The 72089-nt window shown below is 43.4% G+C and overlaps 3 protein-coding genes across 3 annotated transcripts; 1 reads left to right on the top strand and 2 right to left on the bottom strand.

The window, feature by feature from the left end:
• Window positions 1–26034: 26034 nt before the first annotated feature.
• Window positions 26035–50287, bottom strand: LOC138656904 (ecto-ADP-ribosyltransferase 5-like). The gene is made up of 4 exons (XM_069744242.1): window positions 50232–50287; window positions 49097–49178; window positions 30027–30714; window positions 26035–26946 (listed from the first exon to the last, which is right to left on the bottom strand). Exons 2-4 carry the CDS (start codon window positions 49160–49162, stop codon window positions 26930–26932), a joined length of 771 nt encoding a protein of 256 aa, XP_069600343.1. The 5' UTR covers window positions 49163–49178; window positions 50232–50287; the 3' UTR covers window positions 26035–26929.
• A 9542-nt stretch (window positions 50288–59829) lies between these two features.
• LOC138656902 (uncharacterized) lies at window positions 59830–62954 on the top strand. Its single transcript, XM_069744240.1, has 4 exons — window positions 59830–60162; window positions 60242–60790; window positions 60961–61123; window positions 61882–62954. The coding sequence occupies exons 2-4, from the start codon at window positions 60694–60696 to the stop codon at window positions 62891–62893; spliced, it is 1272 nt and encodes a 423-aa protein (XP_069600341.1). The 5' UTR covers window positions 59830–60162; window positions 60242–60693; the 3' UTR covers window positions 62894–62954.
• A 490-nt stretch (window positions 62955–63444) lies between these two features.
• LOC138656903 (uncharacterized) lies at window positions 63445–65361 on the bottom strand. Its single transcript, XM_069744241.1, has 2 exons — window positions 64699–65361; window positions 63445–64562 (listed from the first exon to the last, which is right to left on the bottom strand). The coding sequence occupies exons 1-2, from the start codon at window positions 65046–65048 to the stop codon at window positions 63677–63679; spliced, it is 1236 nt and encodes a 411-aa protein (XP_069600342.1). The 5' UTR covers window positions 65049–65361; the 3' UTR covers window positions 63445–63676.
• Between the last annotated feature and the right edge of the window lie 6728 nt (window positions 65362–72089).

Genomic DNA, 72089 nt, shown 5'->3' with positions numbered 1-72089 from the left:
CATGTAGGGTCTAGGACCTCATCATACTCCACATCATCTTCCACCGACTTTTTAACACTTCCCTTCTTGCCGGTCTACACACTGCAGAAAGACGTTGCAGTTGGCAACTGAGTTTCGTCATCATATGACATGTGCTGTGGCTGTCCACTGACCATGTGCACCAGCCCTCCCACATACTCATCTTCCAACTTAACAAGTGGCTGGGCATCAGTGCACTCAGTCTCTTCCACTTCTGGAGCAGCAGGTGCATGGGCCATGGAACCCCAGCCAGCGGGGTCATCAAAAAGCAAAAGTACTGCTGTATGACTAAGGGCTCAGACTGCTTGGCTGATTTGCAAGTGGGTGAGGTGGAAGCCAGATGACCATGGTCCTCTGGTTTCATCTGTGCAGGTTTTGCACTAGACCAGGAGGAAGATAATGCAAAGGAAGTAGAGCCACTCTCAGCCATCTAATATAACACCTTTTCAATATCTTGTGGCTTCATCATTCATGCAGCGGTATTCAGGCCTACAAAAGGACGCACCAGAAAAAGGTGTTGTATTTGGGCACATAGCAGGTACAGAACGAACATGTACTCACCTTGCATCAGCTACACCACCCCCATAATCAGCAACTACATGAGCACCACCACAGCCACCTCCAATATTTGACGATCTCCTCATTTTTTGAAGCTTATTTTCTAAACGCTACTTGCAAAGAGATGATGGCAGAGTAGATTCATTTATTTGCAACAGCACTAAATACAGCGTTACTAAAAAAAATGTCTTTGACCTAGAAATGGCAATTATTTATTACTCAGAGTACTAGAAAACACACACCAGTCCAGAGAAATTATTTTTTGGGCCTAGAAATGGCAACTAGATGGCTGATGCAATATATTGATTTGCAAAACTACTAGAAAACACACACCGATCCTGAAAAAATATTAATTTGGTCTGCTAATGGCAATGAGATGGCTGATGCCACTTATTTATTTATCAGACTACTAGAAAACACACATTGTTCCTGAAAAAATATTTATTTGACCTACTAATGGCAATGAGATGGCTGATGCAAATTGTTTATTTCTCAGACTACTTAAAAACACACACTGTTCCTGAAAAATTATTTATATGGCCTACTAGTGGCAATGAGAAAGGTAATGCAAATTTTTTATTTTTCAGACTACTATAAAACACACACCATTCACACCGTTCCTGAAAAAAAAATGTTTGGGTCTAGAAATGGTAAAGGGATGCCAATTGTTTATTTCCAAGACCTCTAAAAAACACACACCAGTCCAGAAAAATTAATTTTTATTATAATTTTCAAGGAGACAGCTGAGTGATGACTATTACTCTTTCACCGTACTACTAGAAAACACCCAACTGTAATGAAAAATTATTTCTTTAGCCTGCTAATGACAATGAGACAGCTGATGCCAATTATTTATTTCTCAGAAATCAGTGTGCTAGAAAACACACAGTGGCTTAAAGTAACAGTACTCCCACAGGCAGAGGTTGCTGAGCACACGCAGTGGCTTAATGGACAGTACTCCCATAGGCAACGGGTGCAGAGTACACACAGCTGCTTAAAGGACTGTATTTCCACACACAAGGGGGTGCAGAGTACACACAGCGGCTTAAAAGGACAGTAATCCTACAGGTAGTTGGGGTGCAGAGTACACACAGCAGCTTTTAGCACAGTACTATCAAAGATATGGGTTGAAGAGTACACACAGGAATTTTTTTGTAGATTACAAAGTCACTATCTGTCCCTCACTCCACCTGCATCCTATCCCTACACTAATGAGAGCGTAATGGTGGTGGCACTCGTGATCCGTCCTTTATACAGTAAACACCTGGTATGGCTGTGTTGGCTCCAGAAGTTCCCCCAAATCTAAAAGGTTTCACAAGCTTTATTAGACTGGTGAACCTAAACAGGAATACGAACTTGCAAAAAAAGTTTGTGTTCAGGGTTCGGTACCGGCACCTAGTGACCGGTATGAACCCTGAATGTTTCTTTTCGGGTTCTCTCATCCCTAATCAGGGTCACTGTATGTCTATAGAGTAGTGAGGTAATTGTCCTGAACTGTGGATAAGAACCTGCAGCTTTTAGCACAACCAGAAGATTCTATGTCCCATTGAATGTCTGGATAATTAAAATCCCCCATAATAAGGACAATATTATTATTTGCTGCCTTTTTAGTTTGTTGCAGCATTTCATCATCTACCTGTTTAGCTATATTAGGAGGCTTGTAGCAAACTCCAATTAGCAGCTTTCAATTATTGCTATCCCCATGTACATGCTGACTGCACATTGTCGCAGCTCCCTCCAATGTTGTCACTGAGCACAGGTCTTAAGTTGGATCTAACAAAAATACACACCCCTCCACCTTTTTTGTCTGTTTTGTTCTTTCTGAATGTAGTGTAACCCTCTACATTTGTCACCCAGTCATGGCATTTGTCCAGCCAGGTTTTAGCGATGCCCACCACTCATATTCTGGGCCCGACTTTAGTCTCCAATTCATTTTGTTTGCAAGACTTCTTGCATTTACCAGCAGACATCTAATGTTGTACTTGTTACCACATTTATTACTCCTGCTCATCTCACTATTTTTCTTGCATATCCCAGTACTCACTAAATCCTCATTGACCCATACTGTCTCTCTGTCTACTCTCTATATCCCCTTATTTGCACAACTATCCTTCTTTTACTTTAAAAGTGTATCCATTTGTCTGACCAATTTTCCTACCAGCAGCACTGCACATCCCCATTGAGGTGCAGCCCAATCCGACTGTAGAGCCTGTAGCCGTCAGAAAATTTGACACAGTTCTCCATGAACCCAAACCCTTCCTTCCTGCACAAATTTCTAAGCCACTTATTTATCTCTCTAAGCTTCCGCTGTCTTTCTAGTGATGCTCGTGGCACTGGCAGTATTTCTTAAAACACCACTTTGGAGGTCCTGGCCTTCAGTATCTCTTCTAGTTTCTGTAATAATTTTTATGGACCTTCCACCATTCTCTAACTTTGTCATTGGTACCGATGTGCGCCATGCCCGCTGTGTTTTCCTCAGCCCCACCCAGCAATCTGTCTATCCGATCTGGAATATGCCAAACCTGAGCACCTGGCAGACAACACACTGTTCGGCATTCACGGTCTCGGCTGCAGATGACCCTGTTTGTCCACCTAATTATAGAGTCCCCTACCACCAACATTTCTCTGGCCTTTGCTGCACTTCTATTTCCCTTCTTCCTACAGCAGTCATTTTCCTGGTTGCCAGGAGCAATGACCTGCTGTAGTGATCCCAGGCCTGGGCTCACATTCCTTATATCAGACAAACAGGCATATACAGCTTTGGCAAAAATTAAGAGACCACCACATCAAAATCCTGTCATGGGCAGCCCAATCTCCAGACCTGAACCCCATTGAAAACCTCTGGAATGTAATCAAGAGGATGATGGATAGTCACAAGCCATCAAACAAAGAAGAACTGCTTAAATTAGCGAACTCAGATATATTCACACTCAAACAGCTGCTCAAGGTATGCATACATCTCACAAGGTGCACGCCAGGTAGCATTGTCCATGGAGCACATATTAAATGGGGATAAACAGTACAGGTAAAAGCTGAAAAACAATCAAAAGCTAGTAAGGAAAACACTAAACTATGATAATTGTTAAACTATAATATTGTGTTTAACTATGCGCTTGTCTGCAGCCCCATACTTAAAATGCAGTCCTCGCTCTGCTCAGCAACTGTACCTAGAGTCCTTGGAACTTGTTTGCAGTCCTACAATCAGCAAAGCACAAATGATTGCAGGTCGCAGGAAGAGTACGTGTTATGCCTACACTGATGTGATGGTGAGCAATCTGGCAATAAGATGCTACCAATTGTGTGTGTGAGATGCATGGTCAGAAGAGTAACATTCTGCGTGACTCTGCAGAAGTCTAGGCCTGAACCAGCCAGCAGCATGTCAGTGAGCCGTAAGAGTCTGACAGAGAGAAAGACAACATCAGAGAGCAGTCGAGGTCCAGAGAAACAGCTGTGGTGACACACAGCATACGTACGCAGTCATGGGTTATTGAGGCTCTGGAGAGATCATGAGTGACAGTGAGCTTGTGGAACTTCGGAGAAGTTACTGAAGGAGATCTAAGAGCTTGTAAATCTGAAGGACAGACTGTGGCATATGGGGACCAATGGTTCTGTAGTGTGGGCACATGGGAACATTAGAAAGAAGTACAGTTTATACTGAGGACTGGCTGCCCAATGGATTCATGAAGGGTCATAATATACAGCTCTTGAAGCCTATGTGTGAAGACTGCAGCGCTAAATATAAAAAGATCTATAACTGACTGAACCAAAAATCAGAGTTCATATTGATTATACTCTTATGTCTCATCTAGTGTGGAGGATCCTTGAATCTCCTGGATCCAGATGAGCATTAGTTGCACAACATGAACAGATGTTTGGGCAGTATGGTGACACAGATGGAACAAATAGAGCTTTTGTGGTAGGATGGCAAGAGAAGGAGCAGAACTAGAACCAAGGAACCGATTAAGCAGAGTTGAAGAAATAGCAACCATTGTAGGGAAGGCTCAGCGATGTAGAGGAAAACTCAATTCCTCTACATCACTGAGCCTTCCCTACAGTCCATAGTGTCCATAGTGTAGTTGATATGGTGATATAGCAGAGCTGATATAGTTAAGGGGACCTTGTGCAGAACTGGTTGACCTATAATACTCCCTAGTATTGATGTGGGCACCAACTACCTCAATTCTCAGGCAGCATTAGGCCACCTAAGCCAGCCTTAATAACCCAAGATGATGAAATCACAAAAGCACGTTGGGTTGCCATGATGTGCAGAGTATGGAGAGCATGGCTCTGGATCCAGCAGTAACACCTACTGCAAGCTGTAAAAGGTGTAAATGTTACTAATAGAGGTGAGTGAGCACTAAAAAGCTTGGATGCTCATTACTCGAATCAAGCTATTTCTAATGCTTGGTTGCTTATTTCGAGTAATGAGTATAATGGGAGTCAGTGGGAAATTCGGGCATTTATCCTGCAAGGAAAACGGGAGATGGCAGCTTGTTATGTGGATAAAGCTATTCCAATCCACCTCATTGCGATAATATTTGGTATGCTGTTGGCTTCCTTCCACATAAATATTCAGATCAAGAAAATTGACACTAGTAGTGCTAATGGTAGGAGTGAATTCAAGGCCAAATTTATTTCGGTTAAGGGTCGATAAAAATTGATCAAGGTCATTTTGTGTTCCTTCCCAGATAAACAAGACATCGTCGATGAATCGACGCCAAAATACCAGACCGGTGCATAATTGTCCAGTTTTATACATGTGTGACTCCTCCCATTTGGCTACATATAGGTTGATGTAGCTTGGGGCAAAATGAGTCCCCATGGCTGTGCCCTACGTTTGCAAAAAGAATTGATCCTCATACAGGAAGTAATTATGTTGTAAGATAAATTGGACACATTTCTGACAGTAGCCTGCTCTCTCGGCAGCCTTTTTCCTGGTTAATAACTGTGTATAGTGATTTAATATCCAACGTTCCCAGAATATACAGTACAGACCAAAAGTTTGGACACACCTTCTCATTTAAAGATTTTTCTGTATTTTCATGACTATGAAAATTGTACATTCACACTGAAGGCATCAAAACTATGAATTAACACATGTGGAATTATATACTTAACAAAAAAGTATGAAACAACTGAAAATACATCTTATATTCTAGGTTCTTCAAAGTAGCCACCTTTTGCTTTGATGACTGCTTTGCACACTCTTGGCATTCTCTTGATGAGCTTCAAAAGGTAGTCACCGGGAATGGTCTTCCAACAATCTTGAAAGAGTTCCCAAAGATGCTTAGCACTTTTTGGCCCTTTTGCCTTCACTCTGCGGTCCAGCTCACCCCAAACCATCTCGATTGGGTTCAGGTCTGGTGACTGTGAAGGCCAGGTCATCTGGCGTAGCACCCTATCACTCTCCTTCTTGGCCAAATAGCCCTTACACAGCCTGGAGGTGTGTTTGGAGTCACTGTAGTTGGATTTTTACAATCATCATCACACTGTAGGTCCAATATTACAGTAGTCTGCTTTGGACCATCTAATTTTTATCTCCTTCCCACTTCATTAATGTTTGTCCTTAGGACCCTTACCCTTTCCTTAAGCACGGCATTATTTTTACAGCTTATGAAATTTAAGTAAACCAAAATTTCAGTATAATTTATGAAAGAAGCAAGAAGTGTCAAAATTAGGGACTCAGACACACCCTGGAATAGATATAAATAATATACATTCAAATTGTAATGTAGTGGTACTCCTAGGCTCATAAAAACTATGTACTAAGTGCAAATCCTGCCAAAAATTACAAGCAAGGTCATCCATGCACCCTTTAAGGCACCAACTGTAGGGCCTCATTCAAATATTGTGAACAACATGTGGATGTGTTACTCCTACACTCATAAAAGCTTTGCACACACAGTGCAAAGCCAGCCAATAATTAGAAGCAAGGTCATCCATACACCTTTAAAGGCATCAACTGGAGTGCCTCATAAAAAAATTAAAGTGTGGTTGTGGCACATCTACACTCATAAAGATCATCTAGTCATCCATAAATCATAAAAGGCAACAATTGGCAGCCCTCTTTCAAATATTGAACATTAAAATCACTTTATGTGCTGCTGTCATCTGATGGTGTGGAAAAGTCGAGTCTAATCCGGGCTTTGTTCATTGTTATCAGAGTGCACCTGTCAGCACTTTCTGTTGACAAGTAAAAGTACCTATCTGTTATGACTCTCATGGTGGCACTAAAAGTCCGGTCAGACAAGACACTAGCTGCAGGGCAACACAACACCTCTAAGGCATAATTTATTTTTTTTTTAAGGTTCTGTAGAAGGACGTAGATCTGGGTATTTATTATGATGGAATATAGGCTGAACTGGATGGACAAATGTCTTTTTTCGGCCTTACTAACTATGTTACTATGTTACTATGTTACATAAAGGGACAGCTTATGCACGGTGCCTAGCTTTCATACCCAATAGCTGAAGGTCCCAGAAGAATTAGGGAGTGTACTGGTTTTGTCACCCAGGTATTGCTTAACTATCTTTAAAAACTTTTACCTCCTTGTCAAAAATGCTCAGTCAACAGGACATGGGCACTGGGAAGCTGTCATGAAATTGGCCCAGGCCTTTGACAGTGGACCCCTGTGTCTGCTGTGCATGGTGTGTGTCTCCCTCGCCTCTCCTCCTTGTTTGGGCAAGCAAGAAAGCTTGATCCCTGCTGCTAGCATTGTCTGATGGGAATTTTTTCAGCTTATTTTCCACAATGGACTTCTGGTATAGCACCAGTTTAGAAGATCTCTGGTGCTATAAGTTCTCCTTGTAGTGTGGGTCTAACAGTGTAAACGATGTAAACAACCAGTACTCTAGACGAATGTGACGTCAGGGTCACAGGACAGGCAGTGGTACATACTTCTGCCATATGTGCCAAGGTCCTTGCAGCCAACACTTCCCTGTCTCCACCATGATTGCTTCTCTCCATCTCTTTCTCCTCATTCCCCTCCTCAACCCATCCACGTAGAAGACACAGGATACATCTTGTGTGGGTACTAGTCTCTTTTGCACTCTCAGTGAGCTCCTGTTCCTCCTCCTCAGTCTCCATCTCCTCATTGTTACCAAATCTGTGCTATGCAGTTGCTAGGCTCCCTGTCTCATGTTTTCCTCCATCTCCACCTGGTCCACAAGAAAAGGTTCATGCTTAATTGTCAACAGCAACTGTTTCAGATGTCAGACATAAATGCCCACTTTTTCAGTTATTATGTGTGGAGGCTGACCAGAATACTAATGGGCACTGGCATTCCACATCTGGCCTCTGCTGCTCACAAACCTTGCCAGCATGTGCAATGTGGAGTTCCAGTTCATGGTCATGGAGCGCCCCCAGACACAGGGCCATGCGTTCTCGGTACCGGGCCTCTCTGGTTTGGTTCTGAGGCTGTCACGGTGGCTAGACCCGGTCCGCGACCCTGCTAAGGGGCGTCCAATAAAGGTGGTACAGTTTGTCAGGGATTCGTGACGCCACCTGTGGTGTTCGGTCAGGGTGACCGACGCTGCTGTGGGGTCCGCTGGGGTGATGGAATGGCAGCTAGATGGTATACCTTCCCACAGGTGAAGTATATCCCCAGGGCTTCCCAGTAAGGTGGATGGTGATGGTGTGAGGTGCAGTCAATAGCGAGGACACAAGGTTGCAGTCTCTTTACCTCTTTACTGAAGACTTCAGGGTCCTCAATCTAGAGCACGGTTAACAGGGCTGTCTGAGACCAGCCGGTCCGATGGGCACATCCAGAGTTCTCTTTGCAGGTGGAAATCGTTGCCTACCAATAGCGCCTGTGTGTTGTAGTGCTACCCTGCTGAGCATTCGAAATAGTCCTCACAACTTCTGTTCTCGTTCGTTCGTTCTTTCTAATTCGTTCCAGATCTTTCTAGTTCTACGTCCCCCAGGTATGTTATGGCTAGGACGCACTCGTTTGACGGGAAGGCTCGGAGCTCTTCCGGGACCCTAGAGACACCCCTCTCCACGCGTTGCCCCCTATGTCTGCGTAGGTGATGTAAGGTAGACAGCCAACCTATAATTAACTGTCCGGCGGAGTTTGAAGTAAGGCATAGAGTCAGTTACTTCCTCGGTGTTCCGGCCACCGGCTACGCGCCTCAGTAGGATGTTGCCGTTCTCCAGGCATGACTCTTACTGGCTCTCCTTTGTGTTTGATCTCGTTTCTCACTGGTCCACAATATCCTTTGCTTCGTGTCTCTTTCTTAGGATACCGCCGCGGGGTGTGCAGGTGCGGTTCCGTAACGTTCTATTCTGGTCGCTAGGTACCTGCCAGGTTCCCACGCCTGACAGGGACCCCACTGAATCTTCTCCCTGCAACACCCCCTGCCACAGGATGTTGCCTGAATCCAACCCTGTCAGCGTCTGACTAACTTCCTATCCAACCCCTAGTTTTACGAGTGTGAGGAGTGGCCTAATAAATAAAACTCTTTGCTCCCCCTAGTGGCCGGAGTGTGAAGTGTACTGTGTGCTGGTGATACCTGGTCAGAAGAACTCCTTTAGTGCCATCAGATGTACCATCACTCCCCTTAGCGGCAGAGCGTCATACTGCAATGACCGTGTCTCTGGGGCGCTGCAGTCATGTCACACACAAGTTGGTGAGCTGGCACTTGCATGCTCTGCTGCAGCTCTCTCAGCTGTAGCTGACTTGCAGAAATGGGTGCTGACACAGCATACCTTGTCCAGAAGCTCTATCAAATCTGGCTATATTTTTCAGAAACCACTGAACTTCCAAATTGAGCATGTGGGCCAAGCATGGTACGTTTGAGAGCTTGCCCAGCTTCACAGCCACCACCAGGTTATGCCCATTATCACACATGACTATACCTGGTTGTAGATTCAGTGGCGAGAGCCACAGATCTGTCTGGTCTATTATTCTTTTCAATAACTCTGCCACGGTGTGCGGCTTGTCTCCTAGACAAATTAGCTTAAATTAGCTGCAGCAGAGCCTGTTACCGCTTCGCTGAGGCAGTGCTATATAGCTTACATCTTCCGGCTGATGTGGATGACATGATCTTTGATAGTACATCGTAGATGGACGATGAGGTGAAGCAAGAGGGGGGCAGGAACTGGTATAGGAGGTGGAGGAAACCCTGATGGTTGGGGCAACAAACCTTTGCATTGGTAGCACATGTTTTGTGGCAGAGTGGGCCTCCACCATATTCAACCAGTGTGCAGTCAACGAAATGTAGCATCCCTGGCCACAACCGCTTGTCCAGGCAAATAAAATAATGGGATGCATTAAAGGCGGCATAGATGCTCATGAGGAGAACATAATTTTACCTCTATACAAGTCACTAGTTCGACCACACTTAGAATACTGTGTACAGTTCTGGTCTCCGGTGTATAAGAAAAGCATAGCTGAACTAGAGCGGGTGCAGAGAAGAGCGACCAAGGTTATTAGAGGACTGATGGGTCTGCAATACCAAGATAAGTTATTAAACTTGGGGCTATTTAGTTTGGAAAAACGAAGGCTAAGGGGTGATATTATTGTAATGTATAAATATATGAGGGGGCAGTACAAAGACCTTTCTGATGATCTTTTTAATCATAGACCTAAGAAAAGAAAAAGACACTGCTATAAAAATGCACACCACCCAATATGTAGGCAAATTACAAAAACACTTTATTGGCAAAAACAATAAAAATAGTTAAAAACACTACACCGCCACAGACCACCTGGATACAGAGTACACATATTTGTATATAGGCAACAATTATTACAGCCCATCAGTATGCCCATAGGATACAAAACGTATCTAATAATACTATCCTACCTAACGGCTCATGGGGAATCTAAGGGTAACCATATAAAACGGTAACTCACAACCTTAAAGAAAAAATGATAATAATGAGACTAAATAGTCATAAACCACCCATATACAATGGTGGAAAAGGAAGATCCCATACAAGAGTCGAAAGGATATAATACCTATGGTAGAGTATAAACCGACCTATAAACTAGTAAACCAAGGTGTCCAGGGGGCTGGGCGGACCATAGCCCCACGCATATCGCCTCCCAAATGAGGCTTCCCCTGACGAAGCCTCATTTGGGAGGCGATACGCGTGGGGCTATGGCCCACCCAGCCCCCTGGACACCTTGGTTTACTAGTTTATAGGTCGGTTTATACTCTACCATAGGTATTATATCCTTTTGACTCTTGTATGGGATCTTCCTTTTCCACCATTGTATATGGGTGGTTTATGACTATTTAGTCTCATTATTATCATTTTTTCTTTAAGGTTGTGAGTTACCGTTTTATATGGTTACCCTTAGATTCCCCATGAGCCGTTAGGTAGGATAGTATTATTAGATACGTTTTGTATCCTATGGGCATACTGATGGGCTGTAATAATTATTGCCTATATACAAATATGTGTACTCTGTATCCAGGTGGTCTGTGGCGGTGTAGTGTTTTTAACTGTTTTTATTGTTTTTGCCAATAAAGTGTTTTTGTAATTTGCCTACATATTGGGTGGTGTGCATTTTTATAGCACTGTCTTTTTCTTTTCTTGGTTCATACTATTTTGCTGCTATTTGCACCCCCTGCCTATATATGATTGTTATGGCTGTGCGCCGATGTTTTTGATATTCATTTAATCATAGACCTGAGACAGGGACAAGGGGATATCCTCTACGTCTGGAGGAAAGAAGGTTTAAGCATAATAACAGGCGAGGATTCTTTACTGTAAGAGCAGTGAGACTATGGATCTCTCTGCCGTATGATTTTGTAATGAAATTATTATTAAAATTTAAGAGGGGACGGGATACCTTTCTTGAAAAGTCTAATGTTACAGGTTAAATATACTAGATTCCTTGATAGGGCGTTGATCCAGGGAACTAGTCTGATTGCCGTATGTGGAGTCGGGAGGGAATTTTTTTTCCCCAATGTGGAGCTTACTCTTTGCCACATAGGTTTTTTTTTCCTTCCTCTGGATCAACATGCTAGGGCATGTTAGGTTAGGCTATGGGTTGAACTAGATGGACTTAAAGTCTTCCTTCAACCCTAATAACTATGTTACTATGTTACTATGTGTTGGTCATTAAGTGGACTATCCCAGTAAATGCATTTGTAAGAGCACTGGTGTTGTTCCTGGACTCGCGCTGGTACAAGACGGGGATACCAAAATGGTAGAAATAGTGGAGGCTTGGGACTGAGTACCGAGGGATCAAATTTGTACACCTGTAGCAGGAAATTTTACACAATCCAAGTTCAAATGTGCAGTATATATGACAATAGTCAATTTTCGAATATCAAGATTCCTACAAGTGTAGCAGGCCAGTTTAGTTTTTTATTTCAAACCAATGAAACTTCACACAAACCAAGTTTTAGAGAATATGACAATAGTCCATTTTTGAACAACCAAATTTCTGTAGCGGGACAATTTTTGGTTTTATTTCAAACCAACAAAATTTCACACAAACCAAATTCAACAGTATATATGACAACTGACCCATCTTTTTTCTCCATTACTTAAATTTTTTTTACAGTTTGCAAGACATGAAACATCTTTTACTGAAAAGATTGTTAAGTAAAAGAAAAATGTGTGACAAAATAGCTTTGTTGTAAAAAATAAGCAAAAAAAATCTTGATGTAATAGTCAATTTTTGAATAACCAAATGTCAACACCTGTAGTAGATGTTAGGCACCAGGATTCTCCCACTGAAGGGGGTAGATCCCAAGCCTTATCTGCCTCTGCAGTCTCTCATTCAGCTTCGGCTGCTGCTGCTGAGCATAGACGTCAATCCCAGCGTCTTGCTCAGGCTCGTGCTGCTCATTTAGTTACTGCTGGATCTTCAGCCAAGTCTATGATAACCAGCAATAGACAGCAGGCAGGCAGCTAGCATCAGTGGGGGCAATTAGCCGTTGGCTTAGCATCTGGTTCTTACATGTGTGCGGTTAGCATAGTAGAGTTCTAGAGCAAACGCAACCCTAGTCAGGGTATTAAGCTCAGAGCATCTGTTCCATTTCCGTGTGTGTGACACAGCTCAGGTACAGAGCATCTCTTTCGTTTCTGTGTGTGAGTGACACAGCTCAGTTGCAGAGCATCTCTTTTGTTTCTGTGTGCGAGTGACACAGCTCAGTTGCAGAGCATCTCTTTCATTTCTGTGTGTGAGTGACACAGCTCAGTTGCAGATTGTCTGTTTCATTTCTGTGTGCGAGTTCAATTCACATGCTGTTCACCCTGAGTGGCGTTCAACCCAGTGTGCATGGGTAATCACTCGCCGTGTATTCCGTCATTATTCACTAGCAGCAGTTTTCCATCTATGCATAGTGAACTCGGGTTGCGATTGTGCTTTATTATTTATTTTATATAGCGCAATCTGCCAACCCTAGCAGTATACTAGCGCCAGGGTCTGGCTAGTAATGGCGGACGAGCAGCGGCTCCAGTGCTACATCCAACAGCTGGAGGTCAGGTTGTCCACTTTTGAGTGGGCAACTTCTGCTGCAGACCGCAGTGGCAGCACAAGCAGACAGTCAAGCTGTCACTATGGTGTCGGCTGCGACTTCTATCCCACCATTTTCTCACTACTGTCTACTCGAAAAGTTCGTGGGGAATAGTGAGGCTTGCAGGGGTTTTGTGAACCAGTGCTCTTTCCAGCTGAAGCTATTGTCCTCACAATTCCCATCCGAGAGGTGCCAAGGTTGGATTTTTGGTGTCCCTTTTGTTTGATAGGGCATTAGAGTAGGCTATGCCACTGAGGGAACACAATAATCAGGTGGTCCTTATCGACGAGCAAGTATACTCATTTCTCGGGTTTTCCAGAGCACGCTAGGGTGATATCCGAGTATTTGCGACTGCTCGGAGATTTAGTTTTTGTTGACACAGCTGCATGATTTATGGATGCTAGCCAGCCTGAGTACATATGGGGGTTGCCTAGTTGCTAGGGAATCCCCACATATAATCAAGCTGTCTAAGAGTCGCAAATCTTGCAGCAGCAGCAAGGAAAATTAAATCTCCTAGCAGTCACAAACACTCGGAGATCATCCAAGCGTGCTCGGGAAAACCCGAGCAACAAGTATACTTGCTGAGTGCTCCTCGTTTCTTGGAGGTTCTGATACAGGTCTTTCTGGGACCCCACATCACGCATGATTCTGCTCTCCAACTTTTAGCATTAGCCACGGTGGGCGGCACGGTGGCGCAGTGGTTAGCACTGCAGCCTTGCAGCGCTGGGGTCCTGGGTTCCAATCCCACCCAGGACAACATCTGCAAAGAGTTTGTATGTTCTCTCCGTGTTTGCGTGGGTTTCCTCCGGTTTCCTCCCACATTCCAAAGACATACAGATAGGGATTCTAGATTGTGAGCCCCATCGGGGACAGTGATGATAATGTGTGCAACCTGTAAAGCGCTGCGGAATATGTTAGCGCTATATAAAAATAAAGATTATTATTATTTATTAGCGCAAGGCTCTTCCATGGTCAGTCAGTACGCCATCCAATTTTAAACTCTAGCCTCCGAGATGGAGTGGCCTGATAAGGTCTTAATTCCCATATTCTGGAGGGCTTGGCTGATCATGTAAAAGACGCTTTGATCACTAGGGAGATACCTTCTTCTCTAGAAGATTTAATATCAATTTACACTTGCATCAATCTCCATCATGATGAGCGGAGATTAGAGCGTTAGACAAAGGTTTTGTCTGGCTCTGAACTTTGCTAACGCGTTAAAATGTCCAGCTCAGACGAGTGATCAGGTGGAGCCTATGGAAGTTTCTCTGTTGGAATCTAATTCTTGCTCCTTGCGTCCACCACTGGTTTGCTTCTTTTGTAAGAAAGCTGGTCATTACACCAACAAGTGTCCCTGGCGCCAGGGAAATGACCACTAGACCAATAGAGACGGTAGATTTGTCCTCCAAATTAATTAAAGTTTCCCTGACTTTTGAGTCAACTTCCCTCTCTGCAGTGGCCTGTGTGGATTTCGGGGCTGAGGGCAATTTTGTGTCTTCTTATATGTTCTGTAGCAAGCTATTCCCTTGGTCAGGCTCTATAGCCCAGTCACCATTTGAGTGGTAAATGGGTCCGCACTCCCTAATCAAATTACACATCAGACGATACCCCTAACTCTTAAGAATCCTCTGTGCATCAGGAGAAAATCTCTTTTCTGCTACTCTCTGAGGAAAAAGATGAGGTACTTCTGGGTTTCCCTTGGTTGCGTCATCATTTTCCTCGTATCGATAGGGAAACTGGGAGCATACTGGGTTGGGGTAATTTTTTGTGAGGGACACTGTCATGAGGCCCAAAGGTCATCCGGTCATCTGAGGTCACAGCTGACCTAATCTCTCCACCCAGGCATTACTGGCAGTACACCAATGTTTTCTCCAAGAAGGCCGCAGAGACTCTTCCTCCTCATTGCTCCTATGACAGCCCTATAGACCTCATTCCGGAGCTGAGCCTCCTCGAGGGCATGTTTATCCACTGTTTCTCCTGGAGACGGGGACTATGTCTGAGTACATCAGGAAGAACTTGGCGAGGGGGTTTATCAGGAAGTCGGTGTCTCCTGCTGGGGTGAGTTTTTTCTTCGTCCAGAAGAAGAGTGGAGAATTATGGCCCTGCATTGATTATAGGGGTTTAAGCACAATTACTATTAAAAATAAATACCCTGTGCCTCTAATCTCTGAGCTCTTTGATAGGCTGCGGGGTGCTAGGGTGTTCACAAAGTTGGATTTGCATGGGGCCTATAATCTCATCTGTATACATGAGGGGGACGAATGGATGACCGCCTTCAACACCTGGGACGGTCATTATGAGTATTTGGTCATGCCGTTCGGTCTCTGCAATGCTCCCACAGTCTTTCAAGACTATGTGAACGACATTGTTTGGGAATTATTATCCACTTCAGTGATGGTAAACCTGGATGATATCCTCATTTGCTCCCCAGATGTTGACACTCACCGTAGGGATGTCTGCAGAGTGTTTGAACTTCTACTCGTTAATTCCCTATTTGCCAAGCTAATGAAGTGTATGTTTGAGCAAGAGTCTCTACCTTTTGTGGGTTACATCATCGCAGGGCGTTAGCTATGGACCCTGCCAAGCTGGAGTCGGTGATGAACTGGCAGGAACCGCATTCCCTTAAAGTGGTGCAGCACTTTATGGAGTTTATCAACTATTACCGCCAGTTAATTCCTCACATCTCTAACCTAGCAGCTCCGTTGGTAGCCCTCACAAAGAAGGGGGCTAATCCTAAGCAGTTGTCTGAGGATGTGTCTGAGGTGTTTACGCCCCTGAAGTCTTTCATCGCTAGGGTGCCTTTGCTACATCGGCCCGATGTGGACAAGCCCTTAATCCTGGAAGTGGATGCCTCTTCCATCGGTGCTGGAGCAGTCCTGTACCAGAAGGATGCTCAAGGTCGGAAACATCCTTTCTTTTTTTTTCTAAGACGTCACCAGTTGAGAGGAATTTTTCTATTGGGGAAAGGGAGTTACTGGCCATGAAGTTGGCTTTCTCGGAGTGGAGACACCACTGTTATGAAAGGTAATTCAGTACCACAATGGACATAGAGGTCAGCGCACATACAGTGACCTGGCAATAACCCAAAAAACAAGAACAAGCTCTGAGACGTGGGAACTCTGTTGACCGCAATCCCTAATCCTCTCCAACCACACTAAAGGCAGCCGTGGATTGCGCCTAACGCTCCCTATGCAACTCGGCACGGCCTGATAAACTAGCTAGCCTGAAGATAGAAAATAAGCCTACCTTGCCTCAGAGAAATACCCCAAAGGAAAAGGCAGCCCCCACATATAATGACTGTGAGTTAAGATGAAAAGACAAATGTAGAGATGAAATAGATTTAGCAAAGTGAGGCCCAACTTTCTGAACAGAGCGAGGATAGGAAAGGTAACTTTGCGGTCAACACAAAACCCTACAAAAACCACGCAAAGGGGGCAAAAAGACCCTCCCTACCGAACTAACGGCACGGAGGTACACCCTTTGCGTTCCAGAGCTTCCAGCAAGCAGAAAAAAACAAATTGACAAGCTGGACAGAAAAAAACAGCAAACAAATAGCAAAGAGGAACTTAGCTATGCAGAGCAGCAGGCCACAGGAACGATCCAGGAGGAAACAGGTCCAATACTAGAACATTGACTGGAGGCCAGGATCAAAGCACTAGGTGGAGTTAAATAGAGCAGCACCTAACGACTTCACCACTCACCTGAGGAAGGAAACTCAGAAGCCGCAGTATCACTTTCCTCCACCAACGGAAGCTCACAGAGAGAACCAGCCGAAGTACCACTTGTGACCACAGGAGGGAGCTCTGCCACAGAATTCACAACACATCTCCTAGAGGAAGCACTGCATCCTTTCAAGGTTTTCACGGACCACAAAAATCTGCTCTACTTGTAGACAGCTCAATGGTTGAATTCACGCCAGGCCAGGTGGTCCTTATCATTTTCCTGGTTTAACTTCACCATCCATTTTCTGTCTGGGGAGAAGAATTTATGTGCCGACGCCCTGTCCCGCTCTGTAGTGTCATCTGAAGAGGGAGACAAGCCACGGCTAATAGTCCCTTCGGAGAGTCTTCAAACAGTGGCTCCGGTGTCGCTAGAGCAGGTGCCTTGGGGCAAATCTTACGTATCACTTAACCTGCAGCTGGAAGTCCTCTCTTGGGCACACACTTCCAAGTTGGGAGGGCATTTCAGCATCAAGAGGACCACTGAGCTTCTGGCCCCGGATGGCGCGTGACGTGGGAGACTGTTAGATAACTTTGCATAGGGTCAAAAGATCCATTTCTCCCAAATATTCAACCGATGGAGGGGGAGAGAACAGGGAGAGGGGCCTTAACTAGCCTTATACTAAGGGACCGCCCTTGTTAGGGCGGCAGCCACGGAGGGGCATGACAATGAAGGGTAATGATAGAATATTCCCCCCTGCCTGTATTATTCTGTTCTCTCCCCCTCTATCAATTGACTATTTGGAAGAAATGGATCCTTTGACCCTATGGGAAGTTATCTAACAGGGACAAAGGAAGGACGATTTCGGTGAGATCGCATTAGTTTTCTAATTTGAGCACTGTTCTGTTGATTTTGAGCACTTGCACCTTAATTGTTGGTTTGAATGTCTATGCATTATGGCCCCTGGCCTTTTATTCATGTAACATATTAAAAGGTTAAGTTTTATTCTAATTACCTACCCTGCTATTATTGTGTCTCGTTTGCCAGGAGTCGGCCTTCCAGGCTGAGACCCGTGGGCTTGCTTCATCCCTTGCCAATGGCAAATAGACCCTGGGAGATGTTCGGGATGGACTTTTTTGTGGACTTGCCTAAGTCCCTTAACAACAGGGTTATTTGGGTAGTTACCGACCATTTTTACGAAATTGTGTATCTGGTACTTCTTCCGCACATACCATCTGCACGGGCTTTGGCAATACTGTTCATTAAACATATTTTCCGCCTCCCTGGGATGCCTGACAAGATTGTCATGACCGGGGTCCCCAGTTCATGTCTCGGTTCTGGGGAGAGCTTTGTCGGCTGCTCAGTATAGAGCTCAATCTCTCATCTGCGTACCATCCTGAGACAAATGGGCTGGTGGAGAGGACTAATCAGACTCTAGTCAAGTATTTATGGCATTTCATGTCTGCCTGGCTTGACGACTGGGTGTCCTTGCTGCCTTGGGCGGAGTTTGCTCTGAATAATGCCGTCTCCGACTCCACGGGGCAGATGCCATTTCTCCTAAACTATGGTCAGCATCTGCATGTTCCCGTGCCCATGCCCGTCTCGTCTTCTGACCCCAGGGTGGTGGACTGGGCAATGGAGGCTTGCTACATTTGGGACCGCACACAGGATGCCATCAAGATTTCTAAGGAGAGAATGAAGGTCTCCGCAGATGCTCATCGTCATCCCACCCTGGTCTTCGCTCCTGGCGATTTAGTGTGGCTGTCAGCTCGTAACATCAGGCTGCTTGTATAGTCCACTAAATTTGCTCCCCACTACCTAGGTCCTTTCAAGGTTCTTGAACAGGTGAATCTTGTAGTCTATCGCCTCAGCCTTCCACCACAGTTGAACATCACCGACATCTTCCATGTGTCTCTGTTGAAATCCGTATATATGACCCAGTCTTCTGGGACTCCTGCTGGGAGCTTGGATACGTCCTTGGACGATTTTGAGCTCAATTTTTGGTTCCAAGGTGGTGCATGGCAAAAAATGTTTTTGGATGGATTGGAAGGGGCAAGGGCCTGAGGATAGAACCTGGGAGCCTATAGAGCACATTCATGCCCCTCAGGGCAAACCAAGGAAATTTCACATGAACCAAGTTCAAAAGTACAGTATATATGACAATAGTCAATTTTCCAACATCCAAATTTTTACACCTGTAGCAGGCCAATTTAGCTTTTTATTTTAAACCAATGAAATTTTACACAAAGCAAGTTTTAGAGGATATATGACAATAGTAAATTTTTGAACAACCAAATTTCTGCACCTGTAGTGGGAAAATTCTTGATTTTATTTCAAACCAATTAAATTTCACACAAACTAACAGTATATATCACAATTCACCCTTCTTTTTTTCTCCATTACTTTAATTTTTTTACAGTTTGCAAGACATAAAACCTCTTTTACTGAAAAGATTGTTAAGTAAAAGAAAATTGTGTGATAAAATATCTTTGCTGTAAAAGATAAGCAATAAAAAATCTTGATGGTAATAGTCAATTTTTAAATAACCAAATTTCAACACTTGTAGTAGGTGTTAGGCGCCAGGTTTCTCCCGCTGCACAGAGTAGATTCCAAGCTTTATCTGCCACTGATGCATCTTCCACTGAAAAGATTGTTAAGCAAAAGAAAATTATGTGACAAAATATCTTTGTTGTAAAAAAATAAGCAAAAAAAAAATCTTGATTGTAATAGTCTTCAATTTTTGCATAACAAAATTTCAACACCTGTAGTAGGTGTTAGGCACCAGGATTCTTCCACTGCACAGGGTAGATTCCAAGCCTTATCTGTCTCTGCAGTTTCCCATTCAGCTTTGGCTGCTGCCGGTGCTGCTGAGCATAGACTTCAGTCCCAGCATCTTCCTCAGGCTCATGCTGTTCGTTTGGTTACTGCTGGCTCTCCAGCCAAGTCTATAATAACCAGTGATAGACAGCAGCGACTGGACGCTCTGGAGTCTAAGTCCAGAAAATACCCTACTGAGCATGTCCGTGACGTGGCGTCTTCCTATTGATGGTTGGACATCTCCAGGTGATGTGGCAGCTCCACATTGGCCCGCGTGCAATGGCTAGCCCGACTGGGCGTAAGTGTTTGGGGCAGAGTCTTATGTATAAAAAGCCCTCAGCGGCACATGCGGACATGCTAGTATTATTTTATGTGCGGCTATGTAAGTGGAGTCTCTACCACTCTGTCTGCAAGTGTTGTGTATCTGTCTAATTTGGGACTGTACACGTAAGCAGGCAGCTAGCGTCAGTGGGAGCAATTAGCCATTGGCTTAGCATGTAGTTCCTACATGTGTGTGGTTAGTACAGTAGAGTTCCAGAGCAAGCACAACCCTAGTCAGCTTATTAAGCTCAGAGCATCTGTTCCGTTTCTGTGTGAGAGTGACACAGCTCAGGTGCAGAGCATCTCTTTCATTTTTGTGTGCGAGTGACAAAGCTCAGTTACAGAGCTGATCTTTTGTTTCTGTGTGTGTGGTTGATACAGCTCAGTTGCAGAGCATTTCCTTCGCTTCTGTATGCGAGTTCAGTTCACGTTCTGTTCACACTGAGTAGTGCTCAACCCAGTGTGTACGGGTAATCACTCGCCATGTATTCTGTCATTATTCACTAGTAGCAGTTTTCCATCTCTGCACGGTGGACCCCGGGTTGCAATTGTGTTTTATTATATATTTTATTTAGTGCAATCCGCCAACCGTAAAAGTAGGTCAATGTTGTTTTTTATTTCAAATGAACAAAAATATTGCACAAACCAAGTTCCGAAGTACCGTATATACTCGAGTATAAGCCGAGATTTTCAGCCCAAATTTTTGGGCTGAAAGTGCCCCCCTCGGCTTATACTCGAGTCACGGTAGCGGTGGGGTCGGCGGGTGAGGGGGTGAGGGCGCTGAGGCATACTTACCTAGTCCCAGCGATCCTCGCGCTGTCCCTGCCGTCCCACGGGCTTCGGCGCTGCAGTTTCTTCCTCTCTTCAGCGGTCACGTGGGACCGCTCATTACAGAAATGAATAAGCGGCTCCACCTCCCATAGGGGCGGAGCCGCTTATTCATTTCTCTAATCAGCGGTGCCGGTGACCGCTGATAGAGAAAGAAGCTGCAGCGCCGAAGACAGGAGGGGACAGCGCGAGGATCGCCAGGACTAGGTAAGTATAGCATATTCACCTGTCCTCGTTCCAGCCGCCGGGCGCCGATCCATCTTCCCGGCCGGCGCCTCCATCTTCCCGGCGTCTCTGCTCTCTGACTGTTCAGGCAGAGGGCGCGATGACGCATATAGTGTGCGCGGCGCCCTCTGCCTGATCAGTCAGAGCAGAGACGCCGGGAAGATGGAGGCGCCGGAACGAGACGCCGGGAGCTGCAATCAAGGGAGGTGAGTATGTGTTTTTTTTTCTTTATTGCGGCAGCGGCGGCACAAATTTATGTGGAACATCTATGGGGCACAGTGAACGGTGCAGAGCACCGTATATGGCACAGCACAGCTATGGGGCACAGTGAACGTGGCAGAGCACCGTAGATGGCACAGCACAGCTATGGGGCACAGTGAACGTGGCAGAGCACCGTAGATGGCACAGCACAGCTATGGGGCACAGTGAACGTGGCAGAGCACCGTAGATGGCACAGCACAGCTATGGGGCACAGTGAACGGTGCAGAGCACCGTATATGGCACAGCACAGCTATGGGGCACAGTGAACGGTGCAGAGCACCGTATATGGCACAGCACAGCTATGGGGCACAGTGAACGGTGCAGAGCACCGTATATGGCACAGCACAGCTATGTATGGGGCACAGTGAACGGTGCAGAGCACCGTATATGGCACAGCTATGGGGCACAGTGAACGGTGCAGAGCACCGTAGATGGCACAGCACAGCTATGGGGCACAGTGAACGGTGCAGAGCACCGTATATGGCACAGCACAGCTATGTATGGGGCACAGTGAACGGTGCAGAGCACCGTATATGGCACAGCTATGGGGCACAGTGAACGGTGCAGAGCACCGTATATGGCACAGCACAGCTATGGGGCACAGTGAACGGTGCAGAGCACCGTATATGGCACAGCACAGCTATGTATGGGGCACAGTGAACGGTGCAGAGCACCGTAGATGGCACAGCACAGCTATGGGGCACAGTGAACGGTGCAGAGCACCGTATATGGCACAGCACAGCTATGTATGGGGCACAGTGAACGGTGCAGAGCACCGTATATGGCACAGCTATGGGGCACAGTGAACGGTGCAGAGCACCGTATATGGCACAGCACAGCTATGGGGCACAGTGAACGGTGCAGAGCACCGTATATGGCACAGCTATGGGGCACAGTGAACGGTGCAGAGCACCGTATATGGCACATCTATGGGGCACAATGAACGGTGCAGAGCACCGTATATGGCACAGCTAGGGGGCACAATGAACGGTGCAGAGCACTATATGGTTCACACCTATGGGGAAATATGAACGGTGCAGAGCACTATATGGCACAGCTATGGGGAAATAATGATCTATTTTTATTTTTGAAATTCACCGGTAAATGCTGCATTTCCACCCTAGGCTTATACTCGAGTCAATAAGTTTTCCCAGTTTTTTTGTGGCAAAATTAGGGGGGTCGGCTTATACTCGGGTCGGCTTATACTCGAGTATATACGGTATATATGCCAATAGTAAATTTTTGGACAACCAAATTTGTACACCTGTAGCAGACTGTTTTTGAATTAGATTTCAAACCAGCGAAATTTCACACAAAGCAGATTCTACAGTATAGATCGGGATCGCTGCAGCGTCGCTAAATGTGATGGTACCTTTACCCTATGTCCTGTCCTGAAGAAAACTGGAGCACAGAAGACATAATTTTCTGAAAACTTCATAAGGTGAGTATTCAGTAGCCACTGAGCGCATCCCTTCACATCAGTTATCATATTAATCAGCACCACAGTGCCATTATAGCCATGCCTTTAGTCTATAGGGCTAAATCCTGCTGACTGGTTCTCTTTAATAAAGAGACCTTCTTGTTTTAGGCTATGTGCACACGTTGCGTATAGGCTTAGGAATTTCTGGTGCGGATTCTGCCTCCCCTGGCAGAAAATGCACCTGTGGATTTGTCGCATTTTTTTTGCGGTTCCGCATCGTTTTTTGTGCGTTTTTGCTGCGGTTTTCTTGTGGATTTGCTGCGTTTTTTACCCCTGCGATTTTCTATAATGGAATGGGTACAAAAATGCTGCAGATTCACAAAAAAGAAGTGACATGCTACTTCTTTTAAACCACAGCGTTTCCGCAGCGGATTTTCCGCAAAGTGTGCACAGCATTTTATTTTTCTCATTGATTTACATTGTACTGTAAATCAATTGCGGATCTGCAGCGTTTCTGCACCACAAAAAACGCTGCAGATCCGCAGAGAATCCGCAACGTGTGCACCTACCCTAACACTGAGGTATATGTGTGTTCTACCACTGATTCCTCAATTGCAAATTTACCACAAAGTGTTTGTAGCTACTTGTAGTCACTATCTGGTTGTACCTTTGTATGAGAAAAAAAACTTGTTCTGCAACAAAAAGTGTCTTTGACAGTCTTATTTAATTTAAACTTTGTATGGGTGTTTAAACAGAATTGATGGTATTAGAAGGGCTTCTTATTTCTTGATTATTATGTACACTTAAGACCCGATTCAATGGGCGGAACTGGGGCAGGATATGGGCACAGCAGAGATGTGATGTCACAGCTCATCTAATTCCTGATAAGCTGTGGTGTTACTTATGCCCAAAATATTACTCCAGATTCCTGGTGTGGCACACAAAGGCGCATGTCACTGGTTAGACGCTCCTGATTCATTAAAAGGCATGCATCTGTTAATGAATCAAGAGCATCTGACTCCTACATGCCCAATCATCAAGATTCGAAAGAAAACTGCTGGTCTTGATGAATCTGGGCCTTTTTCGTTAAGACTATGTGCACACGTTGCGGATTAGGCTTAGGAATTTCTGTTGCGGATTCTGCCTCTCCTGGCAGAAAACGTACCTGCGGATTTGTCGAGTTTTTTGTGCGGTTCCGCAGCATTTTTTGTGAGTTTTTGCTGTGGTTTTCTTGTGGATTTGCTGCGTTTTTTACCCCTTTCTATAATGGAATGGGTACAAAAACGCTGCAGATTCACAAAAACGAAGTGACATGCTACTTCTTTTAAAACGCAGCGTTTCCACAGCGGATTTTCCGCAAAGTGTGCACAGCATTTTTTTTTCTCATTGATTTATATTGTACTGTAAATCAATTGTGGATCTGCAGCGTTTCTGCACCTCAAAAAACGCAGAGAATCCGCAACGTGTGCACATACCCTTAATACAGGGAATTTTTCTCCCCAGTGCCTTTTTCAGCTCTCTTACTTCTGGTCCAGAATGAATGATATGAACATATATTAATTGCAGATGTTTTAATAGCATTATAATATAAGATTTAAAAACTAAAGATTTTTCAAAGTGCTAAAAAGCTTGGCAAAGTATTACACTTATTTATAATAGCTTTATAGTTTTATGTAAAAAAAAAAAACTTGGAAAATGTCTAAAGTTACAATCTGCAACTTTCTAAAATACTTTATGATTTAATTCCACACCAATTTAGGATCTCTGTTTCCTGCCTTAGAATTGGAACAGCCTTGTTTCTCCATAGGCTAAAAAACAACATAGACTTAGCGCACCAATCCAGCTTTTTTTGCTTTTTTTTTTTTTTTACTTCAGCGCTTGAGTGGTACTTCTAATGTAAGTTCCTTGTCTCTACACTCATACTTACCAGCCACCATCTTCACCTTTTATATGCATCGCTCCAGTCAGTCTTCAGCAGTTTATGGGTAACTGTGAGGTCCCTTTTCAGAGCTGGAGGTAAGCCTTGTTCTGGTTCTCATAGACTTTCATTAAAGGGAACCTGTCACCCCCCAGGCATTTGTAACTAAAAGAGCCACCTTGTGCAGCACTAATGATGCATTCTGACAAGGTCGCTCTTTTAGTTCTTGGTGCTGTAACTGCAGAAATAATCGATTTTGTAATTTGTCCAAAATACCTTGAAATAGTCCTGGGGCAGGTCTTTCCCCCCTAATGCAGATGCAGCACCACCATCACTCATGCCCTCTTGGCGCCTGGCGCCGCCACCTCAGCGTTGTTTTCAACTGTCCCAGTGCCTGTGCTGTTATCTTATACCTTGGCCATGTGCAGTTAGCGCTGCCCATCTTCTGACATCATTTGATGTCTTGCTGACTGCGCCTGTGCGGCCGCGCTGGCCAAGATCCCACTCCGCAGTGTCTTCTGATTTATTCACACTGCGGGCGGGATCTCTGGCAGCACGGCCGCACAGGTGCAGTCAGCAAGACATCAAATGATGTCAGAAGACGGGCAGCGCTAACTGCAAATGCCCAAGGCATAAGATAACAGCACAGGCTCCGGGACAGTTGAAAACAACGCTGAGGAGGTGGTGCCAGGCGCCAACAGGGCATGAGTGATGGCGGTGCTGCATCTGCATTAGGGGAGGAAAGACCTACCCCCAGGACTATTTCAAGGTATTTTGGACAAATTGCAAAATCGATTTTTTCTGCAGTTACAGCACCAACAATTACAAGAGCCACCTTGTCAGAATGCAGCATTAGTGCTGCACAAGGTGGCTCTTTTAGTTACAAACGCCTGGGGGGGTGACAGGTTCCCTTTAAGAGCTTGTGATTATTACTTCTGACTTCTGGTCAGTCAGAAGTTGCGGTAACAAGATAGTGGCGGGGGACCAGAGCTGCGCTAGGAAGAGCTGAAGATCACATCTGGTAAGTATAATACTAGGGGCAGGGACCTTTCATTAGTAGCTCCTTTCCAGTGCTGAATAAAAAAAACCCACTGGAGTGGTGCTTGGAAACTGAGTTCACAATACTATCTGTATTAATGAAATCCTGCTAAGTTTTGATGTATTTACTTTAAAAATTTACATTGAAATTGCTGTTTAATCCTGGTATAAATATCAACTAGATTTGGACTCATTACTAGAGATGAGTAAACCCAAACAGTAAAGACCGACATAGAATGAATTTTACAGCATCAAAGTTCGGGTGCCCATTGACTTCTATGCGGTTCAGGTTCGGGTTTAAGGTCAGGAAGAAACCGAACTTTGGATTAAAGTTCACTCTAACCCAATAAACATACACAGGTTCGCTCATCCCTACTCATAACATGATCATTTTAATATCAGAATAACTTTTAGTAGCTGTCATAACTAAAATAAATATCTAGCCTTGGCAAACCCTTGAGAGCTATCACATAGGCGTAACTATAGATACTCTATAATTTGCATTACTGATTTATTTTATTCATACAATCTTTATACTGCAGCAAATTCTCAGATTATTAGTCAAAGATTATTATTATTATTATTATTTTTAGCTATGAGAAGTAGGTCAGTACTGAAACAAGTGAAATGAGACTGTCCTCATTCCCTGATGTCAAGCAGAGATCATAAAATTGGTGAGAAATAGTGATGAGCGAGTGTACTCATTGCTCAGGTCTCCCTGAAGATGCTCGGGAGATCTCCGAGTATTTGTTAGTGCTCGGAGAATTCATTTTCATCGCCTCAGCTGCATGATTTACAGCTGCTAGCCAGCCTGAGTACATGTGGGGGTTGCCTGTTTGTAAGGGAATTCCCACATGTATTCAGGCTGTCCAGAAGCCGTAAATCATGCAACTGAGGGGAAGAAAACAAAATCTCCGAGCAGATCCAAATACTCGGAGATCACCCGAGCGCGCTCGGGGAGACCTGAGCAACAATGCTACTCGCTCATCACTAGTGAGAAATCAAAATATTTGGATAAGAAATTAGCAAAAGCTTTGCATCACTAGGGGCATAGAAAAGATGGAAATTATGGGGCAGGTTATATTTGCACTAAAATTTGCTATTGGAAAATTATTGTGCAAGTACAGCCAAGTACGCACCAAATTTATTAGAAGTGCAGCCCTGAAGCACCTCTCTTAATAATTTCCTCCAAAGTATATTATAAAGTTAGTTGTGTGCAAACAGAAAAACCCATTAATGACAAGGATTCAAAATTAGAATGCAAGTGCGCAGGCGTACACCGAAAGCTTGCTTGGATTCTTCTTACGCTTTTCTCATCAGGCATTTTGCAGGTGTTCAGCTTTTCACAGACTATTGTTCTATAGGCATGGGCAAGGTGAGATAATACAGTTACTTATCCAATAGTGCTGCAGATTAAAAACAGTGTGTTAGTGTCAGCTACAATTAAGGTTATACCAAATATACCATTATATTTTAAGTGTTATTTAGTATTATTATTATTATTATTATTATTGTACATTTTTATAGCGCCATTTATTTCATGGAGCTTTACATGTGAAAAAGGGGGCAAATATAGACAAATACATTAAACATGAGCAAAAAGCAAGGCACACAGGTACATAAGGAGTGAGGACCCTGCCCGCGAGGGCTCACATTCTGCAGGGGATGGGTGAGGATACACTAGGAGAGGGTATTAGCACAATTTGTCAGGATAATCCGATGACGTTAGCGAATCTTTCATTTACAGTAAATTCTAAGTCTCTGGCTTCCAAATTTTAGCTAGAGATGTAGAGATGAATGAATCGTTGAAAACGTAAATTTCCGCCCTCCTTGGAAGAAGCAGCACGAGAAACATGCATCAGGGTGCTTCTGTGGCCACTACACAGGTTGTACTACATGCTATATTTCATTTCTTAGCAACTTTGTTTTTTCATATAACAGCATAGCCATGGTTCACATGACTCTTATGTCCAACTATATTTATTTTTATATTCTGCACTAATGAGAGATATGTTAGGGAGCTCTATAATTAATATTATATAGTATTTATTTATATACATTTTAGCTTTTATTCCTCTACTTTAGTGGCTATCTTTACACTTTTTTTTATAAAGGGTGTTTTTCCATTTTTTATAGGATCTTAATCCACAATATTGTTTTTTCAGTTTTGGTGTATTACCCCTTTTTCCATGCCTATACAATTCTAACTTTATTATTATCATTACTTAGCTATGTCAATTTATGTGCATTTATTGTTGTGGTACACTGTGTGGTTATGCCTGTATTTGACGTTTTCTTTTAATGTCATTTAACCTTTTTTGACTCAATAAAAATAAGAATTTGGTATACCCATGGCCATTGCTCCCTTGTTCTTTATCATTTTTTTTGTTTGATTAGGGGAGAGCTCTTTATTTTTGGTCCATCTGAATCAAATTTTAACTAGAGATGAGCAAATCTTTCGAAAATTTAATTTTACCAACTTCTCCAGATTTTTTCCCAAAATTTGATTTGCATCAAAGCGATTTGCTGCTAATTGAAAGCGTCTACCTTGAAAAGAAATAGTAATGTAACATGAAATAGTTAATAATTGTCATATGTCTACTTTATGTTGACATTACATTTTAAAAGTCTATTTAGTTTATAAGTTTATCAACAATTTTTCAAGAAACTTTCAGAAACCTATGTTTTTAAGAATCGATTCAGCATTGAGATGCCTAAAAATGTACAATATATTACTGCAGAACCCCCCAAAAAAACAGCTAATTTTAAAAAGTGCACTCTTTATAGTATTCAAAATAATACAAAATAATATTTACAAAGTTTTTTTAAACTCTTCATGTGCTTCTCATAAACTGTTGCAAAGTGAAAATAAAAACGGACAAAATTACATTTTTTTCATTAAGATATAGTTCCCGTATTTTGCTGGAATGGTTTCCTATCATCACATTATATTTGCAATACAGAGAAAACCTCCAGAAGTAACCCCATTTTGGAAATCATCCCCCTCAAGGACATTATCAAGGGTGTAATAAATATTTAACTCCAAAGTGTCTTCGGGAGATTAATGTGCTGTAGATGGCAAAAAATGTAATCTGTCATATTTTTCCCAGTTAGGATTTGTTTTTTTACATTGATTGTGCAGCATTAGTGAGTGAGATGCTAATTTTATTCTGTGGGTAAAAAATTCTTTGTAAAAAATGAAAATATATCTCTGTTGCCATATTCTAAGACACATAACCTTGTTATTTTTATGTTGATATGAGTTGTATGAGGAAAAGCTGTAGTTTTTATTGCTTTTGGATGCATGTGGTCAATTTTATTTCATTTTTTGTGAGACATGACATTGAAACAGCAATTCTGACATTTTTTTTAAAGTTTTTTTATGGTGCGCACTGAGTAAGATAAATAGCTTGCTCATTTTTATAGTTTGGGTTGTTGTAGACACAGTGATCCCAAACATGTACAGTTTATCACTTTTTTACAATAAATTTGGACGGGGGTGTAGGAGTTTATGAAGGCTTGATTTTGTGTTTGTGACTTTTTTGCTTTTTATTCATTTTTTTTTTTCAATATGAAGTAACAAAAAATACAGCAATTCTAGCTATTTTTAACTGTGTTTACATGGAGAGCCAAGCGACAAGCTACTTTTATAGTTCGGCTAATTGTAGACTTAACAATTACAAATTTATGTTGTTGTTTTTCTTTTTAAATTGTTATTTTTGGTTGTAAGAGTTTTTTATTTTTGTTTAATTTTTCAAAATTTTTTTTTTTACTGTACAGGTTACAGGAATAGCTCACACCTCATTTTTTTTGCTCCTACAGCCTGTTAGTTCTCCCACAATCTACCCACTCCTCTTTCACACTAGCTAAAGTCAAGGGGATGTGGGAGCACTTTAGAACCTGTATCTCAGCCAGAATTGCAGCCAGAGCAGTAATTTAGGGATCATTTTGAAGTTGAGATTCTCAGCTTTAGGGTTCACTCACATGACCGTAGATCCTCTCATCTGAGAGAATCGGGTTGATTATGGTAATGACACTCTGATCAAATTCTGATCAGAGTTTGATCAGAGTGTCAGCATAATGTGATCTGATTCTCTTGGAGGAGGACAAGATAAATAACAAAACTTCTTCATCTTCTCCATTTTGTAAGTCCATTGATATAAGACTACACCCAGATTTCAATGCGTGAGTGGCATCAGATTTCAAAGTTCTCCGATTTTTTTCACTGCCATCAGTACTGCCCCCCAAAATATCATTGGTCCTAGTCTATTCAATTAAAACTTGTATAGCACTCATCTGATGTATACACTCGTGTAAGCGAGCCCTTAAAATGAAACTCAGAAGTGCAAGCTACCATACAATCAAAAACTCATGTGTTATCCATAATGATACCAAGAAAAATGACAGCTCATCCCACACAAAAAATACACCCTTAACATCTACAGAAACATTAACATGAGTGTGAGGTTATCCTCATATGTCTTACCTTTAAAGTAAGCACAGTTAAAGAGATTTTTAGTTTTTCCGGTACTCACTAGGGTGAATTCATGAGTTTGTTTTTTGAACAATTGTACCTTGAATAACTCATATCCAGGGATTAATACCTCTTTTTCATTGGGATACTTTGAGAACTTCATTATGTTAGCGCCATAACGTGTTTGCATTTTGAAGAATGATGCAGTGCCAAAATTTTTCGCTACTTTTATATCTTCAGAGCTTGAGGTAAACTGGCCAAATCGGATGACACGACCTGAACTGTTAGAAGGTACAAAATGAATGCTTTTCACGCCTCTATAAACCAGTGTTGATCTTTTCTTGTTGCCTAACAAGTCCACAGCCATAGTCAAGTAGTAGTGCATTGCCTTAAAACGGTATTTGTTCTTGTAATTTTTTGATGAAGCACCGACATCTCTTGTCGCTTTATTGAAAGCCTCATATATATTACCTGTATAAGCAATCACTGCAATTCCATGTTCATTTTGAAAATTTTTGGGAAGCTTCATGGTTGGTTTGATTAGTTTCCAACTTTGCGAGGCTTTCTCCCAGGAATCTTTAAATTCCTTATTGGATTGCATTTCAGATTTCAATATGCCTGGGACGACCTTATCCATTTTATCTCTGCAACCTTTATATTGATCATCAAACATCTTAGGACTATCATCCAGTGGTATCTCCTAGACAGAAGAAAAAGGCTCTTTAATTTTTCAATGTATCTACCCTACTGACAGGTCTCAGATGTACCTTAGGATCTGTGTTTAAAACATAGAACAATCTTGTTTTATAGAAATTTTAGGGTAATAAAATCAAAATGAATAAAGGTCTACTAGAAAAATAAAATAATAAAGCAAATAAGAATGGCTTAGGTGTAAAAGAAGTACCCTGCTATACTGGTTAACAACAGTAGATCATGTTAATATTCACAGCACCCATGAGATCAACCAAACCCTCTAAAGGCTGTAAAGCTGCCACTATATTCCCATAGTACAACAGCTGGACATACCCATGAGATTGCTGTTGGCCAAACTATTGCCCAACAGACAGTTCTCTCTACTAACAAGCCAATACACTGGAGCACCCATCTCAGCCAAGTGTGTTTATGCTCTCTATAAGAAATATGCTGCTAGAATTTTCTGGCAGTGGCTTATCTAACTGCCAAAAATTATAATCAGTCGATTGAATTCCAAACGCCCATTTCTTATATTCCCAGAAATGTCAGAGACAGTTTTGATGTCACCATACACATTAGATGGTTGGTCTATCTTTATCCGAACCACCTTCAATAATAATAATAATACACATGCCACCCACTTGCAGGCTTCATCCAGGCTCCATATTCTCATAACCAAGATAATCATTGATAAAGGCCAATAAAGGCTGAAACATTGTGCTTTTTTGTTCATGTCAATGTGTGCCTGCTATAGAAAAATGACATCATTTACTGCAAATTTATGTACTGTGCCGAAGATTCTTCTTCAACTTAATTTACGTCCTTTTCTGACTGCACTCCCACTTTCTTAGTTGTTGCATATCCCTTAGACTCTACTAAACTTTTACATAATGTTTATGGTGGCCTTTACTTTATAATAAGGTGCCATCCTCTTTATACTCTGATTAGCTAAATATCTCATTCTCTTCAAAAGGTTTTTCCCACAATAGAAAATTATCACCTTTCCATGGTACAAGTCTGAATGTTGTTACCCCACCACTGGGACCCCACAAACACTACAATGTGAACCCCATTCTATATAAATACACTAATTACATTGAACATCAGATTAAATGGAGTAATTGTCATGCATGTAAGCATCTGCTCCAACATCAAAAGGAGACATGAGATTGCTTGGGTGCATTAGATTGCACCCAAGCCTTACACTATGGCTGGTCCGAATAACTAAAGCAATTGTTACCATCCACCTCTCGTGTCTCCCCCTTTTCCTCATAGTTTGTAAGCTTGCGAGCAGGGCCCTCACTCCTCTTGGTATCTATTTTCAACTGTGATTTCTGTTATGCTGTAACGTCTATTGTCTGTACAAGTCCCCTCTATAATTTGTAAAGCACTGCAGAATATGTTGGCGCTATATAAATAAAATTATTATACTCAATAGAGTACAGGCCACATGAATCATGTAGTAAAGATGTACTGATGAAGGAAAGGGTGAATCAAACACCCGAAAACCCCGCTCATATGAACACAAACCTGTCCCGCCAAATTCAGGTGACAGGTTCCCTTTAATATAGCTTTCTATAACATTATGTAACCCATGTGCATGAAACTTTACTTAGAGGCTGCATGGTAATGGCTTCATATACTCATCCGTCATAACACTAGAACCATTAACAGGTGAGATGAATAACATTGATTACCAGGGTAGGGTGTTGTTCAGAAATTCCTTGACAATCCATCAAAATGCGACACTTTTTTCCCCCATCCATAAAAAATTTTGATGCATCCATGATGTTTTTTAAAGCTGAAGAAACGTATACAGATTATGGTGACTAATTATTCAGATTTTACAGTTTGCAGAGAATGTGTCATATAAGAACTATGGGCTGTGCACACATATCACTTAAAATGTTAATAATGTCTTATGGTTTTCTGTCTGCAAACTTTATATATCGTCTGTACTGATGGTGATTCTGGTGCTGTACTTTTGTACTCATGATGATTTTGGAGATATATTCCTATTTTGCTGGTGGTTTTGATGATGTATTTTTGTACTGATGTGGTTTTGGTAATGTATTTCTGTACTGAAGATGGTTTTGGTGCTGTATGGTTGAACTGATGGTGGTTTGGTGATATATTCCTGTAATGATGATAGTTCTGGTTATGTACTTTGGTACTGATGGGGGTCATTATAGTGTACTAACAAGCAGGGCCGGACTGGCCATTGGGCAATTCTGGCAAATGCCAGAAGGACCTGTCTGGTCATGGGCTGCCTTGTCTGCTGCGTTGTTAGCAAAATCAGTTTTCTCAAGACTCATATACTGTTAACAGTTGTGATGGCGCACAAAGTCACTGACTCCATCACTTACCCCAGCAGGCCACGGGTATCATTAGAAAAATTGGTCTTGTAGTAAATCTTGCTTTCCTCCATCCACGATACTGTTAATCTATCCCCATCTGTTGCTTGGAAACGGGACAACATGGGCCTGTGTGATTGCAAATGCCAGGGCTGAATTTCAGCCCCAGTCCGTACATGCTAATAAGGGTTTAGTTATGTATTTTTGTACTGCTGGTGGATTTGGCTATGTATTCCTGTACTGTTATTGTTTTCAGCCATAGAGGCGGGGTTTTCGGGTGTTTGATTCACCCTTTCCTTACCCGCTGGCTGCATGCTGGCTGCAATATTGAATTGAAGTTCATTCTATGTCCTCCATAGTACACGCCTGCGCAAGGCAAGATTGCCTTGTGCAGGCATGTACTACGGAGGACAGAGAATGAACTTCAATCCAATATTGCAGCCAGCATGCAGCCAACGGGTAAGGAAAGGGTGAATTAAACACCCGAAAACCCCGCCTCTATGGCTGAAAATTGTTCCCTCCAAATTCAGGTGACAGAGTCCCTTTAAATTTAAGAGGGGATTGGATACCTTTCTTGAAAAGTATAATGTTGCAGGGTATATACACTAGATTCCTTGATAGGGTGTTGATCCAGGGAACTAGTCTGATTGCCGTATGTGGAGTCGGGAAGGAATTTTTTTCCCCAAAGTGGAGCTTACTATTTGCCACATGGTTTTTTTTTTCCTTCCTCTGGATCAACATGTTAGGGCATGTTAGGTTAGGCTATGGGTTGAACTAGATGGACTTAAAGTCTTCCTTCAACCTTAATAACTATGTTACTGCAACAAATACCGGGAGGAAGGAGAGAGAGACTACAGAAAGAATAGCGCCTACCTGGAAGCCAGGGAAAGTGCAGAATACGTGGCTCTGTGTGAATTATGTTGCCCGTGTGGTGAATATAATGCTGTCTGGTAAAGTTATGCTGTTGAAACATGACCCCTTCTCTGCAGTGATTTGCGGAGCTCATGAATGCGGAGCCGACATGACAGCAGCCGAGAGGCCTCTGACAATAACCGTGAGTGTGTTGCTGCGCATGCTGCATATGTATCGCATAAGACTTTACATTTCATCTGTGGAGCGCCAGGGTGTGGGATCGTACAGCCCGTTGCCACGACTACCACCTTGGTTTCCTTACAAGTATATGAATGCAGTGCCAGAACCCATGTCAGTACATGAATGCAGCATCACAGTCAGTACATGTACATAGCATCAAGCTTGGTGCAGTGATGAATTGCAATGTCAAGTCAGCCCCATACACAATTGTATCTCATTAACTTCTAATTCCCAGTGTGTCCTTAACAATAGTATGGAGACAAAACTGGGAATTGTTGTTATCAGTCATCATCAGACGATGGACTATACAGGTACCACAGTACTGATTAGACATAGTCCATATCACAAACATCTACATCCAGATATCTTATTGAAGACATCTTCTCTGATTAAAGTCATATTTCTTATTTTCATCTCCATTTTGTCCAGACACCATGACGAGATTCCACACCCAAAGCTCGCCTCTGCAGATTTTTCTGTTCTCCTGCTTCAGCAGCACTTTCTGACATGATGGCCTTACAAATAAAAGTATCATTATACTGCCCCATAAATCAAAATATCTCCAATGTTGTGTCACTGTATAAATAATTGCCCCCTCACTGGGCTTCCTGTATAAAATATCCCCACCACACTGCCCCTATCCAAAATATCACCCCAAACAGCCCCTTTCCATATTTCACCACAATGCCCATTTTCACAATATCACCCCGCACATACTGCCCCTCTCCATAATATTGTCCAAAACTGCCACTTATCATATCTCCCCCACAATGCCTCTGCATAATGGCCCTATCACCCTGCGCTATATTATGCCCCCTTTCACAATCCTACAATTGCCCCATAATGTGCTCCATTGCCCCATAATGTACTCTCACAGTAACCCCAGTCCTTACCTACCCTCACCCATCTCTCTGACAAAAAAAATGAAAACAGATTTCATGTTCAGCTCTTCCACGGAGTGCTTACCAGTGCCCACCGTGTCCTCACCAGTTTGACGGCCCCAGAGCCGGCAGTAGTACTATGAGGTCAGTAGTGTGCTAATCACGCCGTTGCACATCGGGGCCAGGGCTGGCAGTCCCGACACAACAATCTTCAAATGTATTCACATTTTTTAGACACAGATACATTTCACTATATGAAGAATGGAGTGGCATCTCCTGAACAGCTCTGCAGGTGACACAATATCAGGATTGGTGCCACAGGATTGGAGGATGGCTCATGTGGTACCAATATGTAAGAAAGGTAAAAGGTGAATCCAGCCAACTACCATCCGGTAATCGTTTCTGACTAATACCAACACTTTGCTATAGTGGAAAAAATATTGAAATAATTAACCCCTTCAAGACCCAGCCTATTTTGACCTTAAAGACCTTGCCGTTTTTTGCAATTCTGACCAGTGTCCCTTTATGAGGTAATAACTCAGGAACGCTTCAACGGATCCTAGCGGTTCTGAGATTGTTTTTTCGTGACATATTGGGCTTCATGTTAGTGGTAAATTTAGGTCAATAAATTCTGCATTTATTTGTGATAAACACGGAAATTTGGCGAAAATTTTGAAAATTTCGCAATTTTCACATTTTGAATTTTTATTCTGTTAAACCAGAGAGATATGTGACACAAAATAGTTAATAAATAACATTTCCCACATGTTTACTTTACATCAGCACAATTTTGGAAACAAAATTTTTTTTTGTTAGGAAGTTATAAGGGTTAAAATTCGACCAGCGATTTGTCATTTTTACAACGAAATTTACAAAACCATTTTTTTTAGGGACCACCTCACATTTGAAGTCAGTTTGAGGGGTCTATATGGCTGAAAATACCCAAAAGTGACACCATTCTAAAAACTGCACCCCTCAAGGTACTCAAAACCACATTCAAGAAGTTTATTAACCCTTCAGGTGCTTCACAGCAGCAGAAGCAACATGGAAGGAAAAAATGAACATTTAACTTTTTAGTCACAAAAATTATCTTTTAGCAACAATTTTTTTATTTTCCCAATGGTAAAAGGAGAAACTGAACCACGAAAGTTGTTGTCCAATTTGTCCTGAGTACGCTGATACCTCATATGTGGGGGTAAACCACTGTTTTGGCGCACGGCAGGGCTTGGAAGGGAAGGAGCGCCATTTGACTTTTTGAATCAAAAATTGGCTCCACTCTTTAGCGGACACCATGTCACGTTTGGAGAGCCCCCGTGTGCCTAAAAATTGGAGCTCCCCCACAAGTGACCCCATTTTGGAAACTAGACGCCCCAAGGAACTTATCTAGATGCATAGTGAGCACTTTGAACCCCCAGGTGCTTCACAAATTGATCCGTAAAAATGAAAAAGTACTTTTTTTTCACAAAAAAATTCTTTTAGCCTCAATTTTTTCATTTTCACATGGGCAACAGGATAAAATGGATCCTAAAATGTGTTGGGCAATTTCTCCTGAGTACACCAATACCTCACATGTGGAGGTAAACCACTGTTTGGGCACATGGTAAGGCTCGGAAGGGAAGGAGCGCCATTTGACTTTTTGAATGAAAAATTATTTCCATCGTTAGCGGACACCATGTCGCGTTTGGATAGCTCCTGTGTGCCTAAACATTGGCGCTCCCCCACAAGTGACCCCATTTTGGAAACTAGACCCCCCAAGGAACTAATTTAGATGCCTAGTGAGCACTTTAAACCCTCAGGTGCTTCACAAATTGATCTGTAAAAATGAAAAAGTACTTTTTTTTCACAAAAAAATTCTTTTCGCCTCAATTTTTTCATTTTCACATGGGCAGTAGGATAAAATGGATCATAAAATTTGTTGGGCAATTTCTCCCGAGTACGCCGATACCTCATATGTGGGGGTAAACCACTGTTTGGGCACTCGGCAGGGCTCGGAAGAGAAGGCGCGCCATTTGACTTTTTGAATGGAAAATTAGCTCCAATTGTTAGCGGACACCATGTCGCGTTTGGAGAGCCCCTGTGTGCCTAAACATTGGAGCTCCCGCACAAGTGACCCCATTTTGGAAACTAGACCCCCCAAGGAACTTATCTAGATGCATATTGAGCACTTTAAACCCCCAGGTGCTTCACAGAAGTTTATAACGCAGAGCCATGAAAATAAAAAATAATTTTTCTTTCCTCAAAAATGATTTTTTAGCCTGGAATTTCCTATTTTGCCAAGGATAATAGGAGAAATTGGACCCCAAATATTGTTGTCCAGTTTGTCCTGAGTACGCTGATACCCCATATGTGGGGGTAAACCACTGTTTGGGCGCACGGCAGGGCTCGGAAGGGATGGCACGCCATTTGGCTTTTTAAATGGAAAATTAGCTCCAATCATTAGCGGACACCATGTCACGTTTGGAGAGCCCCTGTGTGCCTAAACATTGGAGATCCCCCAGAAATGACACCATTTTAGAAACTAGACCCCCAAAGGAACTAATCTAGATGTGTGGTGAGGACTTTGAACCCCCAAGTGCTTCACAGAAGTTTATAACGCAGAGCCATGAAAAAAAAAAAAAAAATTATTTTCTCAAAAATGATCTTTTAGCCTGCAATTTTTTATTTTCCCAAGGGTAACAGGAGAAATTTGACCCCAAAAGTTGTTGTCCAGTTTCTCCTGAGTACGCTGATACCCCATATGTGGGGGTAAATCACTGTTTGGGCACATGCCGGGGCTCGGAAGTGAAGTAGTGACGTTTTGAAATGCAGACTTTGATGGAATGCTCTGTGGGCGTCACGTTGCGTTTGCAGAGCCCCTGATGTGGCTTAACAGTAGAAACCCCCCACAAGTGACCCCATTTTGGAAACTAGACCCCCAAAGGAACTTATCTAGATGTGTGGTGAGCACTTTGAACCCCCAAGTGCTTCATAGAAGTTTATAATGCAGAGCCGTGAAAATAATAAATACGTTTTCTTTCCTCAAAAATAATTATTTAGCCCAGAGTTTTTTATTTTTCCCAAGGGTAACAGGAGAAATTTGACCCCAATATTTGTTGTCCAGTTTCTCCTGAGTACGGTGATACCCCATATGTGGGGGTAAACTACTGTTTGGGCACATGCCGGGGCTTGGAATTGAAGTAGTGACGTTTTGAAATGCAGACTTTGATGGAATGCTCTGCGGGCGTCACGTTGCGTTTGCAGAGCCCCTGATGTGCCTAAACAGTAGAAACCCCCCACAAGTGACCCCATTTTGGAAACTAGACCCTGAAAGGAACTTATCTAGATGTGTGGTGAGCACTTTGAACCCCCAAGTGCTTCATAGAAGTTTATAATGCAGAGCCGTGAAAATAATAAATACGTTTTCTTTCCTCAAAAATAATTATTTAGCCCAGAATTTTTTATTTTCCCAAGGGTTACAGGAGAAATTTGACCCCAAAAGTTGTTGTCCAGTTTCTCCTGAGTACGCTGATACCCCATATGTGGGGGTAAACCACTGTTTGGGCACACGTCGGGGCTCAGAAGGGAAGTAGTGACTTTTGAAATGCAGACTTTGATGGAATGGTCTGCGGGTGTCACGTTGCGTTTGCAGAGCCCCTGGTGTGCCTAAACAGTAGAAACCCCCCACAAGTGACCCCATTTTAGAAACTAGACCCCCCAAGGAACTTATCTAGATATGTGGTGAGCACTTTGAACCCCCAAGTGCTTCACAGACGTTTACAACACAGATCCGTGAAAATAAAAAATCATTTTTCTTTCCTCAAAAATTATGTTTTAGCAAGCATTTTTTTAGATTCACAAGGGTAACAGGAGAAATTGGACCCCAGTAATTGTTGCGCAGTTTGTCCTGAGTATGCTGGTACCCCATATGTGGGGGTAAACCACTGTTTGGGCACACGTCAGGGCTCGGAAGTGAGGGAGCACCATTTGACTTTTTGAATACGAGATTGGCTGGAATCAATGGTGGCGCCATGTTGCGTTTGGAGACCCCTGATGTGCCTAAACAGTGGTAACCCCTCAATTCTAACTCCAACACACCCCTAACCCTTATCCCAACTGTAGCCGTAACCCTAATCACAACCCTAACCCCAACACACCCCTAACCCTAACCCCAACACACCCCTAACCCTAATCCCAACTGTAGCCATAATCCTAATCACAACCCTAACCCCAACACACCCCTAACCACAACACTAATTCCAACCCTAACCCTAAGGCTATGTGCCCACGTTGCGGATTCGTGTGAGATATTTCCGCACCATTTTTGAAAAATCTGCGGGTAAAAGGCACTGTGTTTTACCTGCGGATTTTCCGCGGATTTCCAGTGTTTTTTGTGCGGATTTCACCTGCGGATTCCTATTGAGGAACAGGTGTAAAACGCTGCGGAATCCGCACAAAGAATTCACATGCTGCGGAAAATACAACGCAGCGTTCCCGCGCGGTATTTTCCGCATCACGGGCACAGCGGATTTGGTTTTTCATATGTTTACATGGTACTGTAAACCTGATGGAACACTGCTGCGAATCCGCAGCCAAATCCGCACCGTGTGCACATAGCCTAATTCTAAAGGTATGTGCACACGCTGCGGAAAACGCTGCGGATCCGCAGCAGTTTCCCATGAGTGTACAGTTCAATGTAAACCTATGGGAAACAAAAATCGCTGTACACATGCTGCGGAAAAACTGCACGGAAACGCAGCGGTTTACATTCCGCAGCATGTCACTTCTTTGTGCGGATTCCGCAGCGGTTTTACAACTGCTCCAATAGAAAATCGCAATTGTAAAACCGCAGTGAAATGCGCAGAAAAAAACGCGGTAAATCCGCCATAAATCCGCAGCGGTTTAGCACTGCGGATTTATCAAATCCGCAGCGGAAAAATCCGCAGAGGACCAGAATACGTGTGCACATTCCTAACCCTAACCCTAGCCCTAACCCTAGCCCTAACCCTAACCCTACCCCTAACCCTACCCCTAACCCTACCCCTACCCCTAACCCTAACCCTACTCCTAACCCTACCCCTAACCCTAACCCTACCCCTAACCCTAACCCTATTCTAACATTAGTGGAAAAAAAAAAATTTCTTTATTTTTTTATTGTCCCTACCTATGGGGGTGACAAAGGGGGGGGGTCATTTATTATTTTTTTTATTTTGATCACTGAGATAGATTATATCTCAGTGATCAAAATGCACTTTGGAACGAATCTGCCGGCCGGCAGATTCGGCGGGCGCACTGCACATGCGCCCGCCATTTTGGAAGATGGCGGCGCCCGGGAGAAGACGGACGGGACCACGGCTGGATCGGTAAGTATGATAGGGTGGGGGGGGACCACGGGGGGGGGATCGGAGCACGGGGGGGGGGATCGGAGCACGGGGGGGGGAATCGGAGCGCGGGAGGGGTGGAACGGAGCGCGGGGGGCGTGGAACGGAGCACGGGGGGGCTGGAATGGAGCACGGGGGGGTGGAACGGAGCACGGGGGGGGGGTGGATCGGAGTGCAGGGGGGGTGATTGGAGCACGGGGGGGTGATTGGAGCACGGGGGGAGCGGACACGAGCACGGGGGGGAGCGGAGCACAGGGCGGAGGGGAGCCGGAGCAGTGTACCGGCCAGATCGGGGGGGTGGGGGGGCGATCGGAGGGGTGGGGTGGGGGCACACTAGTATTTCCAGCCATGGCCGATGATATTTCAGCATCGGCCATGGCTGGATTGTAATATTTCACCCGTTATAATGGGTGAAATATTACAAATCGCTCTGATTGGCAGTTTCACTTTCAACAGCCAATCAGAGCGATCGTAGCCACGAGGGGGTGAAGCCACCCCCCCTGGGCTAAACTACCACTCCCCCTGTCCCTGCAGATCGGGTGAAATGGGAGTTAACCCTTTCACCCGATCTGCAGGGACGCGATCTTTCCATGACGCCGCATAGGCGTCATGGGTCGGATTGGCACCGACTTTCATGACGCCTACGTGGCGTCAAAGGTCGGGAAGGGGTTAAATAGTTAAACCAATAATCTTTATTACATGAATCACTCAGTGAAAGACATCAGTACAAAAAGCCCCCAAAAAGACCCTTTAAAAAAGTTAGAGCAGCGTCGTTCATACACATATGAAAATGCAGGCACATATAACATATCTTAAAAATTTATGACAGTCTGTGTCTCATATAATTATAAATGACTAAGTTAGACTAATAAAAACAATGGCATACGCAAAAGAAGATCATAGGACTATGCTTGCTTTGATCTGCTTTCTTGCTTTAATGGCAGTAATCCCCTTACACAAATGAGCAGCAAGTAAAATATACCATGAATGAAGCTCAGAAATACAGACCATGTGCAATTTGTAAGTAGAACCACACTGCCCAGCACCCAATGCGCGTTTCGCGCTTAGCTTCGTCAGCTAGGGTGGTGGGTAGTGTGCTTCTACTTGCTGCTCATTTTTGTAAGGGGATTTTTAGAGGTTTTTTTTGTACTGTTTTCTTTCACTGTGTGATTCATATCATAAAGATTATTTAATTATTTCAATATTTTTTCTACTATAACAAAGTGGTGGCATGTGTCGGAAATTATTCTTTGAGTGGTTACCCCCACATGTTATTAATCTCCCTATATGTAATGGGTCTATAAGTCCTTTCTATTGAACTAACTACCGTCCGGTAAGCCTGACATCAGTAGTATGCAAAATTTTTGAGGGCAGCAAAATAGAAGACCTTCAGAAAAATATTGCAGAGGATAATATAATAACTGACATACAGCATGGATTCATGATGAATAAGTCATGTCTAACTAACATATTGAGTTTCTATGAGGAGGTAAGTGCAAATCTGGATGTTGGAAATGCGGCTGATGTGATTTATCTGGACTTTGCAAAGGCATTTGATACCGTACCACATAACAGCCTTATAGTGAAGCTACAGAGGCAAGGACTGGGGAAACTATATGCAGATGGGACAGGAATTGGCTAAATGACTGGAAACAAAGAGTCGTCATAAATGGTACGTTCTCTAAATGAGATATAGTCAGCAGTGGGGACCACAAGGATCTGTGCTAGGACCAATTCTTTTTACTCTCTTTATTAAGGACCTTGTGGATGGAATTGAGAGTAAGATGCCAGTCTTTGCTGACAACTCCAAACTATGTAGGATATTAAAATCTGACCTCGACATTACAACATTGCAAAACGATCGGAATATGACTGAATGGGCAAACACTTTGCAAATGAGATTTAAGGTAGATAAATGTAAAGTAATGCACCTAGGATAGAGTAATCCTATTGCTGCATATACATTAAATAGGAGTATACTCAGGACTACAGATCAAGAGAAGGACTTGGCTATTCTGGTTACCAGTAAGCTGAGCAGTAGTACTCAATGTCAAGCAGCAGCCGCAAAGGCAAACAAGATTTTAGGGTGTAAAAAAGAGAGAGAAAATCCTGTGAGTCCAACTTGTTGTTCCCACTTTATAAATCTAATTTTGGGCTCCACATATTAAAAATGATATTCAGAAGCTAGAGCCAGTTCAAAGGTGGGAAACTAGATTATTACAATGGATGGAAGGCCTCTCATATGATGAAAGGTTGGAAAAGTTGGGCTTGTTTGGCTTAGAAAAAAGACGGCTCAGAGGAGATCTCATCTATATGTATAAATATATGCGTGGTCAGTACAGAACACTGGCACATGACTTGTTCCTTCCAAGGACCATACTACGGACGAGGGGGCACTCATTACGGGTGGAAGAAAGGTGATTTAGACAGATAAATAGGTAAGGATTCTTTACAGTTAGAGCAGTCAGACTGTGGAATGGCGACCACAAGAGGTAGTAATGGCAACACTATGACAGCTTTTAAAAATGGCTGGATGATTTCCTCAATACACATAACATTGCAGGTTATAGCTAATTTAGTAACAAAATGTACACCTGGTGGAGAAAGGTTGATCTTGATGGACCTAGGTGTTTTTTCAATCTATGTAACTAGGTAACATGTGCCTCCGGGCCATATGTTATACATATAACAATCCATAACATGTAAGATTACATGGTACATGGCCATGTAGATAAAGTATTGTAGTGTCTGACAAGTTAAGGGTTACTACATTTGTATTTCTGATAGGAGCATTAAAGAGGTTGTCCAAGTTTGTGAAGAAAATCTGCAGTCACGCTATGTGGCTTCAGACCTCTAAATCCTCAGAGCATACACACTGCACGTTGTCAGGATGCTCCAGAGAGCGGTAGGTCACTTACCAACCAGATGTATGTTGCTTCACTCAATTCACTTGGATTACGCAAGGTAACATAGTAACATAGTAACATAGTTAGTAAGGCCGAAAAAAGACATTTGTCCATCCAGTTCAGCCTATATTCCATCATAATAAATACCCAGATCTACGTCCTTCTACAGAACCTAATAATTGTATGATACAATATTGTTCTGCTCCAGGAAGACATCCAGGCCTCTCTTGAACCCCTCGACTGAGTTCGCCATCACCACCTCCTCAGGCAAGCAATTCCAGATTCTCACTGCCCTAACAGTAAAGAATCCTCTTCTATGTTGGTGGAAAAACCTTCTCTCCTCCAGACGCAAAGAATGCCCCCTTGTGCCCGTCACCTTCCTTGGTATAAACAGATCCTCAGCGAGATATTTGTATTGTCCCCTTATATACTTATACATGGTTATTAGATCGCCCCTCAGTCGTCTTTTTTCTAGACTAAATAATCCTAATTTCGCTAATCTATCTGGGTATTGTAGTTCTCCCATCCCCTTTATTAATTTTGTTGCCCTCCTTTGTACTCTCTCTAGTTCCATTATATCCTTCCTGAGCACCGGTGCCCAAAACTGGACACAGTACTCCATGTGCGGTCTAACTAGGGATTTGTACAGAGGCAGTATAATGCTCTCATCATGTGTATCCAGACCTCTTTTAATGCACCCCATGATCCTGTTTGCCTTGGCAGCTGCTGCCTGGCACTGGCTGCTCCAGGTAAGTTTATCATTAACTAGGATCCCCAAGTCCTTCTCCCTGTCAGATTTACCCAGTGGTTTCCCGTTCAGTGTGTAATGGTGATATTGATTCCCTCTTCCCATGTGTATAACCTTACATTTATCATTGTTAAACCTCATCTGCCACCTTTCAGCCCAAGTTTCCAACTTATCCAGATCCATCTGTAGCAGAATACTATCTTCTCTTGTATTAACTGCTTTACATAGTTTTGTATCATCTGCAAATATCGATATTTTACTGTGTAAACCTTTTACCAGATCATTAATGAATATGTTGAAGAGAACAGGTCCCAATACTGACCCCTGCGGTACCCCACTGGTCACAGCGACCCAGTTAGAGACTATACCATTTATAACCACCCTCTGCTTTCTATCACTAAGCCAGTTACTAACCCATTTACACACATGTTCCCCCAGACCAAGCATTCTCATTTTGTGTACCAACCTCTTGTGCGGCACGGTATCAAACGCTTTGGAAAAATCGAGATATACCACGTCCAATGACTCACCGTGGTCCAGCCTATAGCTTACCTCTTCATAAAAACTGATTAGATTGGTTTGACAGGAGCGATTTCTCATAAACCCATGCTGATATGGAGTTAAACAGTTATTCTCATTGAGATAATCCAGAATAACATCCCTCAGAAACCCTTCAAATATTTTACCAACAATAGAGGTTAGACTTACTGGCCTATAATTTCCAGGTTCACTTTTAGAGCCCTTTTTGAATATTGGCACCACATTTGCTATGCGCCAGTCCTGCGGAACAGACCCTGTCACTATAGAGTCACTAAAAATAAGAAATAATGGTTTATCTATTACATTACTTAGTTCTCTTAGTACTCGTGGGTGTATGCCATCCGGACCCGGAGATTTATCTATTTTAATCTTATTTAGCCGGTTTCGCACCTCTTCTTGGGTTAGATTGGTGACCCTTAATATAGGGTTTTCATTGTTTCTTGGGATTTCACCTAGCATTTCATTTTCCACCGTGAATACCGTGGAGAAGAAGGTGTTTAATATGTTAGCTTTTTCCTCGTCATCTACAACCATTCTTTCCTCACTATTTTTTAAGGGGCCTACATTTTCAGTTTTTATTCTTTTACTATTGATATAGTTGAAGAACAGTTTGGGATTAGTTTTACTCTCCTTAGCAATGTGCTTCTCTGTTTCCTTTTTGGCAGCTTTAATTAGTTTTTTAGATAAAGTATTTTTCTCCCTATAGTTTTTTAGAGCTTCAATGGTGCCATCCTGCTTTAGTAGTGCAAATTCTTTCTTTTTACTGTTAATTGCCTGTCTTACTTCTTTGTTTAGCCACATTGGGTTTTTCCTATTTCTAGTCCTTTTATTCCCACAAGGTATAAACCGCTTACACTGCCTATTTAGGATGTTCTTAAACATTTCCCATTTATTATCTGTATTCTTATTTCTGAGGATATTGTCCCAGTCTACCAGATTAAGGGCATCTCTAAGCTGTTCAAACTTTGCCTTCCTAAAGTTCAATGTTTTTGTGACTCCCTGACAAGTCCCCCTAGTGAAAGACAGGTGAAACTGCACAATATTGTGGTCGCTATTTCCTAAATGCCCGACCACCTGCAGATTTGTTATTCTGTCAGGTCTATTAGATAGTATTAGGTCTAAAAGTGCTGCTCCTCTGGTTGGATTCTGCACCAATTGTGAAAGATAATTTTTCTTGGTTATTAGCAGAAACCTGTTGCCTTTATGGGTTTCACAGGTTTCTGTTTCCCAGTTAATATCCGGGTAGTTAAAGTCCCCCATAACCAGGACCTCATTATGGGTTGCAGCTTCATCTATCTGCTTTAGAAGTAGACTTTCCATGCTTTCTGTTATATTTGGGGGTTTGTAACAGACCCCAATGAGAATTTTGTTACCATTTTTCCCTCCATGAATTTCAACCCATATGGACTCGACATCCTCATTCCCTTCGCTAATATCCTCCCTTAAAGTGGACTTTAGACAAGACTTTACATAGAGACAAACCCCTCCTCCTCTCCGATTTTTACGATCCTTTCTAAACAGACTGTAACCCTGTAAGTTGACTGCCCAGTCATAGCTTTCATCTAACCATGTCTCGGTTATTCCCACTATGTCAAAGTTACCTGTAGATATTTCTGCTTCTAGTTCTTCCATCTTGTTTGTCAGGCTTCTGGCGTTTGCGAGCATGCAGTTTAGAGGATTTTGTTTTGTTCCAATCTCCTCACTGTGGATTGTTTTAGAAATGTTCTTACCTCCCTTCAGAGTATGTTTTCCTGGGTCGTCTTTGTTCGAGTCTAATGTTTTTCTTCCCGTCCCCTCTTCTTCTAGTTTAACGCCCTCCTGATGAGTGTAGCGAGTCTTCTGGCGAATGTGTGTTTCCCATGTTTGTTGAGGTGTAGTCCGTCTCTGGCGAGGAGTCCATCATACCAGTAATTCACACCGTGGTCCAGGAATCCGAATCCTTGTTGTCTGCACCATCGTCTTAGCCAGTTGTTTGCATCAAGGATCCTGTTCCATCTCCTGGTGCCATGCCCGTCTACTGGAAGGATAGAAGAAAAAACTACCTGTGCATCCAGTTCCTTTACTTTCTTCCCCAACTCTTCAAAGTCCTTGCAGATTGTAGGTAGGTCCTTCCTTGCCGTGTCATTGGTGCCAACATGTATCAGAAGAAATGGGTGGACGTCCTTGGAGCTGAAGAGCTTTGGTATCCTATCGGTCACATCCTTGATCATCGCACCTGGAAGGCAGCATACTTCTCTTGCAGTTATGTCCGGTCTGCAGATGGCTGCTTCTGTGCCTCTCAGTAGTGAGTCTCCCACCACCACCACTCTTCGTTGCTTCTTGGCTGTACTTTTTGCTGTCACTTGTTGCTGTGTGCCCTTTTCTTTTTTGCTTGCTGGTATTGCTTCATTCTTAGGTGTGCCATCTTCATCCTCTACAAAGATTTGATATCGGTTCTTCAGTTGTGTGGTTGGTGATTTCTCCATGGTCTTCTTGCTTCTTTTGGTCACATGCTTCCACTCATCTGCTTTTGGAGGTTCTCTGACACTTTTTTCACCTTCTGTGACCAGTAGAGATGCTTCTGTTCTGTCTAGAAAGTCTTCATTCTCTTTGATGAGTTTCAAAGTTGCTATTCTTTCTTCCAGACCCCGCACCTTTTCTTCTAAAAGGGCCACTAGTCTACACTTCTGACAGGTGAAATTGGATTCTTCTTCTGGTCGATCTGTGAACATGTAGCACATGCTGCAGCTCACCATGTAGGTTGTCACATCTGCCATGTTGCTCCTAGATCCTGCTGACTTGCTGTGTGTTTTCCTTCTTGTGTAATCTACTCAGCCAAGCTCTCTTGCAATAATGTCCTACAGGCAAAAATTTGCGCGCCGTAAGGCGCGCGGTTTGGTGATGCTTTCGAAGCAGCTGGTCCCGGCTGTACCCAACGATCTTCTAGCTTAGGGAGACTTCGCTTCTCCCAGAAGGCACCTGGAATATGCAAATTAGCCTCCTGAAGCTTGAAGGTCACGCACGTCTATTCAAAATCACATATTTACGATAACATGACCACCAGCTCCTGGCACTGGAGAATCCTCACAGTACACATTAATGCAAGAGGATTCATAAATCTGCAGTAACATAGATATGAGTATAAAAATATAGAGAGTAGAACGGCACTAGGGTAGAGCGTATCCAAATAGACAGGACTATTAACGGACGGCTGTGTATTCAGGCGCCACAATCACTGAGGGAACCGGTGCTCTGCATAAATGTCCAATAAATAATCCATATGTAGTAGAAAAGAAGAAAATATGCGGCACTCACCCCAAAATAGCTGTGAAGATTGTGGTCTTTATTGGAGAAAAAATGAAAATTACATCCGTCAGGACATCAGGTATATATGAGGGTGCGGTATAGGAGCTCGGACGACGGCCGTTTCGCACACGCAGGTGCTTCGACGGGTCCGGACCCGTCGAAGCACCTGCGTGTGCGAAACGGCCGTCGTCCGAGCTCCTATACCGCACCCTCATATATACCTGATGTCCTGACGGATGTAATTTTCATTTTTTCTCCAATAAAGACCACAATCTTCACAGCTATTTTGGGGTGAGTGCCGCATATTTTCTTCTTTTCTACTACATATAGATATGAGTATGTGACTTCAGACTTTCACCACAAACTTGGACAGCCCCTCTTATTATAAAATTAAGTGATGTAGCATGCCCAATCCTAACAGTGTGTAATATACTCACTATCAGGATTCGGCTCTGCTTGCCAGTTCCAGCAATCATCACATAACAATTCATATGTGATTTTCAGACTTACAGCGACTAGCTTCTCTTCCAGCTTACCTCAATGAAGATGAGGCTGAAGTATTTAATTGAAAATGGAGAGAATTCTGAAGAGCAGCTAGTCGGCATCTATTTGTAAGTAAGCGAATCGCATATGAACGGACATTTGATGACTACTCAAAAAACTTAAGCTGGGTATAGGAGGGGGGCGTCAAACTGAGTTCTTGTCCCTAATACCAAAAAACTTAGGTCCAACTCTGATTACGCCTATCAAGGGGTAAAACACAGTATTCACTAAATGAATAGTCAATTCTTCAAGCTGATGCATTCGAAGCAGAGAAAAATGTCAAATGTAAGGATCATAGTGACTTTGACAAGGGTCTGATTGAAATGTGTAGATGGCTGAATCAAATCCTCTCTAAAATAGTGAATTTTGAGATTTAATAACTGGTATTCATTGATTGGAATCAATGGGTGGTCAACACGCATTGTCACCAAAGATATCTACTCGCTAATTATAGCCTAGTATACAAACAGTATCTGGTGTTTGTGATTAGAATGATGTGATAACATAATTTAATTGTAAAAAATACAAGTGATATTTTATTGGGTTATAGATCAGTACAAAGTTCACCCTCTTTAACTTACGTCTCTCATATTCTTGCATTAGCTGTAACATTATGATGTTACATTAAATATACTGTACTTTACAAAGAGTGCTACAACACTTTCCACTATTTGGTACAATACCTGTGCCAGAAGTTTCTTCATGTGAAAAGTAAGGAAGATGAGCACAAATATTTTCCACTCAATCATTTTATATGCTTTATATCTGCAAAAGAATGGTAAAGTCAGAAGTTTCTCTTCAATTTTTATTAGATTCAAAGCATAATTCATGAACAGCCACGTTGAGGTCTGTATAAGGTAAAATGGCTTTTCCTCAACTATTTTTATAAAGGGATGTGAGGAGTAAGGGCTCAGTAAGGCTACGTGGCCTCGATCAGGAACTGCTGCGGGTTGGACACTGCGTATTTATGCAGCGTCAAACCCTCAGTGGACAGATATTACAGCATAGCGGATGGGCTTACTAGAAATTCCATGCCCACTAAGCATAGATAGTCGCCTGCCGATCACTTGCGGACACTGACATGCGGAGCGTCTATCAAGACTGCAACATGTCAATTTCTAGCATCTCCGCAAAAGAAATTGCATCAATATAAATGTATTGAATGCGGTAAATCAGCATGGTTCTGTAAACACATGCGGGTTTACCTGCATTCAATAGATGGCAGCGCTGCAAGTTCCGGATTGTGGGTACCCGGCCTAAAGCGTCAGTGATTTTTCTCATATACAAAAAATGGTTGGCATTTCATCAGTGTTTCTGATCAGATTTTCAATAGTACTTGGTTAGTGTGTCCATCTATACCATCAGAGTTTCATCAGTTTTCAAGTGTACAATAAAAAATTATGGAGGTTTCTTAAGTTTTTTCTATCAAGCAATCTATGAAAAGCAGCACAAAAATGGCATCTGAGTACTGTCCAATTTATTCACAGACCTAAAGCCTTGCATAAACATATAACTAATCTTGATAGTAATGCAAATAGCTTAGGCCATATTTCCACGATGAGCTTTTGATGAGTTTTTGATACTGCGTCCGAAGCGCTGCGCCTTACAGTTCCAGCAAAGTGGATAAGATTTATAGAAATCTCATGACGACTTTAGTTAGAAATTTGTTAGAAATGCAAATAGCTAGCTCATTGAAAATAAGACCATAGTTTTGCAGAAAATGTAAGTAGTAATAATAATAGTAATCATATAGTTCATATATTTAGATAAAGACTACTCTTACACAGTTTTTCTAGGCTTTTAGATAAACAGCCTCACCTGATGGGATTTCTGATTCTCTGGTCGACTCTCTGTGTCTGCTACTTCAGTTCTAGGGCTATTCGCTTTTTATATCATTTTACTTCCTCATTCAGACAATGTCCCAACACAAAACTGTTATACGTTTCCGAAGAAAAGAGATTAAATCGTGAAAAAGCCACAGAGCTGATAAAATACACAATTTCTGTTGAAAAATTATAACCACTTTTGATGTTTGCAATTTGGTAAACTTTATAATTGAATAAATTAAAGTTTTTTTCACTGGACCCTGGAGAAATATTGTCAGACCTTCTGATTCAAGGCAGAAAATCATGAAGGAACACAAACCAAATTATGTGTTAAAACTTAGATTCCTCAACCCCCCTCCACCAGCCTCCATCTTTACTCTGCGGATGACAGATTTTGAGACCCTTGGCTTTCTCTCAAGCGACTTATCAGGTAGTCAACTGGATAGGCCTTCCAATGAAAAATTAGTTCTCAAGAGTTCATTTGTGCAATCCTCTACCTTCAGAAAGTGTTTGCAACCCTCTGGTGTGTCTTGCAGGGGCAGTATTGGCACATAGTTACATATAGTGCTGAGCCCTATTCTACAACTGGCAAGAACCATTTGACTAAGTACAGATGACAGACCATCATTACTTTAAGATATGAAAGTCGGTCAGTCCGGAATATTGCTAGTGCTTTGAAAACCTCAAGTCAAGTGTGGTCCCAGGAAAGGAAAACCAAGAATCTCTGCTACAGAGGATAAGTTCTTCTGTTTTATCAGCTTCAGAAACTGCAAATTGACAGCACCTCTGTTAGGTGTCAAGTTCCCGCTTCTGCACAGGGAAAATCTCGAACCATCTCTGCTGCGGTCTCCCATTCTTCTCCAGCCGCAGTGGAGTCTGCTCAGCGGAAACGTCAGTCCCAGCATCTTGCTCAGTCTCACTCTGTTAATAGAGCTACTGCTGCATTGCCTGCTTCTGCCATTGTAGTCAGTGCTGGGCAGCGGCGAGCAGACGCTTTTGGGACGAAGTCCTGCTTTTCGTGTTCTGAGCATGCCCAGACTGAGATCTCTCAGTGGAGATCGAGGGTCACATGATCAGATACTGCAGCTAGCTCATTGGTCCTTCTTGGAAGGTCCTTGTGGGTGCTAGGACTAAGTTCTGTTTTGCATTCTGAGCATGCCCAGGGCAAGATCTCTCAGTGGAGATCTGGGATCACATGCTCAGGTACTGCAGCAACTCCATTGGTCCTTCTCTGAAGGTCCTAAACGTGCTGCAACTATTTAAGGCTCGCATGGCCGCACGCCCATGCGCTAGTATAGTCTTGATAATGCGTGTGTGTTGATGGATGTATGTCGATGGATGAAAGTCATTCTTTAAGATCCCATCCCTATTGTATGACTGCTCACGGAAGATGGATGATTGCTACCTAGCGCCCGACTTAACCATCAGCACGTTACACACATTACAGCCTCTAACTGCTGTGACCGCCAGTGCGGCGCCATGCGTTTTCACAGCGCTTTCCTGACCCAAGCCTGGGTGGTTAGTGGCATTCGCCAGTGCGGCACTGCATGCACTCTCGTGCTTCTTTATTATAATTATTTCAGTCACTCTGACACCTCAGTAGCGGTGTTGAGCGCATGAGGTCTATATGTACTCAAATCCTGTGTCTTGGGATTGAGTTCTAAGACTCCCTGCTTGCGCTTTTGGTGCGGTACCACGGTCCTGTAACGCAACAGGGTTCGCTTCCTTCACACAGGGTGAGGTTAACCCAGGTGTGTATTCATATTGTACCGCCATATAGTCCGTCATTACTTGGCAGCAGGTTCCATCTCTGCACGGTGGACCCCGGGCTGCGAACGCACCTTACTCCATCTGTCTTATTATTTGGTGCGTTCTGCTAGCCCTAACATTATACTAGCGCCAGGGTCTGGCTAGTAATGACGGACAAACAGCAATCTTTGCGGTATATCCAGCAGCTAGAGGGTAGGTTGTCGGCTCTCGAGAGCTCAACTTCAGCTGTGGATGTTACCGCAGTTGCTATACAGGCTGCTAGCGTGGCTGCAGCAACCTTGTCCACTGCCACCCCTGTTCCGACATTATCTCGCCTCCCACTGCCAGAAAAAATTTCTGGTGATAGCAAATCTTGTAGGGGATTCATGAGTCAGTGCTCTATTCACCTCGAGCTCCTGGTTGCACGTTTTCCTACAGAGCGGGCTAAGGTGGGATTTATTGTGTCTCTCTTGTCGGACAGGGCGTTGGAATGGGCTACGCCGCTGTGGGAGCGTGGCAATCATGTGGTGCAGAGTGCTCCGCTGTTTCTGAGCACACTGAAACAGGTCTTTTTAGGACCTCAAGTCACCCATGACACGGTGCTCCAACTGCAGGCATTAACTCAGGGTGAGTCCTTGGTCAGCCATTTTGCCGTCCACTTCCGCACTTTAGCTTCTGAGCTGGAGTGGTCGGATAAAGCCCTTATCCCCATATTTTGGAGGGGCCTGGCTGATCACGTTAAGGATGCTCTGGCCACTAGGGAGATTCCTGCCACACTGGAGGAGCTAATAACTGTCTCCACTCGAATTGACCTCCGTTTTAATGAGCGGAGGTTAGAGCGAGCCCAGTGTAGGCAGAGGTTCCGGTTGGTTCCCACCTTCACCAAACCGCTGGAATCTCCGGTCCAGGTTCCCGAGTCACATGAGGCCATGGAAGTGTCACGAGCGGGATCTAAGTCCCGGACCGCTTATGCACTCAAGGTCTGTCATGTTTGCCAGCAGTCAGGGCATCTTGCCACCAGATGTCCTCAGCGGTCAAGGAAACGTCAGCGTCTAGTGGTAGTTGGTGGAGGTACACTAGACACGGCGACGTTTGCCTCCAAATTGTCCTTTAAGGGGACAATTACTATAGGCTCATTCTCGCACTCGGTAGAGCTCTGCGTGGATTCTGGGGCGGAGGGTAATTTTATGTCTTCTGCCTTTGCCCAACGTCACGCAATACCCCTGGTTATGCTAGCTCAATCAGTAACGGTATGAGTGGTGAATGGGTCGACACTGCCCTCACAGATAACACACCAGACCATCCCTTTTACTCTGTCCATGTCGCCATTCCATCAGGAGATTATATCTCTGTTCGTCATTCCTGAGGGAATGGATGAGGTTCTATTGGGGATACCTTGGCTACGGTACCACTCTCCTCATATCGAGTGGTCCTCAGGCAGAATTCTGGGATGGGGTGAATCTTGTGGGGGTAGGTGTCAGAGGGAGTGCATTCAGGTTGCTACTACAGAGGTACCCGAAGATCTATCCTCTCTCCCCAAGCAGTATTGGTCTTATGCAGATGTGTTCTCCAAAAAGGCGGCGGAGACCCTTCCGCCCCATCGCCCCTATGACTGTCCTATTGATCTCTTGCCTGGTGCTGAGCCTCCCCGGGGTCGAGTCTACCCGTTATCTCTCCCGGAGATGGAGGCAATGTCACAGTACATCCAGGAAAATCTGGCAAGAGGATTCATTAGGAAGTCAGTGTCACCTGCTGGGGCAGGGTTCTTCTTCGTGCAGAAGAAGAATGGGGAATTGCGTCCATGCATAGACTACAGGGTCTTAACGCCATCACCGTTAAGAATAAGTATCCTTTGCCCTTGATATCTGAGCTCTTCGATAGGCTTCGGGGAGCAAGGGTATTTACTAAATTAGATCTGCGGGGTGCTTACAACCTGATTCGCATCCGTGAGGGGGACGAATGGAAGACGGCTTTTAACACCAGGGATGGGCACTATGAATATCTGGTGATGCCCTTTGGGCTCTGTAATGCCCCAGCCGTTTTCCAAGACTTTGTGAATGACATCTTTCGGGATATGCTCTCCACCTCGGTCGTAGTCTATCTGGATGATATTCTCATCTACTCTCCAGATATTGACTCCCACCGGAGAGATGTTTGCAAAGTCTTCGACCTTCTACGGGCAAACTCCCTCTATGCCAAGTTGGAGAAGTGTATGTTCGAGCAGGAGTCCTTACCTTTCCTAGGCTATATCATCTCTGCCCAGGGATTGGCTATGGATCCTGCCAAACTACAGGCTGTGATGGACTGGCAGGAACCCCATTCTCTCAAAGCGGTGCAGCGCTTTATGGGGTTCATTAATTATTATCGCCAGTTCATTCCATACTTCTCAACTTTGGTAGCTCCTTTGGTTGCCCTCACCAAGAAGGGGGCAAATCCCAAATTGTGGTCTGAGGAGGTCTCCAAGGCCTTTAACTCCATAAATTCACACTTAGCTAGCGCTCCCATCCTACATCGCCCCGATGTAGATAAGCCATTTATCATGGAGGTGGATGCCTCTTCTGTTGGTGCTGGAGCAGTCCTCTTCCAAAAGGATGCTCAAGGTCGGAAGCATTCTTGCTTCTTCTTTTCTAAGACCTTCTCACCAGCAGAGAGGAATTATTCCATCGGGGACAGGGAGTTACTAGCCATGAAGTTGGCTTTATTGGAGTGGAGACATCTCTTGGAGGGAGCTCGTTTTCCCTTCCAAGTCTTCACAGACCATAAAAATTTGGTGTATCTTCAGATACACGTCAGGCCAGATGCTCCTTGTTCTTCTCCCGGTTTCATTTCACCCTCCATTTCCTTTCTGGGGAGAAGAACATTCGGGCTGACGCTCTCTCTCACTCCATTGTGTCATCTGTGGAGGAGGAAGAGGAGCCTCGACTAATTGTCCCCACCGGTTTCGCTAGAGTCTGTGCCTCCGGGCAAGACTTTTGTACCATCCAGTTTGCAACCGGAGGTTCTCTCTTGGGCACACTCGTCCAGGGTGGGTGGACATTTTGGTTCCAAAAGGACATCTCAGTTACTGGCGAGGACATACTGGTGGCCGCATATGGCTCGTGATGTCGCAGAATATGTTCGGGCGTGTGTCTCTTGCGCCAAGAACAAGTCCCCTCGGCAACAGCCATCTGGTTTGCTTTACCCTCTGCCGGTGGCGGACAGGCCCTGGGAGATGGTCGGGATGGACTTTGTGGTGGGCTTACCCAAGTCTCGCAACTGCACCATTATCTGGGTGATCACCGACCATTTTTCTAAAATGGTGCACTTGGTGCCTCTTCCACGGCTACCTTCTGCACGAGCTTTGGCTGTGTTGTTCATCAAACATATCTTTCGCCTACACGGTATGCCAGACAAAATTGTTAGTGACCGGGGTCCCCAGTTTGCGTCTCGATTCTGGAGACAGCTTTGTCGTCTACTCAGTATTGAGTTGAATCTCTCTTCGGCATATCATCCCGAGAAGAATGGGTTGGTAGAGAGGGCCAACCAGACCCTGGTCACATATTTATGACATTTTGTTTCTGCCAGGCAGGATGACTGGGCATCCTTGCTACCGTGGGCAGAGTTTGCGCTTAACAACGCTGTAGCCAACTCCACCGGCCAGACTCCATTCCTCCTAAATTACGGCCAGCATCTGCAAGTTCCTGTGCCCATGACTGTGTCTTCCGCCGACTCCAGGGTGGCAGACTGGGCTGTGGAGGCACGAGACATTTGGGACCACACTCAGGATGTCATTTGGGCCTCCAAGGAGAGAATGAGGTCCTCCACCGATGCACATCGGCACCCCGCTCCGACCTTTGCTCCTGGCGACTTAGTGTGGCTCTCCACCCGTAACATCAAGCTGCGTGTTGAGTCCACTAAGTTTGCACCTCGCTACTTGGGTCCCTTTAAGTTCCTCGAACAGGTTAACCCTGTGGTATACCGTCTGGCTCTTCCTCCACACTTGGGTATCATCGACACCTTTCATATGTCCCTCTTGAAACCCGTATACATGTCGCGGTTTTCCGAATCATCTGCTGGGACATCGGGTTCGTCTACGGACGATTACGAGGTGAACGCTATTTTGGGGTGCAAGGTGGTACGTGGCAAAAAATTCTATTTGGTGGATTGGAAGGGTTATGGCCCAGAGGACAGGTCCTGGGAGCCTGCTGAAAACATTCGAGCTCCACAGCTCATTGCTGCCTTCGAGCGTAGCGAGGTCCAAGGGGGGGGCCCTAGGAGAGGGGGTAATGTTAGGTGTCGAGTTCCCGCTTCTGCACGGGGGAAATCTCAAACCATCTCCGCTGCGTTCTCCCATTCTTCTCCAGCCGCAGTGGAGTATACTCAGTGGAAACGTCGGTTCCTGCGTCTTGCACAGTCTCACTCTGTTAATAGAGTTACTGCTGCATTGCCTGCTTCTGCCATTGTAGTCAGTGCTGGGCAGCGGCGAGCAGACGCTTTTGGGAAGAAGTTCTGCTTTTTGCGTTCTGAGCATGCCCAGACTGAGATCTCTCAGTGGAGATCGAGGGTCACATGATCAGATACTGCAGCTAGCTCATTGGTCCTTCTTGGAAGATCCTTGTGGGTGCTTGGACTAAGTCCTGTTTTGCACTCTGAGCATGCCCAGGGCAAGATCTCTCAGTGGAGATCTGGGGTCACATGATCAGGTACTGCAGCAACTCCATTGGTCCTTCTCTGAAGGTCCTAAACGTGCTGCAACTATTTAAGGCTCGCATGGCCGCACGGCTATGCGCTACTATAGTCTTGATAATGTGTGTGTGTGTTGATGGATGTATGTCGATGGATGAAAGTCGTTCTTTAAAATCCCCTCCCTATTGTATGACTGCTCGCGGAAGATGGATGATTGCTACCTAGCGCCCGACTTAACCATCAGCACGTTACACACATTACAGCCTCTAAATGCTGTGACCGCCAGTGCGGCGCCGTGAGCTTTCACAGCGCTTTCCTGACCCAAGCCTGGGTGGTTAGTGGCGTTCGCCAGTGCGGCACCGCATGCACTCTCGTGCTTCTTTATTATAATTATTTCAGTCACTCTGACACCTCAGTAGCGGTGTCGAGCGCATGAGGTCTATATGTACTCAAATCCTGTGTCTTGGGATTGAGTTCTAAGACTCCTTGCTTGCGCTTTTGGTGCGGTACCGCGGTCCTGTGACGCAACAGGGTTCACTTCCTTCACACAGGGTGAGGTTAACCCGTGTGTATTCATATTGTACCGCCATATAGTCCGTCATTACTTGGCAGCAGGTTCCATCTCTGCACGGTGGACCCCAAGGCTGCGAACGCACCTTACTCCATCTGTCTTATTATTTGGTGCGTTCTGCTAGCCCTAACAACCTCAGCTAACAGACTTCAGAAATTATCAAAATAATGTGAGAAAGGGGAAAAAAGGAAAAATCATCAGTGAAAGAGGAATGCCAGATATGTTGCAGTGCACGGATAGCTCCAGGCCGGTTCCTGATTTGAATATGCCACTGTAGTGGCTGCTGAATAAACAATCTTCTCTCCTCCATAAATTATGCACATACATCAAGTAGCAGACAGATCTCAAAATTAACTGTCCATAAGATGATCAAATTGGTGTAAAGAAGTCACTACTGAGGACTCCAAATAAGTGGAAAAGACTCAGCCAAACAACACAATGACTGGACTTTAGATAAGTGAAAATCTGCATTGTGGTCTGATTTGGTCAAATTTTTTGGTACAAACCACCATGTCTTTGTGAGAAACAGAAAAGGTGAGCAGTTGGATTCTACTTATGAAGTGCCCACAGTGAAGCATAGAGGGGGATGTGTGAAAATGTAGGGGTGCTTTGCTGATGACATTTTTAGTGATTTATTCCAAATTCAAGGCACGCTTACCCATAATGGCTATCTCAGCATTCTGCATTGCGACTGGACAACGAACCAAAACACACCTCCAGGCTATATACAGGTTATATAACTATGAGGGTAAGGTATTTAGTGCTGCATCAAAAGGACATGGATTCCACAATCACCCCACCTAAAGCAAATTAAGATAATAATAAGTTAAACTGGGAAGTGAAACAAAGCAGCCAACAAGTGCTCAGCACCTCAGGCAACTCCTCTGAGAGTTGGAGAGCCATTCCAAGTGACTACCTAATGAAGCTGCATTAACGTCTGAGCCAATTAAATATTGACAAATCCACCAGCCCAGAGCTCAATAATTGACACACCAAAGTATCTCATATTCTTAGACTCTCTTGTAACAGGGGTGATGCCACAAGATTGGAGGATGGATCATGTGGTACCAATATTCAAGAAAAGTAAGAAGGTGGATCCAGGCAACTACCGTCCGGTAAGCCTGACATCAGTAGTGTGCAAAGTTTTTGAGGGCATTATAAGAGGTGACCTTTAGTAATATATTGCAGAGAATAATATAATAACTGCCAACCAGCATAGATTCGTGATGAATAAGTCGTGTCTAAGGGTACGTTCACATTTGCGGTTTGCGCCGCAGCGTCGCCGCCGCAACAAAACGCATGCGTCGTGCGGCCCTATCTTTAACATTGGCGCCGCATGGGGCCGCATGTGCATGCGTTGTGTTGCGTTGTGTTGCGTTTTACGCCGCATGCGGCGTTAGGGCGCACCTGTCTGGGCGCGGCAAACGCAACATGTTGCATTTTTCTGGCGGCGCCGACCTTTTAAAAAACGCATGCGTCGTGTTTGCGTCGTGTTTGCGTCGGCGATGCGCCTTTTTTCCCATTGACTTGTATTGACAACGCAGACGACGCAAGTACTTGCGTCGTGGTGCGTTGTACGACGCATGCGTTTTCCAATAAAAAATGCAAAACATTGTCTAGACTTTGTCTAGACACAAAAAAAACAACCTATATATATAAAGAAACGAGGGGTTTGCCATTGTCTTTCACAAGTCATCACACCAGACAAGACTAGACTGGAGAATCTGCTTTCCAAACTTGTAAGTATATATTTCTCTTTGCACATTTTGTATTCTGTGTTTTATTTCTTGATTTGTCTATATTTTTTGTAATGTTTGGTCTGTGCTATTACGGTTATGGGTTGTTATTGAAAAATTGTTTGTCTGGTTCTGATGTTCTTCTGGGTTAATAGGATTGCATTTATTTTATTTAATTTTTTTTTCTTTTTTTTTTTTTTTACGTTAGTTTGGGTTTGGTTATGTGTTTTGTTCTTGTGTCATGTGGTTGTTCAATGTATTGATTTTTGCTCATTTTGTCTTGTAAAATTTCTGGTGCATGTTTTTCTGGTTTCTATTGTTGGTGGTAACTGTGTGGCATTTTCTTGGGTCATGTCTTGCTGTGTTTTGGATTATGCTGTTGGCTTTATTTTTTCTTTCCTTGAGTGTATTTTCTTGCTGGTGGGGGGGCAACATTTATGATGTCTTTGTATTGTATAGTTCCGTGCTGCTGCTATGCCATTATAGTTTCAATTGTACTTTCCCTTTATTTTAAAAAATATCGCTGATGTTTTTACGTCGTTTTCCGTATGGCATATATCTTCCTTCATTGACTGATTGCATTGCGAAGTGTGTAGTATAATTTTTATTTGTTTATATTATTTTTGGTGGTGGCCTTTTTTAAAAATTCCATGTGTTTTATTTTCTATTTGGCTATGGTTTATGTTTGGGTTGCTGTATATTTTTACAGCGGTTGTCCCGTAATGTTTATTGCTTGTTATCTAGAATGGTTTTTATTGCCTTTTGTCTTTCTGTGGTTAGATGTCACAAGATGTTGTTTTTTAGGATCATGTCTTGTTGCAATTGTAAAGTATTGCGTTCATTATTTTGCTCTTTCATTGAATTTTTGTGCCTGTAATGTTTTTTCAGAAAGTTTTGATATGTCCATTTTTGGACATAGGTGTCTATTTTTGCTTTTTGGTTTGGGTCTATTCTTGTATAGTTTCTTCTATTGATTGTCTTCTCTTGCAATGTATGGCGTTGTGGTGTCGCTTTCTTATTTTTGCTTTGTCCGATCAGTCAAAAGTCAAATGTGGTTGTTGTAAAAAATTTTGGGCATATTTTATTGTATGTGCCATATTTAGGTTTAGTTTTGATTTTTTTTTTTCATTTTTTCATGCCAGAACAAACGTGCTACAATGGCCACTGTGTCAGAATCGAGCCAATCGGCGCAGGGGAGTGTGGTGAGTAATTATGTCAATTTCCTTACTATTCGCAGTCATTTGTAGTTTTTAAAATAATTTCTTTATACAATTTTTACAGGCTTCTTCAAGTGAGGGTGAAGGAAGTCAGCGGGAGCAGAGAGGTCAGGGCCAAGGTGTGGCGTCAGCACGGCGAGTGAGTATTTTTATTAAACAATTTTTTTTTTTTTTTTTGATTAGCATCCTGCTTTCACTAGGGATGTTTAGTAAGCTTACATTCAAACTTTTCAGGGTAGCAAGTATTGGGGGAAGGTAACAAAGGTGAAACAACCAAAACATTCAAAATTACAGGTGTAGAAACCATCAATATACATATATCAAATGACAAAGGATAGGGCCAAGGTACATATCATGACAGGTGCTGGTGGTTGTTAATATTTGCATATTTGTAACCTTTTCTGTTTGTAATTTTTCTAGGTTTCAGAACGGGACCATGGAGTCATTGATGTGGAGCTCCTCATATCAAGCATCCGGGAGCGTGGCCCGTTGTGGGACAGCCGTGACTCCCGGCACATGGACCAGGTGGTGTTGAGGCGTTTGTGGGTAGAGGTGGCAAAGTCGCTGTGGGAGGGCTTTGACATAGCTCCTGCAAAGGACAAAGCCAACTTTGGTGAGTATTGCTGATACGCCGTGCAGATACGTTGCTATGACCCACCATCTTTCCAGGATAAACACAACCGTGTGTGATGCAATAAACACCTAAAGTTTTGCATCGCACACGGTTGTTTTATCCATTTCAAATGCTACATATGTAACCTTTTTTTTCCTTTGCATTCACAGTTAAAAGGTTGAGGATCAGATGGCGATCCATCAAGGACCGTTTCAATAAGGGGCTACGGGCAGAGGAGGAGCGCTCGAAGAGTGGTGCTGCTGCGGCCAAGTCTGTGCCCTATAAATATTCCAAATGTTTACAGTTCTTAAGACCAGTCCTTGGCCGCCGTCAGTAAGTATTTTGTCCACAAAACATATTGCACAGCCCCATTACAGTGCCCAGCCACATAGCCTACTGCACAAACACATAGTACATTGCCCAGCCACGTACATTGTGCATCCACATAGTATATTGGCAGGTAACAATATCGCAGCCACATACCACACGTTCTAGCCACGTATCCACATAGTATATTTCACAGGCACATACTGTATTGCCCATCCATGTAGTCAGCGTAACATATTGGCCATCCACGTAAATGTATCCCTATTAAAATGCTATATAGGCCATTAGTTAATTTTTTGGGTTAAGCGTGAGTCCTTGTAGTCCATGACAGGTTCTGAGTCAGGGTAGTTCTGATTGCAGGAATAATGATGAAGTCTCGATCACATGATCCTAACATCATGGTCGTTCCTGCAATCAGATCAGTGAAATCACTGGTTTTTTTTTTATTTAATTTTTTATCTTGACATTAAATTTTCAACTATTTTTGTGGCATAGGCAGCTTCCAGAAAGAGTTTTCGATTACAAAATTTTTATACCCACAGTGGTATACGGTCAAAATGCTTTGACAGCGGGAATGTTCATGATTGTTATCGTCGGCCCTAACGCTCAGCTGGCGATAACAATCAGAAATTAATTATTGGCCACACAGACTGTGAGACAGAGGATTTGTATTATTGTGTAATGTAATGCTATTTTTATTCCAGGAGTTGGCGTATGGGAGAGGTTATTCATTGAAGACTAATTTTTTCATTATCTTTTCACAGGACACACAGCAGCACCCTCGAGAGAGCTCGCCCCGCAGAAGCGGTCCTTCTTGAATCGCCATCTGATCCATCACAGCCCTCCCACAGCGACAGCAGGCTTGCACCACCATCTGGTGAACCGGCAGCCGGTACATCAGGTGTTCCCCTGGCCGAGGCCTCTGGCGCACCTTCGTTTGGGTATTCCCGACAGCGCCAGCGGGCCTCGGACAGGCCAACCATGCCCGAATTTTTGCATTTGAGCACGGTTTTCCAGAACTGTTTCAAGGCGTTGAGCGATAACATGGACACTCGTCTGTCCAATATCGACCGGCGCCTTGAAACAATTGAAACCGAGCTCTCAAATCCGGCAAAACATTTTTTTAGTACCATTGCTAAGGGCATGGTGGAACACCTTACGCCGGAACTACAGATTTCAGTGATGCAGTCCTGCAACACTTCCTACGTGAGGGCTCTCCAGCAGGCTGGGGTCATGCAGTCAGCGACAATGGCAGTAGTGCCGTCGCTGGCAAGCATGACTCCCACTCCTGCTGGAGAGCCACTCCAGCCACCCCACCGTGGTCCACGTGCCGAGCGACGCCACCACAGGCACCATAACATAGTGCCGCCGACTCCTGCTCCTGCCATGCCTTCATCCTCCCGTAGGCGTCATCATGCTGGGGAACCTGCCACAGGACCCAAAAAAAAAAAAAAAAAGAGGAAACACAGACGGGCACACAAAGAGGCTCTGGTTGCTGTTCCAGTGACAACACCAACTGTCCGTAGGGGCTCGAGTCGCAGTAGGAGCAGCCATGGCCAAACAAGGCTTGTGTTGCCTCCTCCCTCCCCTACAGAGGTGGCGGTTTCCTCCCCAGTATACCCTGGGGAGGGTTTGGATCTCCCATCAAGTCTACTTGACTATGTATCCTCCTCTTCGCCATCATCGTCGTCTTCTCCATCATCCTCCCATTTCTCTCACCATTCCAGAGAAGACACCTACCATTCCCCTCTGGTGGCACAGGTGGAAACCCCCTAAGTTTAAGAACCCTTTTTGTTTTCTGTTTTCCCCCAATAAAAAATGTTATTTTTAAAAAACACTATTTGTTATTATTTATGCTATTATTTTCCAGAATTTTTCTCGGCAAATCACGCCATGTGCTGTCTACACATATTTTGTGCTTCAAACACCTCATATATGCAATGTCAGACACTATTTTTTCAATTTTTAGTTTGTCTTTTTTTGGGTGTCTCTCATTGCTGTATGAGGTGTTCACAAACACTAAAGTGTATGAGGTGTTCACACTTAATGCAGCAGCGAAACAGACAATGATGCAGATCACTGCAGCGTCCGCTGGTTGGTCCCTGGAGAGCTGTCACAGACATCTCTCCAGCGAACAACGATGCAGAGGCCCACGTACATCATGTTGATAAGCGCAGGGCCACGCTTCAGATATTTACCCTGGTTTCAATTGAAAAACATCGCTGTTATCGTTGCTTATCAGGTAAAACACAAAGATACAGGTCGATCAGACAAACAAGTATATGTAATATTATGGTATACAAATTGTATTTGAATCGGTATAGAATTTAAAAACTTTTTTCTTTAATATTTTAAAAACAACAGGTTCAAGTTTTTATAGGAACATTAAATTTGTGAACTATACTTAGATGCAAAATTTGACATATACCAAACCAACCTAAACGGAACTTTGATTGCACATTTAATGGAAAATTATTTTTTTTTAATATATTTCTAACTGTCACAGTAGAGGTATTATTGGTGTAGTTACAATCAGAAGACAGTCCAAAAGTAACATTACTACACCATTTGATCTTGCCATGACACACGGCCAACATCTGACACAAAATAGGCCGCAAAACGATCACGCATCTGCGCAATTTCCACACTTGTCCTCAGAGGATGATCATGGTAATCGGGCAAGGGGTTGGCTATGGGTTCATCCAGTTCAACATTTATTCTCTCTTTGGCCATAATGAAATTGTGGAGAACCACACAAGCCTTCACCACCTCATCCACTGTTTCAATTTTAAGATTAATGGCCGATCCCAATATCCGCCATTTGGAAACGAGGATGCCAAAGGCGCACTCCACAGTCCTTCTGGCCCTGGACAGTCTGTAATTGAAAACCTTTTTTGTATGGTCCAAGCCCCGACTGGAGTAGGGTTTCAATAGGTTGGCAGACATTTGGAATGCCTCATCCCCTACCACAACAAATGGCATCGCCGGGCCTTCGGTGTGGGGAAGAGGTCGTGGCTGTGGGAAATTAAAATTGTTTCCATATAACTTTTGGCCCATATCCGACTCTTTAAATGTGCGCGAGTCATTTGCACGCCCAAATGCACCAATGTCCACTGCGAGAAAACGGCAGTCCGCACCGGCAATTGCCATGAGAACAGTTGAAAAGTATTTTTTATAATTGTAGAAAAGGGATCCACTTTTCGCAGGCTTGGTAATCCGAATGTGCTTTCCATCGACAGCGCCAATACAGTTTGGAAAATTACACACTTGGTTGAATTTCTGTGCGTTGGCCTCCCAGATTGCACTTGTAGGGACAGGTAAATATTCCTCCCGGAGATTATCCCACAAAGCGCGGCATGTCTCAGCAATAATTCCTGAAAGAGTGGAGACTCCAATCCGGAATTGAAAATGAAGTGACCTAAACGTTTCTCCGGTAGCCAGGAAACTGCAAAGAAGATAAAGAAATTTTGAATAAAGCAAATTATAATTTATAAAAGTACATTGACCATTACAATTGAAAAAAATTAATAAAATAAAATAAAAAGTAAATAGATATCACAGTCATTCAAACAGCAACGTACCGTAGAGTCACCAGCAGCCGTTCCTCTGCGGAAATAGCTCTCCGTAGCTGCGTGTCCTGCCTGCTAATGGATCCTTCCACCCGACGCAGAAGATAGCGGAAGCTCTCCTGTGACATCCGGGTATATTCGAAATATTTTTCCCGGTTGTCATTCAGTTCGCCAAACAAGCAATGGTATGCTCCACGACTCTCCCGGACTTCAACTATAGGGTGGATCCAAAAGCGGCGGCGACGACTCCATCTCCGTCTTTCCCTTTCCCTTTCATTAAAACAGGCAACAGCATAGGCATGAGCCAAGGCAAATTCCATCTCCATATCCATGTAGATACTGTTCATGGTTCGCTCCATCATGAATACCAGCAAAATGTGAGGAATTCATCTCTGCCAGGGTATATACACATTTGTTAACACCAACCCTCTTCTAGCCATTGGTGGTTCTTTATCTATTGTGTAGACACTTTTTATTGTGGGTGGGGGATGATGAATGACTCACTGCACAAAAAACGCATGCGTCTAAAAACGCTGCGTTTTTTGGTAAAAACGCAACTGCGTTTCAAAAACCCGCAGCGTTTTGCGACGCATGCGTTGAACGCATGCGGCGCAAAACGCTGCGTTGTACATGCGTTTTGGTGCGTTTTTGTTTGCGTTGTGCGTTGCGGCGACGACGCTGCGGCGCACAACGCAAATGTGAACTTAGTCTAAGTAAGATGTTGAGTTTCTATGAGGAGGTGAGCGCAAATCTGGATGTAGGTAATGCGGCTGATGTGATTTATCTGGAATTTGCAAAGGCATTTGATACTGAACCACATAACAGACTTATATATAAGCTACAGAAATAAGGACTGGGGAAACTATGCAGATGGGTAAGGAATTGGCTGAATGACAGGAAACAGAGTCGTCATAAATGGTACGTTCTCTAAATGGGATATAGTCAGCAGTGGGGACCACAGGGATCTGTGCTAGGACCGATTTTTTTTAACCTCTTTATGAATGACCTTGTGGATGGGATTGAGAGTAAAGTGTCAGTCTTTGGTGACGACATCAAACTATGTAGGATATTAAAATCTGACCTTGACATTACAATATTGCAAAATGTTCTGAATAAGATGACTGAATGGACAAACACTTTGCAAATGAGATTTAATATACAGCTATGGCAAAAATTAAGAGACCACTGCAAAACTCTATATACTCTTTATAGGTATATTTTTGAGTAAAATGTAAATTGTTCTTTTGGAACGCACGCCAGGGCCGTGGGGTACTCAATACCGGGTCCGGTACTTAAAGGGGGATGTCACGTGGTGGGCGCCCATGTTAAAGGAAAAATCATTAAAGGGGTTTTGAATAAAGTTTGTGTTCGTGACGCCACCAGTGGTTCTCAGTCAGAGGTGATCGACGCTGCTTAAAGGGGTCCTCTGGGGTGATGTTACAGCAGCTAAGATGGTATAACTTCCTACAGGTGAATTTGGGACCCCACGGCTCCCGTGTGTAGCTGGAGATGGTGGGTAGTGTATAAAGAATTGGAGGACACAGGTTTACAGTCTCTTTACCTGGTTTACTGAAGACTTCAGGCAGCCACAGTCCAGAGTCCCGGATTATAGGTACAGGCAGGATCCAGCCAGCTTGGAAGGGAGTTCAGAGTCCCCTTTACCAGGTGGAGTTAAAAGCCTTCCTACTAGCACTGTGGTGTAGTCCCTTGCTGAATGTGGCTTCTGTCAAGGTCCTCACTGTTCTCTCTGTCCTCATAAAGATGGGACACTAACCTGTATGACAGGTGGCTCAAGCCTTTTTACAGGGTCTCTATCATTACCCGGGATCTATGTGCCACTGTGTCTCCTGGGTATTAGGGCAGAGAGGTGATGTGTAATCCAGCTATCCTGCCGGTTTCTGCTGTGCCTCCTAGAGCCGACACAAACTCGGTCTTCCGGCTACCAGTATCTGTGCTCTGCAGGAAGGTAGCCCAATCGAGCTGTGCTCCCCAGTTGTCACTCTATTGTGCTTCACTCTCCTGCACTCTCACTGCAAGCTATTCTTCCTTCTCTGTTATCTCTGTCCAGGAGCTGCAGCACTTTCTCTTGGCTGCACGGTCCCTTACTTGCTCTCTTCTGTGACAGGAACTAACTGCTCAGACTCGCTGTGCTCTGTGCCTCTGACAGACTAACCAACTTTCCCTCCAGACCAGAATATATATATTCCACCCATGAGCTGGATCAGAGCTCCCCCTTCTGGCCTGGAGTGTGAACATGTTGTATGCTTGTGGTTACCTGATAAAGAAGATCTTTGCTCGCTTCCAAACATGACATCACTCTCCCCATGAGGAAAGCAATACCACTGTAACAACCAGGTTAGTTTTATTCTATAAACTTCTGACAACGTGTCTCCGAATTTCCAAGCAATAAATTTTGTATTTTTTTTCTCTAAAGCAGATATTGTCGAAACTTAAAAAAAACAGTGCTTTCAGACCTCAAATAATAAAAAAAAACAAGTTCATAATCATTTAGAAACAACAATACTAATGTTTTAACTCAGGAAGAGTTCAGAAATCAATATTTTATGGAATAACCATGATTTTTAATCACAGCTTTCATGCGTATTGGCATGCTTTCCACCAGTCTTTCACACTGCTTCTGGCACGAAAATTTAAGCAGTTCTTCTTTGTTTGATGAATTGTGACTATCCATCATCCTCTTGATTACATTCCAGAGCTTTTCAACAGGGTTCAGGTCTGGAGATTGGGCTGCCCATGACACGGTTTTGATGTGGTGGCCTCTTAATTTTTGCTAGAGCTGTAGATAAATGTAAAGTAATGCACCTAGGACAGGACAGGACAGGACAGAGTAATTCTATTGCTGCATATACATTAAATGGGAGTATACTTGGGACTACGGATGAAGAGAAGGACTTGCGTATTCTGGTTACAAGTCAGCTGAGCAGCAGTACTCAATGTCAAGCAGCTGCTGCAAAAGCAAACAAGATTTTAGGATGTATGAAAAAATAGAGAAAATCCCGCGATTCTAACGTATTATTACCCCTTCATAAATCACTGGTGAGGCCACATCTAGAATATGGAATCCTGTTTTTGGCTACACATTTTAACCCCTTTACCCCAAGGGTGTTTTGCACGTCAATGACCAGGCCAATTTTTACAATTCTGACCACTGTCCCTTTATGAGGTTATAACTCTGGAATGATTCAACGGATCCTGGTGATTCTGACAATGTTTTCTCGTGACATATTGTACTTCATGATAGTGGTAAAATTTATTTGATATTACCTGCGTTTATTTGTGAAAAAAACGGAAATTTGGCAAAAATTTTGAAAATTAATTAAATCACAGAGATATGTCACACAAAATATAACATTTCCCACATGTCTACTTTATATCAGCACACTTTTGGAACCAATTTTTTTTTTGTTAGGGAGTTATAAGGGTTAAAAGTTTATATGATAGAAAATACCCAAGTGTGACACCATTCTAAAAATGGCACCCCTCAAGGTGCTCAAAACCACATTTAAGAAGTTTATTAACCCTTCAGGTGTTTCACAGGAATTTTTGGAATGTTTAAATAAAAATGAACATTTAACTTTTTTTCACAAAAAATTTAATTCAGCTCCAATTTGTTTTATTTTACCAAGAGTAACAGGAGAAAATGGACCTCAAAAGTTGTTGTACAAATTGTTCTGAGTACGCCAATACCCCATATGTGGGGGTAAACCACTGTTTGGGCGCATGACAGTGCTCGGAAGCAAACGAGGGCAATTAGACCCCTAATTTTGCCACAAAAAAATGGGAAAACTTAATTACTTGAGTATAAGCCTAGGGCGGAAAATGCAGCAGCTACTGGTAAATTTCAAAAATAAAAATAGATACCAATAAAAGTAAAATTAATTGCGACATCAGTAGGTTAAGTGTTTTTGAATATCCATATTGAATCAGGAGCCCCATATAATGCTCCGTACAGTTCATGATGGCCCCATAAGATACTCCATACAAAATACGCTCCATATAATGCTCCATACAGTTTATGATTGGCCCCATGAGATGCTCCATATTAAAATATGCCCTATAAAATGCTCCACAAATGCTGATTATGGCCCCATGAGATGCTCCATAGACACATTTGCCCGTATAATGCTGCACAAATGCTGATTATGGCCCCATAAGATGCTCCATAAAGATATTTGCCCCATATAATGCTGCACATGGCCCCATAAGATGCTCCATACAGATATTTGCCCCATATAATGCTGCACTTGGCCCCATACAGATATTTGCCCCATATAATGCTGCACATGGCCCCATAAGATGCTCCATACAGATATTTGCCCCATATAATGCTGCACATGGCCCCATAAGATGCCCCATACAGAGATACAGATATTTGCCCCATATAATGCTGCACATGGCCCCATAACATGCTCCATACAGACATTTGCCTCATATGCTGTTGCTGCGATTAAAAAAAAAAATCACATACTCACCTCTCAGGCCCCCGGCACTTGCTATATTCACCTGCTCCCCGTTCCACCATCGGCGCTGCTGTGCCTTTCCCGCCCTCTGCACTGACTGTTCAGGCAGAGAGCAGCACGCACACTCATCGCATCACCGCGCCCTCTGACCTGAGCATCACTGCAGAGGACGGGGAAGAAACACCGGCAGCCGGCGGTGGTGGAACTGGGAGCAGGTGAATATTGCGCACTGCATGATACTCACTTGCTCCTGGCGCGGTGTCCCTGGTTCTCCGGCGCCGGCAGCTTCTTCCTGTAGTGAGCGGTCACATGGCACCGCTCATTACGTAATGAATATGCATCTCCACCCCTATGGGAGTGGAGTCGGGTCCATATTCATTACTGGAATGAGTGGTACCATGTGACTGCTCACTACAGGAAGAAGCTGCTGGCGCCGGAGAACCAGGGACCTGCAGGGACCACGCCAGGAGCAGGTGAGTATTATTACACAGCTGCCGCTCCCCCTCCCCTGACGACCACTGGGTATGACTCGAGTATAAGCCTAAAAAATGGGCTGAAATTCTTGGCTTATACTCGAGTATATACGGTAATATAATAGTCTTTGAATAATTTTCTATTGTAGAGGTATACACTACCTCATTAGAGGACTGTCCAGAGATAGTGAAAATGGAAAATAGAAGAATAAATGAGAATAATAGACGTACATCTCATATTTATGACATTTCCCCCTGTGGGAGTAACATTTGTTTTGTTTTCCAATTACTAACGGTCATCATAAAAACACCTTTGCACAAAAAAATTTGTGACTTTGGCATCACAGAATCCATCCACCCTGGTGTTCTACTGGTTGTGGATGATGAGGAGGAGGATAAGGATGAGCATAACAATAAACAGACCAAATCTGGAAGCGTAAACCCATGTGTGGTCGTGATGAGGTGCATGAGAGTACACCTCCCCAAAAAACAGAATGTATTAGAGGTTATGTTTCGCTGTTTTCACTTGGTGGTGAACAGAAGTCTTGCCCAATCCGGCCCTTGTTCAGTTTTATAAGAGTCAGCTTGTCAGCCTTTTCAGTTGACAGAAGGATGCGCTTATCTGTTATAATTCCACCAGCGGCACTAAAAACCCGCTCTGACAGTACACTAGCAGCAGGGCAGGCCAGAACCTCCAAGGCGTAGAGAGTCAGTTCATGCCACGTGTCCAGCTTATATACCCAATAATTAAAAGGCACAAAGGAATCCCAGAGGATGTTTGTATGATCTGCAAGGTACTCCCTCAGCATCTTCCAAACATTGCACTTCTTGTGACAGCACCCTTTGCCTCTGTGACGGCATGATGGGAGGGTCTGAGAAAAATGTCCTAGAAGATTTTAGTACACCTCTCTGCCTCTGGCAGAAGAGATTGAAAGTTCTCCTTGCAGTGTGAGTCTAGAAGTGTCACCAACCTGTAATGAGTGTCACCAAAAATTTTTATAATGTGAGAGTCACTTGAAATGCAGCGCAACATAAACTCAGCAATGCGTGCCAAACTGCGATTGCAGAGCTAGGTAGGCAGGGGAGTCTATGTGCACATATCCACATCAGTGCAAGGCATGCAGGCACTGTATGTGAGCATATAGATTTCACTGCATACATCAAAAGGCTCCATTACTGTCTGCTGCTGCGTATTTTATATTTAAGTAGCAGTAGGTATTCATGGCTAGGTTTTTTTTTTGCACCTTATACCTGATAACTTTACAAAGCAATCCATAGCCCCCTTTTTTCTACATTTATTTGCTTGGTCACACTGCAGACTACAGCCAGGTCATTTCAATACAAGAGCTTGAAAATCAAACAATTTAAAAAAAAAAAAAAGTTTGTCCCAGGCATCAGATGTGAGTGCGCAGAATTTTCTGGCCTTTTTTTGTGGGAACTATAGTATTTTTTGGAGCGTCTTACAACATTTTTGGACACCATTTTGCTGACCAAAAAATCTGTAGCTGGCCCAAAAATATTTAGCTACAGTTCTTATGTTTATCACTACTTATTGACACAATTTTGTTGGGCCAAGAAAAATCAAGGCCACATTTTGATCAGTCTGTTATCTCCGTCCAACGCCTGGTCTATCTGTGGTGTCCAAATCCTTGCTTTTCAGGCATACATTCCAGTTTTTTTTTCCGCTACCTTTGGTCTATATAGTATTTTTTGGTTAAAAAAATGTAAAAAAAAAATACAGGCCACATATTGAAACAGTCCAGGGCCGCCTCCAGGTTTTTGAGGGCCCCGGGGCGACAGAGTCTCACTGGGCCCCTTTAACACATACCATGATTCATGATGCACAGATACAGCAGAGAAATATAGGTATAGTACAATGCCAGATTTCTCTTCTTACATTAAGTAAAATTGTAAAAAGCGAAATTAGCCAAACAAAAACAAAGTGGTAGCACAGTGAAGGAAGTGCCCTATAAACAACGAACAGTAAAAGGGGGGGTTGATAAAAAGTTACTACTGGCCTCTCAGGTCCTCAATATTAATTTGACCTGATAGAAAAATGGCTATAGTTGCCCATAGGATACGTCCTCCACTTGCCCAAGTAATTCACAATAACATGTATGGGTATAACATCCTTTTCTTATAAGCACCACTTATTTGTACCATATAAATGAGATCACGTATATACTATTCATCCTATGGTCAACTGCAGTATAGTCATTTTGCTATCAGGTCAGATTAATATTGAGGATCTGAGAGGCCAGTAGTACCTTTTTAACACCCTCCACCCACCCCGTTTTTTTGTTCGTTGGTTATAGGGAAAGGAAGAACAGAGAGAGAAAGAAAGAAAGAAAGAAAGAAAGAAAGAAAGAAAGAAAGAAAGAAAGAAAGAAAGAAAGAAAGAAAGAAAGAACAGAGAGAAAAAGAAAGAGGGAAAGAAAGAAAGAAAGAA

Source organism: Ranitomeya imitator, chromosome 1 (genome assembly GCF_032444005.1).
Source record: "Ranitomeya imitator isolate aRanImi1 chromosome 1, aRanImi1.pri, whole genome shotgun sequence".
Classification (NCBI taxonomy): Eukaryota; Metazoa; Chordata; class Amphibia; order Anura; family Dendrobatidae; genus Ranitomeya; species Ranitomeya imitator.
Note: the sequence above shows the minus strand (reverse complement) of the source record. Positions and strands in the feature narration are given on the sequence as shown.

Bases quoted from the DNA above. Each gene is read 5' to 3' on its own strand.
- LOC138656904 (XM_069744242.1), bottom strand. From the start codon at position 49,162: ATGATTGAGTGGAAAATATTTGTGCTCATCTTCCTTACTTTTCACATG. The intron at 30,715-49,096 runs GTATTGTACCAA...TCTTCTGTCTAG, and splicing joins TGAAGAAACTTCTGGCACAG to GAGATACCACTGGATGATAG.
- LOC138656902 (XM_069744240.1), top strand. From the start codon at position 60,694: ATGGACCAGGTGGTGTTGAGGCGTTTGTGGGTAGAGGTGGCAAAGTCG. The intron at 60,791-60,960 runs GTGAGTATTGCT...TTGCATTCACAG, and splicing joins AAAGGACAAAGCCAACTTTG to TTAAAAGGTTGAGGATCAGA. The intron at 61,124-61,881 runs GTAAGTATTTTG...ATCTTTTCACAG, and splicing joins CCAGTCCTTGGCCGCCGTCA to GACACACAGCAGCACCCTCG.
- LOC138656903 (XM_069744241.1), bottom strand. From the start codon at position 65,048: ATGATGGAGCGAACCATGAACAGTATCTACATGGATATGGAGATGGAA. The intron at 64,563-64,698 runs GTACGTTGCTGT...TCTTCTTTGCAG, and splicing joins CGGCTGCTGGTGACTCTACG to TTTCCTGGCTACCGGAGAAA.